The sequence below is a fragment of the Desmodus rotundus genome, chromosome 6 (assembly GCF_022682495.2).
Source record: "Desmodus rotundus isolate HL8 chromosome 6, HLdesRot8A.1, whole genome shotgun sequence".
Lineage (NCBI taxonomy): Eukaryota > Metazoa > Chordata > Mammalia > Chiroptera > Phyllostomidae > Desmodus > Desmodus rotundus.
Genome location: NC_071392.1, coordinates 58,625,896 through 58,697,984, shown reverse-complemented (window position 1 = coordinate 58,697,984; position 72,089 = coordinate 58,625,896).

The following is a 72,089-nucleotide window of genomic DNA, read 5'->3' as shown; positions in this document are numbered from 1 at the left end:
CAAGTCCCTTATTAGAAAACTTCATCTCCAGCGGGTAACACTAGGTCAATGCACTCGTTTCAGTAGAGTGCGAAATGTGTGGGATGCCGCTAGAAGCCACCGATTCGGAACGTCATTTCAATTGGTTTCCTGTAGGATCACCTTGGCGGTAACTTTGCTAGCCACAGACTTGTGGAATCACGTGGCCCAAAACAAATGAGTGAACGGAAGCACAGGACTATGCCAACTATGACCCAGAGTAAGCTTGGCTACCACTGTTTTCGCCAAACTACGCGTTCTGCGAGCAAAGCGTATGCGGACGTTGGAAGGCCGCTAGGCCATGCTACGCGACTTGGCCTCCAAGTCTCGGAAGACCTAAGGGAATGTCAATGTCAGAGTAGCCTGTGGGGCTCCCAGTGGAAGATAATACGTTCCTGAAGATTTGTTTGCTCCTCAAACGCACTCGGGAATCAACCTATTTCGTAGGAAGCGGGTTTTTCTCCAAAGCCGTCTGAGTGTTCAACGTCTTCTCAATGTTGTCATTTCCGTAGCGGATGTGATGGGAGAAGAAGACTGTAGCCTAAGAAACCATGGAGACTATACCACGTCCCTCGGACTCCACCCGTTCGTGAAGCATTCGAAGAGGAAGAAGCTAAAAGTACCTCCTGGGCCTACCAGGCCATTCATTCCACTCTGAGAATACAGCAGTGAAGACTTTGCGCTCCCCTGCGTCATTCAGCAATTATATCAAGTCGTGCGAAAAGTGTTCTCAACAAAAGCCATCCACACTATTGGACGTGTTATCAATGTTCTCATTTCAGTAGGAGATGAAAGCAGCGGTGTGTCACATAGGACGTACCCTTGTGAGCATCCTGTCCAAGAACCTTGCTGCCATATAGCATCTCTGGCTCGTGTCATAGCGCAGGAGCTACTGAAATGATCTCCCGTCAGCAAGGGAGGGAATGCTAGCGTAGCACTTTGTGATCCTTGAAGCGGAATGAGCTTCCACAGTAGAGTTTTCTCCTAGGTACTTTTTCCATCAGAAAAGCGTAGCCCCGGGAAGAAGAGAGGCAACCGCCTACTACCTCACTTTGCCCATACAGTGTTTGCAACGTGGAAATGCACGTGCAGCTAGCAGTCCCCGTACTCTATCCGAGTGACTCTCTCACACAGCACAGGAGTGAACGCTTTGAAAGCTGCCAAGTTACTCGGGAATGAACATGTTCCTGAGAAGTGGCTTTAAGCATGAACGCAGCACTAGATCAATGTGCTCATAGCAGTTGAATTGGAAATGAGTGCCTTGTACCACATCACATACCCTCTTCAGAACTTATGATCAGCTCTCTTGCTCTGTTATTTTTACCTTGCTGTGTTTCAGTGCAACGATCTACAGAATCACTTTCTCGTCCTCAACGGACTGCGTGAAAGCACAGGGCTAAGACAGCTCTGAAATGCACGATCTTCTATGGCACACTGTCCAATACCTGTGGCCGTCATCTACCTTTAGCTCTAGCCCTAAACCTATATGTAACATTAACCCAAACGCTAATGCTAAACCTATCCCTAACGCTAACCCTAACCCTAACCCTAACCCTAACCCTATCCATAACCCTAACCCTAACCCTATCCCTAACCCTAACCCTAACCCTAACCCTATCCCTATCCCTAACCCTAACCCTAACCCTAACCCTATCCCTATCCCTACCCTCATGATAAAGCTTATCCTTTCCATAATAGTAATGCTAGCCCTAACCCTAACTCTATCTTTAAACAGAAATCTTCTGATATATCAGAGCTGTGGGTTGTGTCCTAAAGCAAATGCTACTGAAATCATTTTCAATCCGCAGTGAATGAACAGGAGCATAGCAGTTTCAGACCTCCGCAGGACAATGAGCTGCGAGTGTGGGCTTTTCGCCGCTCTCTTTTGTCCGGGAAAACAGCAGAGGCCGAAGATCTCCTGCAGCTACTGACTACCGTGTCTTGTGGACAAAACTGTTTCTCGAACGTACATATGCCCATGAAGCTCACAGCCCACTGACTCTATGCGATTGAATTTCCTTCTGATAGAATAGCAAGGAATTCATGCAAAGCTTCCAAACAACTAGGGACTCAGGATGTCTCATACAAGTCCCTTATTAGAAAACTTCATCTCCAGCGGGTAACACTAGGTCAATGCACTCGTTTCAGTAGAGTGCGAAATGTGTGGGATGCCGCTAGAAGCCACCGATTCGGAACGTCATTTCAATTGGTTTCCTGTAGGATCACCTTGGCGGTAACTTTGCTAGCCACAGACTTGTGGAATCACGTGGCCCAAAACAAATGAGTGAACGGAAGCACAGGACTATGCCAACTATGACCCAGAGTAAGCTTGGCTACCACTGTTTTCGCCAAACTACGCGTTCTGCGAGCAAAGCGTATGCGGACGTTGGAAGGCCGCTAGGCCATGCTACGCGACTTGGCCTCCAAGTCTCGGAAGACCTAAGGGAATGTCAATGTCAGAGTAGCCTGTGGGGCTCCCAGTGGAAGATAATACGTTCCTGAAGATTTGTTTGCTCCTCAAACGCACTCGGGAATCAACCTATTTCGTAGGAAGCGGGTTTTTCTCCAAAGCCGTCTGAGTGTTCAACGTCTTCTCAATGTTGTCATTTCCGTAGCGGATGTGATGGGAGAAGAAGACTGTAGCCTAAGAAACCATGGAGACTATACCACGTCCCTCGGACTCCACCCGTTCGTGAAGCATTCGAAGAGGAAGAAGCTAAAAGTACCTCCTGGGCCTACCAGGCCATTCATTCCACTCTGAGAATACAGCAGTGAAGACTTTGCGCTCCCCTGCGTCATTCAGCAATTATATCAAGTCGTGCGAAAAGTGTTCTCAACAAAAGCCATCCACACTATTGGACGTGTTATCAATGTTCTCATTTCAGTAGGAGATGAAAGCAGCGGTGTGTCACATAGGACGTACCCTTGTGAGCATCCTGTCCAAGAACCTTGCTGCCATATAGCATCTCTGGCTCGTGTCATAGCGCAGGAGCTACTGAAATGATCTCCCGTCAGCAAGGGAGGGAATGCTAGCGTAGCACTTTGTGATCCTTGAAGCGGAATGAGCTTCCACAGTAGAGTTTTCTCCTAGGTACTTTTTCCATCAGAAAAGCGTAGCCCCGGGAAGAAGAGAGGCAACCGCCTAGTACCTCACTTGGCCCATACAGTGTTTGCAACGTGGAAATGCACGTGCAGCTAGCAGTCCCCGTACTCTATCCGAGTGACTCTCTCACACAGCACAGGAGTGAACGCTTTGAAAGCTGCCAAGTAACTCGGGAATGAACATGTTCCTGAGAAGTGGCTTTAAGCATGAACGCAGCACTAGATCAATGTGCTCATAGCAGTTGAATTGGAAATGAGTGCCTTGTACCACATCACATACCCTCTTCAGAACTTATGATCAGCTCTCTTGCTCTGTTATTTTTACCTTGCTGTGTTTCAGTGCAACGATCTACAGAATCACTTTCTCGTCCTCAACGGACTGCGTGAAAGCACAGGACTAAGACACCTATGAAATGCAGGATCTTCCATGGCACACGGTCCTCTACCTGTGGCCGTCATCTAGCTTTAGCCCTAGCCCTAAACCTATATGTAACATTAACCCAAACGCTAATGCTAAACCTATCCCTAACGCTAACCCTAACCCTAACCCTAACCCTAACCCTATCCATAACCCTAACCCTAACCCTATCCCTAACCCTAACGCTAACCCTAACCCTATCCATAACCCTAACCCTAACCCTATCCCTAACCCTAACCCTAACCCTAACCCTATCCCTATCCCTAACCCTAACCCTAACCCTAACCCTATCCCTATCCCTACCCTCATGATAAAGCTTATCCTTTCCATAATCGTAATGCTAGCCCTAACCCTAACTCTATCTTTAAACAGAAATCTTCTGATATATCAGAGCTGTGGGTTGTGTCCTAAAGCAAATGCTACTGAAATCATTTTCAATCCGTAGTGAATGAACAGGAGCATAGCAGTTTCAGACCTCCGCAGGACAATGAGCTGCGAGTGTGGGCTTTTCGCCGCTCTCTTTTGTCCGGGAAAACAGCAGAGGCCGAAGATCTCCTGCAGCTACTGACTACCGTGTCTTGTGGACAAAACTGTTTCTCGAACGTACATATGCCCATGAAGCTCACAGCCCACTGACTCTATGCGATTGAATTTCCTTCTGATAGAATAGCAAGGAATTCATGCAAAGCTTCCAAACAACTAGGGACTCAGGATGTCTCATACAAGTCCCTTATTAGAAAACTTCATCTCCAGCGGGTAACACTAGGTCAATGCACTCGTTTCAGTAGAGTGCGAAATGTGTGGGATGCCGCTAGAAGCCACCGATTCGAAACGTCATTTCAATTGGTTTCCTGTAGGATCACCTTGGCGGTAACTTTGCTAGCCACAGACTTGTGGAATCACGTGGCCCAAAAGAAATGAGTGAACGGAAGCACAGGACTATGCCAACTATGACCCAGAGTAAGCTTGGCTACCACTGTTTTCGCCAAACTACGCGTTATGCGAGCAAAGCGTATGCGGACGTTGGAAGGCCGCTAGGCCATGCTACGCGACTTGGCCTCCAAGTCTCGGAAGACCTAAGGGAATGTCAATGTCAGAGTAGCCTGTGGGGCTCCCAGTGGAAGATAATACGTTCCTGAAGATTTGTTTGCTCCTCAAACGCACTCGGGAATCAACCTATTTCGTAGGAAGCGGGTTTTTCTCCAAAGCCGTCTCAGTGTTCAACGTCTTCTCAATGTTGTCATTTCCGTAGAGGATGTGATGGGAGAAGAAGACTGTAGCCTAAGAAACCATGGAGACTTTACCACGTCCCTCGGACTCCACCCGTTCGTGAAGCATTCGAAGAGGAAGAAGCTAAAAGTACCTCCTGGGCCTACCAGGCCATTCATTCCACTCTGAGAATACAGCAGTGAAGACTTTGCGCTCCCCTGCGTCATTCAGCAATTATATCAAGTCGTGCGAAAAGTGTTCTCAACAAAAGCCATCCACACTATTGGACGTGTTATCAATGTTCTCATTTCAGTAGGAGATGAAAGCAGCGGTGTGTCACATAGGACGTACCCTTGTGAGCATCCTGTCCAAGAACCTTGCTGCCATATAGCATCTCTGGCTCGTGTCATAGCGCAGGAGCTACTGAAATGATCTCCCGTCAGCAAGGGAGGGAATGCTAGCATAGCACTTTGTGATCCTTGAAGCGGAATGAGCTTCCACAGTAGAGTTTTCTCCTAGGTACTTTTTCCATCAGAAAAGCGTAGCCCCGGGAAGAAGAGAGGCAACCGCCTACTACCTCACTTTGCCCATACAGTGTTTGCAACGTGGAAATGCACGTGCAGCTAGCAGTCCCCGTACTCTATCCGAGTGACTCTCTCACACAGCACAGGAGTGAACGCTTTGAAAGCTGCCAAGTTACTCGGGAATGAACATGTTCCTGAGAAGTGGCTTTAAGCATGAACGCAGCACTAGATCAATGTGCTCATAGCAGTTGAATTGGAAATGAGTGCCTTGTACCACATCACATACCCTCTTCAGAACTTATGATCAGCTCTCTTGCTCTGTTATTTTTACCTTGCTGTGTTTCAGTGCAACGATCTACAGAATCACTTTCTCATCCTCAACGGACTGCGTGAAAGCACAGGACTAAGACACCTATGAAATGCAGGATCTTCCATGGCACACGGTCCTCTACCTGTGGCCGTCATCTAGCTTTAGCCCTAGCCCTAAACCTATATGTAACATTAACCCAAACGCTAATGCTAAACCTATCCCTAACGCTAACCCTAACCCTAACCCTAACCCTAACCCTATCCATAACCCTAACCCTAACCCTATCCCTAACCCTAACGCTAACCCTAACCCTATCCATAACCCTAACCCTAACCCTAACCCTATCCCTAACCCTAACCCTAACCCTATCCCTATCCCTAACCCTAACCCTAACCCTAACCCTATCCCTATCCCTACCCTCATGATAAAGCTTATCCTTTCCATAATCGTAATGCTAGCCCTAACCCTAACTCTATCTTTAAACAGAAATCTTCTGATATATCAGAGCTGTGGGTTGTGTCCTAAAGCAAATGCTACTGAAATCATTTTCAATCCGTAGTGAATGAACAGGAGCATAGCAGTTTCAGACCTCCGCAGGACAATGAGCTGCGAGTGTGGGCTTTTCGCCGCTCTCTTTTGTCCGGGAAAACAGCAGAGGCCGAAGATCTCCTGCAGCTACTGACTACCGTGTCTTGTGGACAAAACTGTTTCTCGAACGTACATATGCCCATGAAGCTCACAGCCCACTGACTCTATGCGATTGAATTTCCTTCTGATAGAATAGCAAGGAATTCATGCAAAGCTTCCAAACAACTAGGGACTCAGGATGTCTCATACAAGTCCCTTATTAGAAAACTTCATCTCCAGCGGGTAACACTAGGTCAATGCACTCGTTTCAGTAGAGTGCGAAATGTGTGGGATGCCACTAGAAGCCACCGATTCGGAACGTCATTTCAATTGGTTTCCTGTAGGATCACCTTGGCGGTAACTTTGCTAGCCACAGACTTGTGGAATCACGTTGCCCAAAACAAATGAGTGAACGGAAGCACAGGACTATGCCAACTATGACCCAGAGTAAGCTTGGCTACCACTGTTTTCGCCAAATTACGCGTTCTGCGAGCAAAGTGTATGCGGACGTTGGAAGGCCGCTAGGCCATGCTACGCGACTTGGCCTCCAAGTCTCGGAAGACCTAAGGGAATGTCAATGTCAGAGTAGCCTGTGGGGCTCCCAGTGGAAGATAATACGTTCCTGAAGATTTGTTTGCTCCTCAAACGCACTCGGGAATCAACCTATTTCGTAGGAAGCGGGTTTTTCTCCAAAGCCGTCTCAGTGTTCAACGTCTTCTCAATGTTGTCATTTCCGTAGCGGATGTGATGGGAGAAGAAGACTGTAGCCTAAGAAACCATGGAGACTTTACCACGTCCCTCGGACTCCACCCGTTCGTGAAGCATTCGAAGAGGAAGAAGCTAAAAGTACCTCCTGGGCCTACCAGGCCATTCATTCCACTCTGAGAATACAGCAGTGAAGACTTTGCGCTCCCCTGCGTCATTCAGCAATTATATCAAGTCGTGCGAAAAGTGTTCTCAACAAAAGCCATCCACACTATTGGACGTGTTATCAATGTTCTCATTTCAGTAGGAGATGAAAGCAGCGGTGTGTCACATAGGACGTACCCTTGTGAGCATCCTGTCCAAGAACCTTGCTGCCATATAGCATCTCTGGCTCATGTCATAGCGCAGGAGCTACTGAAATGATCTCCCGTCAGCAAGGGAGGGAATGCTAGCATAGCACTTTGTGATCCTTGAAGCGGAATGAGCTTCCACAGTAGAGTTTTCTCCTAGGTACTTTTTCCATCAGAAAAGCGTAGCCCCGGGAAGAAGAGAGGCAACCGCCTACTACCTCACTTTGCCCATACAGTGTTTGCAACGTGGAAATGCACGTGCAGCTAGCAGTCCCCGTACTCTATCCGAGTGACTCTCTCACACAGCACAGGAGTGAACGCTTTGAAAGCTGCCAAGTTACTCGGGAATGAACATGTTCCTGAGAAGTGGCTTTAAGCATGAACGCAGCACTAGATCAATGTGCTCATAGCAGTTGAATTGGAAATGAGTGCCTTGTACCACATCACATACCCTCTTCAGAACTTATGATCAGCTCTCTTGCTCTGTTATTTTTACCTTGCTGTGTTTCAGTGCAACGATCTACAGAATCACTTTCTCGTCCTCAACGGACTGCGTGAAAGCACAGGGCTAAGACAGCTCTGAAATGCACGATCTTCTATGGCACACTGTCCTCTACCTGTGGCCGTCATCTAGCTTTAGCTCTAGCCCTAAACCTATATGTAACATTAACCCAAACGCTAATGCTAAACCTATCCCTAACGCTAACCCTAACCCTAACCCTAACCCTATCCATAACCCTAACCCTAACCCTATCCCTAACCCTAACCCTAACCCTAACCCTATCCCTATCCCTAACCCTAACCCTATCCCTATCCCTACCCTCATGATAAAGCTTATCCTTTCCATAATCGTAATGCTAGCCCTAACCCTAACTCTATCTTTAAACAGAAATCTTCTGATATATCAGAGCTGTGGGTTGTGTCCTAAAGCAAATGCTACTGAAATCATTTTCAATCCGTAGTGAATGAACAGGAGCATAGCAGTTTCAGACCTCCGCAGGACAATGAGCTGCGAGTGTGGGCTTTTCGCCGCTCTCTTTTGTCCGGGAAAACAGCAGAGGCCGAAGATCTCCTGCAGCTACTGACTACTGTGTCTTGTGGACAAAACTGTTTCTCGAACGTACATATGCCCATGAAGCTCACAGCCCACTGACTCTATGCGATTGAATTTCCTTCTGATAGAATAGCAAGGAATTCATGCAAAGCTTCCAAACAACTAGGGACTCAGGATGTCTCATACAAGTCCCTTATTAGAAAACTTCATCTCCAGCGGGTAACACTAGGTCAATGCACTCGTTTCAGTAGAGTGCGAAATGTGTGGGATGCCGCTAGAAGCCACCGATTCGGAACGTCATTTCAATTGGTTTTCTGTAGGATCACCTTGGCGGTAACTTTGCTAGCCACAGACTTGTGGAATCACGTGGCCCAAAACAAATGAGTGAACGGAAGCACAGGACTATGCCAGCTATGACCCAGAGTAAGCTTGGCTACCACTGTTTTCGCCAAATTACGCGTTCTGCGAGCAAAGCGTATGCGGACGTTGGAAGGCCGCTAGGCCATGCTACGCGACTTGGCCTCCAAGTCTCGGAAGACCTAAGGGAATGTCAATGTCAGAGTAGCCTGTGGGGCTCCCAGTGGAAGATAATACGTTCCTGAAGATTTGTTTGCTCCTCAAACGCACTCGGGAATCAACCTATTTCGTAGGAAGCGGGTTTTTCTCCAAAGCCGTCTCAGTGTTCAACGTCTTCTCAATGTTGTCATTTCCGTAGCGGATGTGATGGGAGAAGAAGACTGTAGCCTACGAAACCATGGAGACTTTACCACGTCCCTCGGACTCCACCCGTTCGTGAAGCATTCGAAGAGGAAGAAGCTAAAAGTACCTCCTGGGCCTACCAGGCCATTCATTCCACTCTGAGAATACAGCAGTGAAGACTTTGCGCTCCCCTGCGTCATTCAGCAATTATATCAAGTCGTGCGAAAAGTGTTCTCAACAAAAGCCATCCACACTATTGGACGTGTTATCAATGTTCTCATTTCAGTAGGAGATGAAAGCAGCGGTGTGTCACATAGGACGTACCCTTGTGAGCATCCTGTCCAAGAACCTTGCTGCCATATAGCATCTCTGGCTCGTGTCATAGCGCAGGAGCTACTGAAATGATCTCCCGTCAGCAAGGGAGGGAATGCTAGCATAGCACTTTGTGATCCTTGAAGCGGAATGAGCTTCCACAGTAGAGTTTTCTCCTAGGTACTTTTTCCATCAGAAAAGCGTAGCCCCGGGAAGAAGAGAGGCAACCGCCTACTACCTCACTTGGCCCATACAGTGTTTGCAACGTGGAAATGCACGTGCAGCTAGCAGTCCCCGTACTCTATCCGAGTGACTCTCTCACACAGCACAGGAGTGAACGCTTTGAAAGCTGCCAAGTAACTCGGGAATGAACATGTTCCTGAGAAGTGGCTTTAAGCATGAACGCAGCACTAGATCAATGTGCTCATAGCAGTTGAATTGGAAATGAGTGCCTTGTACCACATCACATACCCTCTTCAGAACTTATGATCAGCTCTCTTGCTCTGTTATTTTTACCTTGCTGTGTTTCAGTGCAACGATCTACAGAATCACTTTCTCGTCCTCAACGGACTGCGTGAAAGCACAGGACTAAGACACCTATGAAATGCAGGATCTTCCATGGCACACGGTCCTCTACCTGTGGCCGTCATCTAGCTTTAGCCCTAGCCCTAAACCTATATGTAACATTAACCCAAACGCTAATGCTAAACCTATCCCTAACGCTAACCCTAACCCTAACCCTAACCCTAACCCTATCCATAACCCTAACCCTAACCCTATCCCTAACCCTAACGCTAACCCTAACCCTATCCATAACCCTAACCCTAACCCTATCCCTAACCCTAACCCTAACCCTAACCCTATCCCTATCCCTAACCCTAACCCTAACCCTAACCCTATCCCTATCCCTACCCTCATGATAAAGCTTATCCTTTCCATAATCGTAATGCTAGCCCTAACCCTAACTCTATCTTTAAACAGAAATCTTCTGATATATCAGAGCTGTGGGTTGTGTCCTAAAGCAAATGCTACTGAAATCATTTTCAATCCGTAGTGAATGAACAGGAGCATAGCAGTTTCAGACCTCCGCAGGACAATGAGCTGCGAGTGTGGGCTTTTCGCCGCTCTCTTTTGTCCGGGAAAACAGCAGAGGCCGAAGATCTCCTGCAGCTACTGACTACCGTGTCTTGTGGACAAAACTGTTTCTCGAACGTACATATGCCCATGAAGCTCACAGCCCACTGACTCTATGCGATTGAATTTCCTTCTGATAGAATAGCAAGGAATTCATGCAAAGCTTCCAAACAACTAGGGACTCAGGATGTCTCATACAAGTCCCTTATTAGAAAACTTCATCTCCAGCGGGTAACACTAGGTCAATGCACTCGTTTCAGTAGAGTGCGAAATGTGTGGGATGCCGCTAGAAGCCACCGATTCGAAACGTCATTTCAATTGGTTTCCTGTAGGATCACCTTGGCGGTAACTTTGCTAGCCACAGACTTGTGGAATCACGTGGCCCAAAAGAAATGAGTGAACGGAAGCACAGGACTATGCCAACTATGACCCAGAGTAAGCTTGGCTACCACTGTTTTCGCCAAACTACGCGTTATGCGAGCAAAGCGTATGCGGACGTTGGAAGGCCGCTAGGCCATGCTACGCGACTTGGCCTCCAAGTCTCGGAAGACCTAAGGGAATGTCAATGTCAGAGTAGCCTGTGGGGCTCCCAGTGGAAGATAATACGTTCCTGAAGATTTGTTTGCTCCTCAAACGCACTCGGGAATCAACCTATTTCGTAGGAAGCGGGTTTTTCTCCAAAGCCGTCTCAGTGTTCAACGTCTTCTCAATGTTGTCATTTCCGTAGAGGATGTGATGGGAGAAGAAGACTGTAGCCTAAGAAACCATGGAGACTTTACCACGTCCCTCGGACTCCACCCGTTCGTGAAGCATTCGAAGAGGAAGAAGCTAAAAGTACCTCCTGGGCCTACCAGGCCATTCATTCCACTCTGAGAATACAGCAGTGAAGACTTTGCGCTCCCCTGCGTCATTCAGCAATTATATCAAGTCGTGCGAAAAGTGTTCTCAACAAAAGCCATCCACACTATTGGACGTGTTATCAATGTTCTCATTTCAGTAGGAGATGAAAGCAGCGGTGTGTCACATAGGACGTACCCTTGTGAGCATCCTGTCCAAGAACCTTGCTGCCATATAGCATCTCTGGCTCATGTCATAGCGCAGGAGCTACTGAAATGATCTCCCGTCAGCAAGGGAGGGAATGCTAGCATAGCACTTTGTGATCCTTGAAGCGGAATGAGCTTCCACAGTAGAGTTTTCTCCTAGGTACTTTTTCCATCAGAAAAGCGTAGCCCCGGGAAGAAGAGAGGCAACCGCCTACTACCTCACTTTGCCCATACAGTGTTTGCAACGTGGAAATGCACGTGCAGCTAGCAGTCCCCGTACTCTATCCGAGTGACTCTCTCACACAGCACAGGAGTGAACGCTTTGAAAGCTGCCAAGTTACTCGGGAATGAACATGTTCCTGAGAAGTGGCTTTAAGCATGAACGCAGCACTAGATCAATGTGCTCATAGCAGTTGAATTGGAAATGAGTGCCTTGTACCACATCACATACCCTCTTCAGAACTTATGATCAGCTCTCTTGCTCTGTTATTTTTACCTTGCTGTGTTTCAGTGCAACGATCTACAGAATCACTTTCTCGTCCTCAACGGACTGCGTGAAAGCACAGGACTAAGACACCTATGAAATGCAGGATCTTCCATGGCACACGGTCCTCTACCTGTGGCCGTCATCTAGCTTTAGCCCTAGCCCTAAACCTATATGTAACATTAACCCAAACGCTAATGCTAAACCTATCCCTAACGCTAACCCTAACCCTAACCCTAACCCTAACCCTATCCATAACCCTAACCCTAACCCTATCCCTAACCCTAACCCTAACCCTAACCCTATCCCTATCCCTAACCCTAACCCTAACCCTAACCCTATCCCTATCCCTACCCTCATGATAAAGCTTATCCTTTCCATAATAGTAATGCTAGCCCTAACCCTAACTCTATCTTTAAACAGAAATCTTCTGATATATCAGAGCTGTGGGTTGTGTCCTAAAGCAAATGCTACTGAAATCATTTTCAATCCGCAGTGAATGAACAGGAGCATAGCAGTTTCAGACCTCCGCAGGACAATGAGCTGCGAGTGTGGGCTTTTCGCCGCTCTCTTTTGTCCGGGAAAACAGCAGAGGCCGAAGATCTCCTGCAGCTACTGACTACCGTGTCTTGTGGACAAAACTGTTTCTCGAACGTACATATGCCCATGAAGCTCACAGCCCACTGACTCTATGCGATTGAATTTCCTTCTGATAGAATAGCAAGGAATTCATGCAAAGCTTCCAAACAACTAGGGACTCAGGATGTCTCATACAAGTCCCTTATTAGAAAACTTCATCTCCAGCGGGTAACACTAGGTCAATGCACTCGTTTCAGTAGAGTGCGAAATGTGTGGGATGCCGCTAGAAGCCACCGATTCGGAACGTCATTTCAATTGGTTTCCTGTAGGATCACCTTGGCGGTAACTTTGCTAGCCACAGACTTGTGGAATCACGTGGCCCAAAACAAATGAGTGAACGGAAGCACAGGACTATGCCAACTATGACCCAGAGTAAGCTTGGCTACCACTGTTTTCGCCAAACTACGCGTTCTGCGAGCAAAGCGTATGCGGACGTTGGAAGGCCGCTAGGCCATGCTACGCGACTTGGCCTCCAAGTCTCGGAAGACCTAAGGGAATGTCAATGTCAGAGTAGCCTGTGGGGCTCCCAGTGGAAGATAATACGTTCCTGAAGATTTGTTTGCTCCTCAAACGCACTCGGGAATCAACCTATTTCGTAGGAAGCGGGTTTTTCTCCAAAGCCGTCTGAGTGTTCAACGTCTTCTCAATGTTGTCATTTCCGTAGCGGATGTGATGGGAGAAGAAGACTGTAGCCTAAGAAACCATGGAGACTATACCACGTCCCTCGGACTCCACCCGTTCGTGAAGCATTCGAAGAGGAAGAAGCTAAAAGTACCTCCTGGGCCTACCAGGCCATTCATTCCACTCTGAGAATACAGCAGTGAAGACTTTGCGCTCCCCTGCGTCATTCAGCAATTATATCAAGTCGTGCGAAAAGTGTTCTCAACAAAAGCCATCCACACTATTGGACGTGTTATCAATGTTCTCATTTCAGTAGGAGATGAAAGCAGCGGTGTGTCACATAGGACGTACCCTTGTGAGCATCCTGTCCAAGAACCTTGCTGCCATATAGCATCTCTGGCTCGTGTCATAGCGCAGGAGCTACTGAAATGATCTCCCGTCAGCAAGGGAGGGAATGCTAGCGTAGCACTTTGTGATCCTTGAAGCGGAATGAGCTTCCACAGTAGAGTTTTCTCCTAGGTACTTTTTCCATCAGAAAAGCGTAGCCCCGGGAAGAAGAGAGGCAACCGCCTACTACCTCACTTTGCCCATACAGTGTTTGCAACGTGGAAATGCACGTGCAGCTAGCAGTCCCCGTACTCTATCCGAGTGACTCTCTCACACAGCACAGGAGTGAACGCTTTGAAAGCTGCCAAGTTACTCGGGAATGAACATGTTCCTGAGAAGTGGCTTTAAGCATGAACGCAGCACTAGATCAATGTGCTCATAGCAGTTGAATTGGAAATGAGTGCCTTGTACCACATCACATACCCTCTTCAGAACTTATGATCAGCTCTCTTGCTCTGTTATTTTTACCTTGCTGTGTTTCAGTGCAACGATCTACAGAATCACTTTCTCGTCCTCAACGGACTGCGTGAAAGCACAGGGCTAAGACAGCTCTGAAATGCACGATCTTCTATGGCACACTGTCCAATACCTGTGGCCGTCATCTACCTTTAGCTCTAGCCCTAAACCTATATGTAACATTAACCCAAACGCTAATGCTAAACCTATCCCTAACGCTAACCCTAACCCTAACCCTAACCCTAACCCTATCCATAACCCTAACCCTAACCCTATCCCTAACCCTAACCCTAACCCTAACCCTATCCCTATCCCTAACCCTAACCCTAACCCTAACCCTATCCCTATCCCTACCCTCATGATAAAGCTTATCCTTTCCATAATAGTAATGCTAGCCCTAACCCTAACTCTATCTTTAAACAGAAATCTTCTGATATATCAGAGCTGTGGGTTGTGTCCTAAAGCAAATGCTACTGAAATCATTTTCAATCCGCAGTGAATGAACAGGAGCATAGCAGTTTCAGACCTCCGCAGGACAATGAGCTGCGAGTGTGGGCTTTTCGCCGCTCTCTTTTGTCCGGGAAAACAGCAGAGGCCGAAGATCTCCTGCAGCTACTGACTACCGTGTCTTGTGGACAAAACTGTTTCTCGAACGTACATATGCCCATGAAGCTCACAGCCCACTGACTCTATGCGATTGAATTTCCTTCTGATAGAATAGCAAGGAATTCATGCAAAGCTTCCAAACAACTAGGGACTCAGGATGTCTCATACAAGTCCCTTATTAGAAAACTTCATCTCCAGCGGGTAACACTAGGTCAATGCACTCGTTTCAGTAGAGTGCGAAATGTGTGGGATGCCGCTAGAAGCCACCGATTCGGAACGTCATTTCAATTGGTTTCCTGTAGGATCACCTTGGCGGTAACTTTGCTAGCCACAGACTTGTGGAATCACGTGGCCCAAAACAAATGAGTGAACGGAAGCACAGGACTATGCCAACTATGACCCAGAGTAAGCTTGGCTACCACTGTTTTCGCCAAACTACGCGTTCTGCGAGCAAAGCGTATGCGGACGTTGGAAGGCCGCTAGGCCATGCTACGCGACTTGGCCTCCAAGTCTCGGAAGACCTAAGGGAATGTCAATGTCAGAGTAGCCTGTGGGGCTCCCAGTGGAAGATAATACGTTCCTGAAGATTTGTTTGCTCCTCAAACGCACTCGGGAATCAACCTATTTCGTAGGAAGCGGGTTTTTCTCCAAAGCCGTCTGAGTGTTCAACGTCTTCTCAATGTTGTCATTTCCGTAGCGGATGTGATGGGAGAAGAAGACTGTAGCCTAAGAAACCATGGAGACTATACCACGTCCCTCGGACTCCACCCGTTCGTGAAGCATTCGAAGAGGAAGAAGCTAAAAGTACCTCCTGGGCCTACCAGGCCATTCATTCCACTCTGAGAATACAGCAGTGAAGACTTTGCGCTCCCCTGCGTCATTCAGCAATTATATCAAGTCGTGCGAAAAGTGTTCTCAACAAAAGCCATCCACACTATTGGACGTGTTATCAATGTTCTCATTTCAGTAGGAGATGAAAGCAGCGGTGTGTCACATAGGACGTACCCTTGTGAGCATCCTGTCCAAGAACCTTGCTGCCATATAGCATCTCTGGCTCGTGTCATAGCGCAGGAGCTACTGAAATGATCTCCCGTCAGCAAGGGAGGGAATGCTAGCGTAGCACTTTGTGATCCTTGAAGCGGAATGAGCTTCCACAGTAGAGTTTTCTCCTAGGTACTTTTTCCATCAGAAAAGCGTAGCCCCGGGAAGAAGAGAGGCAACCGCCTACTACCTCACTTTGCCCATACAGTGTTTGCAACGTGGAAATGCACGTGCAGCTAGCAGTCCCCGTACTCTATCCGAGTGACTCTCTCACACAGCACAGGAGTGAACGCTTTGAAAGCTGCCAAGTTACTCGGGAATGAACATGTTCCTGAGAAGTGGCTTTAAGCATGAACGCAGCACTAGATCAATGTGCTCATAGCAGTTGAATTGGAAATGAGTGCCTTGTACCACATCACATACCCTCTTCAGAACTTATGATCAGCTCTCTTGCTCTGTTATTTTTACCTTGCTGTGTTTCAGTGCAACGATCTACAGAATCACTTTCTCGTCCTCAACGGACTGCGTGAAAGCACAGGGCTAAGACAGCTCTGAAATGCACGATCTTCTATGGCACACTGTCCAATACCTGTGGCCGTCATCTACCTTTAGCTCTAGCCCTAAACCTATATGTAACATTAACCCAAACGCTAATGCTAAACCTATCCCTAACGCTAACCCTAACCCTAACCCTAACCCTATCCATAACCCTAACCCTAACCCTATCCCTAACCCTAACCCTAACCCTAACCCTATCCCTATCCCTAACCCTAACCCTAACCCTAACCCTATCCCTATCCCTACCCTCATGATAAAGCTTATCCTTTCCATAATCGTAATGCTAGCCCTAACCCTAACTCTATCTTTAAACAGAAATCTTCTGATATATCAGAGCTGTGGGTTGTGTCCTAAAGCAAATGCTACTGAAATCATTTTCAATCCGTAGTGAATGAACAGGAGCATAGCAGTTTCAGACCTCCGCAGGACAATGAGCTGCGAGTGTGGGCTTTTCGCCGCTCTCTTTTGTCCGGGAAAACAGCAGAGCCCGAAGATCTCCTGCAGCTACTGACTACTGTGTCTTGTGGACAAAACTGTTTCTCGAACGTACATATGCCCATGAAGTTCACAGCCCACTGACTCTATGCGATTGAATTTCCTTCTGATAGAATAGCAAGGAATTCATGCAAAGCTTCCAAACAACTAGGGACTCAGGATGTCTCATACAAGTCCCTTATTAGAAAACTTCATCTCCAGCGGGTAACACTAGGTCAATGCACTCGTTTCAGTAGAGTGCGAAATGTGTGGGATGCCGCTAGAAGCCACCGATTCGGAACGTCATTTCAATTGGTTTTCTGTAGGATCACCTTGGCGGTAACTTTGCTAGCCACAGACTTGTGGAATCACGTGGCCCAAAACAAATGAGTGAACGGAAGCACAGGACTATGCCAACTATGACCCAGAGTAAGCTTGGCTACCACTGTTTTCGCCAAATTACGCGTTCTGCGAGCAAAGCGTATGTGGACGTTGGAAGGCCGCTAGGCCATGCTACGCGACTTGGCCTCCAAGTCTCGGAAGACCTAAGGGAATGTCAATGTCAGAGTAGCCTGTGGGGCTCCCAGTGGAAGATAATACGTTCCTGAAGATTTGTTTGCTCCTCAAACGCACTCGGGAATCAACCTATTTCGTAGGAAGCGGGTTTTTCTCCAAAGCCGTCTGAGTGTTCAACGTCTTCTCAATGTTGTCATTTCCGTAGCGGATGTGATGGGAGAAGAAGACTGTAGCCTAAGAAACCATGGAGACTTTACCACGTCCCTCGGACTCCACCCGTTCGTGAAGCATTCGAAGAGGAAGAAGCTAAAAGTACCTCCTGGGCCTACCAGGCCATTCATTCCACTCTGAGAATACAGCAGTGAAGACTTTGCGCTCCCCTGCGTCATTCAGCAATTATATCAAGTCGTGCGAAAAGTGTTCTCAACAAAAGCCATCCACACTATTGGACGTGTTATCAATGTTCTCATTTCAGTAGGAGATGAAAGCAGCGGTGTGTCACATAGGACGTACCCTTGTGAGCATCCTGTCCAAGAACCTTGCTGCCATATAGCATCTCTGGCTCGTGTCATAGCGCAGGAGCTACTGAAATGATCTCCCGTCAGCAAGGGAGGGAATGCTAGCATAGCACTTTGTGATCCTTGAAGCGGAATGAGCTTCCACAGTAGAGTTTTCTCCTAGGTACTTTTTCCATCAGAAAAGCGTAGCCCCGGGAAGAAGAGAGGCAACCGCCTACTACCTCACTTTGCCCATACAGTGTTTGCAACGTGGAAATGCACGTGCAGCTAGCAGTCCCCGTACTCTATCCGAGTGACTCTCTCACACAGCACAGGAGTGAACGCTTTGAAAGCTGCCAAGTTACTCGGGAATGAACATGTTCCTGAGAAGTGGCTTTAAGCATGAACGCAGCACTAGATCAATGTGCTCATAGCAGTTGAATTGGAAATGAGTGCCTTGTACCACATCACATACCCTCTTCAGAACTTATGATCAGCTCTCTTGCTCTGTTATTTTTACCTTGCTGTGTTTCAGTGCAACGATCTACAGAATCACTTTCTCGTCCTCAACGGACTGCGTGAATGCACAGGGCTAAGACAGCTCTGAAATGCACGATCTTCTATGGCACACTGTCCTCTACCTGTGGCCGTCATCTAGCTTTAGCTCTAGCCCTAAACCTATATGTAACATTAACCCAAACGCTAATGCTAAACCTATCCCTAACGCTAACCCTAACCCTAACCCTAACCCTATCCATAACCCTAACCCTAACCCTATCCCTAACCCTAACCCTAACCCTAACCCTATCCCTATCCCTAACCCTAACCCTAACCCTAACCCTATCCCTATCCCTACCCTCATGATAAAGCTTATCCTTTCCATAATCGTAATGCTAGCCCTAACCCTAACTCTATCTTTAAACAGAAATCTTCTGATATATCAGAGCTGTGGGTTGTGTCCTAAAGCAAATGCTACTGAAATCATTTTCAATCCGTAGTGAATGAACAGGAGCATAGCAGTTTCAGACCTCCGCAGGACAATGAGCTGCGAGTGTGGGCTTTTCGCCGCTCTCTTTTGTCCGGGAAAACAGCAGAGGCCGAAGATCTCCTGCAGCTACTGACTACTGTGTCTTGTGGACAAAACTGTTTCTCGAACGTACATATGCCCATGAAGTTCACAGCCCACTGACTCTATGCGATTGAATTTCCTTCTGATAGAATAGCAAGGAATTCATGCAAAGCTTCCAAACAACTAGGGACTCAGGATGTCTCATACAAGTCCCTTATTAGAAAACTTCATCTCCGGCGGGTAACACTAGGTCAATGCACTCGTTTCAGTAGAGTGCGAAATGTGTGGGATGCCGCTAGAAGCCACCGATTCGGTACGTCATTTCAATTGGTTTTCTGTAGGATCACCTTGGCGGTAACTTTGCTAGCCACAGACTTGTGGAATCACGTGGCCCAAAACAAATGAGTGAACGGAAGCACAGGACTATGCCAACTATGACCCAGAGTAAGCTTGGCTACCACTGTTTTCGCCAAATTACGCGTTCTGCGAGCAAAGCGTATGCGGACGTTGGAAGGCCGCTAGGCCATGCTACGCGACTTGGCCTCCAAGTCTCGGAAGACCTAAGGGAATGTCAATGTCAGAGTAGCCTGTGGGGCTCCCAGTGGAAGATAATACGTTCCTGAAGATTTGTTTGCTCCTCAAACGCACTCGGGAATCAACCTATTTCGTAGGAAGCGGGTTTTTCTCCAAAGCCGTCTGAGTGTTCAACGTCTTCTCAATGTTGTCATTTCCGTAGCGGATGTGATGGGAGAAGAAGACTGTAGCCTAAGAAACCATGGAGACTTTACCACGTCCCTCGGACTCCACCCGTTCGTGAAGCATTCAAAGAGGAAGAAGCTTAAAGTACCTCCTGGGCCTACCAGGCCATTCATTCCACTCTGAGAATACAGCAGTGAAGACTTTGCGCTCCCCTGCGTCATTCAGCAATTATATCAAGTCGTGCGAAAAGTGTTCTCAACAAAAGCCATCCACACTATTGGACGTGTTATCAATGTTCTCATTTCAGTAGGAGATGAAAGCAGCGGTGTGTCACATAGGACGTACCCTTGTGAGCATCCTGTCCAAGAACCTTGCTGCCATATAGCATCTCTGGCTCGTGTCATAGCGCAGGAGCTACTGAAATGATCTCCCGTCAGCAAGGGAGGGAATGCTAGCATAGCACTTTGTGATCCTTGAAGCGGAATGAGCTTCCACAGTAGAGTTTTCTCCTAGGTACTTTTTCCATCAGAAAAGCGTAGCCCCGGGAAGAAGAGAGGCAACCGCCTACTACCTCACTTTGCCCATACAGTGTTTGCAACGTGGAAATGCACGTGCAGCTAGCAGTCCCCGTACTCTATCCGAGTGACTCTCTCACACAGCACAGGAGTGAACGCTTTGAAAGCTGCCAAGTTACTCGGGAATGAACATGTTCCTGAGAAGTGGCTTTAAGCATGAACGCAGCACTAGATCAATGTGCTCATAGCAGTTGAATTGGAAATGAGTGCCTTGTACCATATCACATACCCTCTTCAGAACTTATGATCAGCTCTCTTGCTCTGTTATTTTTACCTTGCTGTGTTTCAGTGCAACGATCTACAGAATCACTTTCTCGTCCTCAACGGACTGCGTGAAAGCACAGGACTAAGACACCTATGAAATGCAGGATCTTCCATGGCACACGGTCCTCTACCTGTGCCCGTCATCTAGCTTTAGCCCTAGCCCTAAACCTATATGTAACATTAACCCAAACGCTAATGCTAAACCTATCCCTAACGCTAACCCTAACCCTAAACCCTAACCCTAACCCTATCCCTAACCCTAACCCTAACCCTAACTCTAACCCTATCCCTATCCCTAACCCTAACCCTAAACCTAACCCTATCCCTATCCCTACCCTCATGATAAAGCTTATCCTTTCCATAATCGTAATGCTAGCCCTAACCCTAACTCTATCTTTAAACAGAAATCTTCTGATATATCAGAGCTGTGGGTTGTGTCCTAAAGCAAATGCTACTGAAATCATTTTCAATCCGTAGTGAATGAACAGGAGCATAGCAGTTTCAGACCTCCGCAGGACAATGAGCTGCGAGTGTGGGCTTTTCGCCGCTCTCTTTTGTCCGGGAAAACAGCAGAGGCCGAAGATCTCCTGCAGCTACTGACTACCGTGTCTTGTGGACAAAACTGTTTCTCGAACGTACATATGCCCATGAAGCTCACAGCCCACTGACTCTATGCGATTGAATTTCCTTCTGATAGAATAGCAAGGAATTCATGGAAAGCTTCCAAACAACTAGGGACTCAGGATGTCTCACACAAGTCCCTTATTAGAAAACTTCATCTCCAGCGGGTAACACTAGGTCAATGCACTCGTTTCAGTAGAGTGCGAAATGTGTGGGATGCCGCTAGAAGCCACCGATTCGGAACGTCATTTCAATTGGTTTTCTGTATGATCACCTTGGCGGTAACTTTTCTAGACACAGACTTGTGGAATCACGTTGCCCAAAACAAATGAGTGAACGGAAGCACAGGACTATGCCAACTATGACCCAGAGTAAGCTTGGCTACCACTGTTTTCGCCAAATTACGCGTTCTGCGAGCAAAGCGTATGCGGACGTTGGAAGGCCGCTAGGCCATGCTATGCGACTTGGCCTCCAAGTCTCGGAAGACCTAAGGGAATGTCAATGTCAGAGTAGCCTGTGGGGCTCCCAGTGGAAGATAATACGTTCCTGAAGATTTGTTTGCTCCTCAAACGCACTCGGGAATCAACCTATTTCGTAGGAAGCGGGTTTTTCTCCAAAGCCGTCTCAGTGTTCAACGTCTTCTCAATGTTGTCATTTCCGTAGCGGATGTGATGGGAGAAGAAGACTGTAGCCTAAGAAACCATGGAGACTTTACCACGTCCCTCGGACTCCACCCGTTCGTGAAGCATTCGAAGAGGAAGAAGCTAAAAGTACCTCCTGGGCCTACCAGGCCATTCATTCCACTCTGAGAATACAGCAGTGAAGACTTTGCGCTCCCCTGCGTCATTCAGCAATTATACCAAGTCGTGCGAAAAGTGTTCTCAACAAAAGCCATCCACACTATTGGACGTGTTATCAATGTTCTCATTTCAGTAGGAGATGAAAGCAGCGGTGTGTCACATAGGACGTACCCTTGTGAGCATCCTGTCCAAGAACCTTGCTGCCATATAGCATCTCTGGCTCGTGTCATAGCGCAGGAGCTACTGAAATGATCTCCCGTCAGCAAGGGAGGGAATGCTAGCATAGCACTTTGTGATCCTTGAAGCGGAATGAGCTTCCACAGTAGAGTTTTCTCCTAGGTACTTTTTCCATCAGAAAAGCGTAGCCCCGGGAAGAAGAGAGGCAACCGCCTACTACCTCACTTTGCCCATACAGTGTTTGCAACGTGGAAATGCACGTGCAGCTAGCAGTCCCCGTACTCTATCCGAGTGACTCTCTCACACAGCACAGGAGTGAACACTTTGAAAGCTGCCAAGTTACTCGGGAATGAACATGTTCCTGAGAAGTGGCTATAAGCATGAACACAGCACTAGATCAATGTGCTCATAGCAGTTGAATTGGAAATCAGTGCCTTGTACCACATCACATACCCTCTTCAGAACTTATGATCAGCTCTGTTGCTCTGTTATTTTTACCTTGCTGTGTTTCAGTGCAACGATCTACAGAATCACTTTCTCGTCCTCAACGGACTGCGTGAAAGCACAGGGCTAAGACAGCTATGAAATGCACGATCTTCTATGGCACACTGTCCTCTACCTGTGGCCGTCATCTAGCTTTAGCTCTAGCCCTAAACCTATATGTAACATTAACCCAAACGCTAATGCTAAACCTATCCCTAACGCTAACCCTAACCATAACCCTAACCCTAACCCTATCCATAACCCTAACCCTAACCCTATCCCTAACCCTAACCCTATCCCTATCCCTACCCTCATGATAAAGCGTATCCTTTCCATAATCGTAATGCTAGCCCTAACCCTAACTCTATCTTTAAACAGAAATCTTCTGATATATCAGAGCTGTGGGTTGTGTCCTAAAGCAAATGCTACTGAAATCATTTTCAATCCGTAGTGAATGAACAGGAGCATAGCAGTTTCAGACCTCCGCAGGACAATGAGCTGCGAGTGTGGGCTTTTCGCCGCTCTCTTTTGTCCGGGAAAACAGCAGAGGCCGAAGATCTCCTGCAGCTACTGACTACCGTGTCTTGTGGACAAAACTGTTTCTCGAACGTACATATGCCCATGAAGCTCACAGCCCACTGACTCTATGCGATTGAATTTCCTTCTGATAGAATAGCAAGGAATTCATGCAAAGCTTCCAAACAACTAGGGACTCAGGATGTCTCATACAAGTCCCTTATTAGAAAACTTCATCTCCAGCGGGTAACACTAGGTCAATGCACTCGTTTCAGTAGAGTGCGAAATGTGTGGGATGCCGCTAGAAGCCACCGAATCGGTACGTCATTTCAATTGGTTTTCTGTAGGATCACCTTGGCGGTAACTTTGCTAGCCACAGACTTGTGGAATCACGTTGCCCAAAACAAATGAGTGAACGGAAGCACAGGACTATGCCAACTATGACCCAGAGTAAGCTAGGCTACCACTGTTTTCGCCAAATTACGCGCTCTGCGAGCAAAGCGTATGCGGACGTTGGAAGGCCGCTAGGCCATGCTACGCGACTTGGCCTCCAAGTCTCGGAAGACCTAAGGGAATGTCAATGTCAGAGTAGCCTGTGGGGCTCCCAGTGGAAGATAATACGTTCCTGAAGATTTGTTTGCTCCTCAAACGCACTCGGGAATCAACCTATTTCGTAGGAAGCGGGTTTTTCTCCAAAGCCGTCTCAGTGTTCAACGTCTTCTCAATGTTGTCATTTCCGTAGCGGATGTGATGGGAGAAGAAGACTGTAGCCTAAGAAACCATGGAGACTATACCACGTCCCTCGGACTCCACCCGTTCGTGAAGCATTCGAAGAGGAAGAAGCTAAAAGTACCTCCTGGGCCTACCAGGCCATTCATTCCACTCTGAGAATACAGCAGTGAAGACTTTGCGCTCCCCTGCGTCATTCAGCAATTATATCAAGTCGTGCGAAAAGTGTTCTCAACAAAAGCCATCCACACTATTTGACGTGTTATCAATGTTCTCATTTCAGTAGGAGATGAAAGCAGCGGTGTGTCACATAGGACGTACCCTTGTGAGCATCCTGTCCAAGAACCTTGCTGCCATATAGCATCTCTGGCTCGTGTCATAGCGCAGGAGCTACTGAAATGATCTCCCGTCAGCAAGGGAGGGAATGCTAGCATAGCACTTTGTGATCCTTGAAGCGGAATGAGCTTCCACAGTAGAGTTTTCTCCTAGGTACTTTTTCCATCAGAAACGCGTAGCCCCGGGAAGAAGAGAGGCAACCGCCTACTACCTCACTTTGCCCATACAGTGTTTGCAACGTGGAAATGCACGTGCAGCTAGCAGTCCCCGTACTCTATCCGAGTGACTCTCTCACACAGCACAGGAGTGAACGCTTTGAAAGCTGCCAAGTGTCTCGGGAATGAACATGTTCCTGAGAAGTGGCTTTAAGCATGAACGCAGCACTAGATCAATGTGCTCATAGCAGTTGAATTGGAAATGAGTGCCTTGTACCACATCACAAACCCTCTTCAGAACTTATGATCAGCTCTCTTGCTCTGTTATTTTTACCTTGTTGTGTTTCAGTGCAACGATCTACAGAATCACTTTCTCGTCCTCAACGGACTGCTTGAAAGCACAGGACTAAGACGGCTATGAAATGCACAATCTTCTATGGCACACTGTCCTCTACCTGTAGCCGTCATCTAGCTTTAGCCCTAGCCCTAAACCTATATGTAACATTAACCCAAACGCTAATTCTAAACCTATCCCTAACGCTAACCCTAACCCTAACCCTAACCCTATCCATAATCCTAACCCTAACCCTATCCCTAACCCTAACCCTAACCCTAACTCTAACCCTATCCCTATCCCTAACCCTAACCCTAAACCTAACCCTATCCCTATCCCTACCCTCATGATAAAGCTTATCCTTTCCATAATCGTAATGCTAGCCCTAACCCTAACTCTATCTTTAAACAGAAATCTTCTGATATATCAGAGCTGTGGGTTGTGTCCTAAAGCAAATGCTACTGAAATCATTTTCAATCCGTAGTGAATGAACAGGAGCATAGCAGTTTCAGACCTCCGCAGGACAATGAGCTGCGAGTGTGGGCTTTTCGCCGCTCTCTTTTGTCCGGGAAAACAGCAGAGGCCGAAGATCTCCTGCAGCTACTGACTACCGTGTCTTGTGGACAAAACTGTTTCTCGAACGTACATATGCCCATGAAGCTCACAGCCCACTGACTCTATGCGATTGAATTTCCTTCTGATAGAATAGCAAGGAATTCATGCAAAGCTTCCAAACAACTAGGGACTCAGGATGTCTCATACAAGTCCCTTATTAGAAAACTTCATCTCCAGCGGGTAACACTAGGTCAATGCACTCGTTTCAGTAGAGTGCGAAATGTGTGGGATGCCGCTAGAAGCCACCGATTCGGAACGTCATTTCAATTGGTTTTCTGTATGATCACCTTGGCGGTAACTTTTCTAGACACAGACTTGTGGAATCACGTTGCCCAAAACAAATGAGTGAACGGAAGCACAGGACTATGCCAACTATGACCCAGAGTAAGCTTGGCTACCACTGTTTTCGCCAAATTACGCGTTCTGCGAGCAAAGCGTATGCGGACGTTGGAAGGCCGCTAGGCCATGCTATGCGACTTGGCCTCCAAGTCTCGGAAGACCTAAGGGAATGTCAATGTCAGAGTAGCCTGTGGGGCTCCCAGTGGAAGATAATACGTTCCTGAAGATTTGTTTGCTCCTCAAACGCACTCGGGAATCAACCTATTTCGTAGGAAGCGGGTTTTTCTCCAAAGCCGTCTCAGTGTTCAACGTCTTCTCAATGTTGTCATTTCCGTAGCGGATGTGATGGGAGAAGAAGACTGTAGCCTAAGAAACCATGGAGACTTTACCACGTCCCTCGGACTCCACCCGTTCGTGAAGCATTCGAAGAGGAAGAAGCTAAAAGTACCTCCTGGGCCTACCAGGCCATTCATTCCACTCTGAGAATACAGCAGTGAAGACTTTGCGCTCCCCTGCGTCATTCAGCAATTATACCAAGTCGTGCGAAAAGTGTTCTCAACAAAAGCCATCCACACTATTGGACGTGTTATCAATGTTCTCATTTCAGTAGGAGATGAAAGCAGCGGTGTGTCACATAGGACGTACCCTTGTGAGCATCCTGTCCAAGAACCTTGCTGCCATATAGCATCTCTGGCTCGTGTCATAGCGCAGGAGCTACTGAAATGATCTCCCGTCAGCAAGGGAGGGAATGCTAGCATAGCACTTTGTGATCCTTGAAGCGGAATGAGCTTCCACAGTAGAGTTTTCTCCTAGGTACTTTTTCCATCAGAAAAGCGTAGCCCCGGGAAGAAGAGAGGCAACCGCCTACTACCTCACTTTGCCCATACAGTGTTTGCAACGTGGAAATGCACGTGCAGCTAGCAGTCCCCGTACTCTATCCGAGTGACTCTCTCACACAGCACAGGAGTGAACACTTTGAAAGCTGCCAAGTTACTCGGGAATGAACATGTTCCTGAGAAGTGGCTATAAGCATGAACACAGCACTAGATCAATGTGCTCATAGCAGTTGAATTGGAAATCAGTGCCTTGTACCACATCACATACCCTCTTCAGAACTTATGATCAGCTCTGTTGCTCTGTTATTTTTACCTTGCTGTGTTTCAGTGCAACGATCTACAGAATCACTTTCTCGTCCTCAACGGACTGCGTGAAAGCACAGGGCTAAGACAGCTATGAAATGCACGATCTTCTATGTCACACTGTCCTCTACCTGTGGCCGTCATCTAGCTTTAGCCCTAGCCCTAAACCTATATGTAACATTAACCCCAACGCTAATGCTAAACCTATCCCTAACGCTAACCCTAACCCTAACCCTAACCCTAACCCTATCCCTATCCCTAACCCTAACCCTAACCCTAACCCTATCCCTATCCCTACCCTCATGATAAAGCTTATCCTTTCCATAATCGTAATGCTAGCCCTAACCCTAACTCTATCTTTAAACAGAAATCTTCTGATATATCAGAGCTGTGGGTTGTGTCCTAAAGCAAATGCTACTGAAATCATTTTCAATCCGTAGTGAATGAACAGGAGCATAGCAGTTTCAGACCTCCGCAGGACAATGAGCTGCGAGTGTGGGCTTTTCGCCGCTCTCTTTTGTCCGGGAAAACAGCAGAGGCCGAAGATCTCCTGCAGCTACTGACTACCGTGTCTTGTGGACAAAACTGTTTCTCGAACGTACATATGCCCATGAAGCTCACAGCCCACTGACTCTATGCGATTGAATTTCCTTCTGATAGAATAGCAAGGAATTCATGGAAAGCTTCCAAACAACTAGGGACTCAGGATGTCTCATACAAGTCCCTTATTAGAAAACTTCATCTCCAGCGGGTAACACTAGGTCAATGCACTCGTTTCAGTAGAGTGCGAAATGTGTGGGATGCCGCTAGAAGCCACCGATTCGGAACGTCATTTCAATTGGTTTTCTGTAGGATCACCTTGGCGGTAACTTTGCTAGCCACAGACTTGTGGAATCACGTGGCCCAAAACAAATGAGTGAACGGAAGCACAGGACTATGCCAACTATGACCCAGAGTAAGCTTGGCTACCACTGTTTTCGCCAAATTACGCGTTCTGCGAGCAAAGCGTATGCGGACGTTGGAAGGCCGCTAGGCCATGCTACGCGACTTGGCCTCCAAGTCTCGGAAGACCTAAGGGAATGTCAATGTCAGAGTAGCCTGTGGGGCTCCCAGTGGAAGATAATACGTTCCTGAAGATTTGTTTGCTCCTCAAACGCACTCGGGAATCAACCTATTTCGTAGGAAGCGGGTTTTTCTCCAAAGCCGTCTGAGTGTTCAACGTCTTCTCAATGTTGTCATTTCCGTAGCGGATGTGATGGGAGAAGAAGACTGTAGCCTACGAAACCATGGAGACTTTACCACGTCCCTCGGACTCCACCCGTTCGTGAAGCATTCGAAGAGGAAGAAGCTAAAAGTACCTCCTGGGCCTACCAGGCCATTCATTCCACTCTGAGAATACAGCAGTGAAGACTTTGCGCTCCCCTGCGTCATTCAGCAATTATATCAAGTCGTGCGAAAAGTGTTCTCAACAAAAGCCATCCACACTATTGGACGTGTTATCAATGTTCTCATTTCAGTAGGAGATGAAAGCAGCGGTGTGTCACATAGGACGTACCCTTGTGAGCATCCTGTCCAAGTACCTTGCTGCCATATAGCATCTCTGGCTCGTGTCATAGCGCAGGAGCTACTGAAATGATCTCCCGTCAGCAAGGGAGGGAATGCTAGCATAGCACTTTGTGATCCTTGAAGCGGAATGAGCTTCCACAGTAGAGTTTTCTCCTAGGTACTTTTTCCATCAGAAAAGCGTAGCCCCGGGAAGAAGAGAGGCAACCGCCTACTACCTCACTTTGCCCATACAGTGTTTGCAACGTGGAAATGCACGTGCAGCTAGCAGTCCCCGTACTCTATCCGAGTGACTCTCTCACACAGCACAGGAGTGAACGCTTTGAAAGCTGCCAAGTTACTCGGGAATGAACATGTTCCTGAGAAGTGGCTTTAAGCATGAACGCAGCACTAGATCAATGTGCTCATAGCAGTTGAATTGGAAATGAGTGCCTTGTACCACATCACATACCCTCTTCAGAACTTATGATCAGCTCTCTTGCTCTGTTATTTTTACCTTGCTGTGTTTCAGTGCAACGATCTACAGAATCACTTTCTCGTCCTCAACGGACTGCGTGAAAGCACAGGACTAAGACAGCTATGAAATGCAGGATCTTCCATGGCACACGGTCCTCTACCTGTGGCCGTCATCTAGCTTTAGCCCTAGCCCTAAACCTATATGTAACATTAACCCCAACGCTAATGCTAAACCTATCCCTAACGCTAACCCTAACCCTAACCCTAACCCTAACCCTATCCCTATCCCTAACCCTAACCCTAACCCTAACCCTATCCCTATCCCTACCCTCATGATAAAGCTTATCCTTTCCATAATCGTAATGCTAGCCCTAACCCTAACTCTATCTTTAAACAGAAATCTTCTGATATATCAGAGCTGTGGGTTGTGTCCTAAAGCAAATGCTACTGAAATCATTTTCAATCCGTAGTGAATGAACAGGAGCATAGCAGTTTCAGACCTCCGCAGGACAATGAGCTGCGAGTGTGGGCTTTTCGCCGCTCTCTTTTGTCCGGGAAAACAGCAGAGGCCGAAGATCTCCTGCAGCTACTGACTACCGTGTCTTGTGGACAAAACTGTTTCTCGAACGTACATATGCCCATGAAGCTCACAGCCCACTGACTCTATGCGATTGAATTTCCTTCTGATAGAATAGCAAGGAATTCATGCAAAGCTTCCAAACAACTAGGGACTCAGGATGTCTCATACAAGTCCCTTATTAGAAAACTTCATCTCCAGCGGGTAACACTAGGTCAATGCACTCGTTTCAGTAGAGTGCGAAATGTGTGGGATGCCGCTAGAAGCCACCGATTCGGAACGTCATTTCAATTGGTTTTCTGTAGGATCACCTTGGCGGTAACTTTGCTAGCCACAGACTTGTGGAATCACGTGGCCCAAAACAAATGAGTGAACGGAAGCACAGGACTATGCCAACTATGACCCAGAGTAAGCTTGGCTACCACTGTTTTCGCCAAATTACGCGTTCTGCGAGCAAAGTGTATGCGGACGTTGGAAGGCCGCTAGGCCATGCTACGCGACTTGGCCTCCAAGTCTCGGAAGACCTAAGGGAATGTCAATGTCAGAGTAGCCTGTGGGGCTCCCAGTGGAAGATAATACGTTCCTGAAGATTTGTTTGCTCCTCAAACGCACTCGGGAATCAACCTATTTCGTAGGAAGCGGGTTTTTCTCCAAAGCCGTCTGAGTGTTCAACGTCTTCTCAATGTTGTCATTTCCGTAGCGGATGTGATGGGAGAAGAAGACTGTAGCCTAAGAAACCATGGAGACTTTACCACGTCCCTCGGACTCCACCCGTTCGTGAAGCATTCGAAGAGGAAGAAGCTAAAAGTACCTCCTGGGCCTACCAGGCCATTCATTCCACTCTGAGAATACAGCAGTGAAGACTTTGCGCTCCCCTGCGTCATTCAGCAATTATATCAAGTCGTGCGAAAAGTGTTCTCAACAAAAGCCATCCACACTATTGGACGTGTTATCAATGTTCTCATTTCAGTAGGAGATGAAAGCAGCGGTGTGTCACATAGGACGTACCCTTGTGAGCATCCTGTCCAAGAACCTTGCTGCCATATAGCATCTCTGGCTCGTGTCATAGCGCAGGAGCTACTGAAATGATCTCCCGTCAGCAAGGGAGGGAATGCTAGCATAGCACTTTGTGATCCTTGAAGCGGAATGAGCTTCCACAGTAGAGTTTTCTCCTAGGTACTTTTTCCATCAGAAAAGCGTAGCCCCGGGAAGAAGAGAGGCAACCGCCTACTACCTCACTTTGCCCATACAGTGTTTGCAACGTGGAAATGCACGTGCAGCTAGCAGTCCCCGTACTCTATCCGAGTGACTCTCTCACACAGCACAGGAGTGAACGCTTTGAAAGCTGCCAAGTTACTCGGGAATGAACATGTTCCTGAGAAGTGGCTTTAAGCATGAACGCAGCACTAGATCAATGTGCTCATAGCAGTTGAATTGGAAATGAGTGCCTTGTACCACATCACATACCCTCTTCAGAACTTATGATCAGCTCTCTTGCTCTGTTATTTTTACCTTGCTGTGTTTCAGTGCAACGATCTACAGAATCACTTTCTCGTCCTCAACGGACTGCGTGAAAGCACAGGGCTAAGACAGCTCTGAAATGCACGATCTTCTATGGCACACTGTCCTCTACCTGTGGCCGTCATCTAGCTTTAGCTCTAGCCCTAAACCTATATGTAACATTAACCCAAACGCTAATGCTAAACCTATCCCTAACGCTAACCCTAACCCTAACCCTAACCCTATCCATAACCCTAACCCTAACCCTATCCCTAACCCTAACCCTAACCCTAACCCTATCCCTATCCCTAACCCTAACCCTAACCCTAACCCTATCCCTATCCCTACCCTCATGATAAAGCTTATCCTTTCCATAATCGTAATGCTAGCCCTAACCCTAACTCTATCTTTAAACAGAAATCTTCTGATATATCAGAGCTGTGGGTTGTGTCCTAAAGCAAATGCTACTGAAATCATTTTCAATCCGTAGTGAATGAACAGGAGCATAGCAGTTTCAGACCTCCGCAGGACAATGAGCTGCGAGTGTGGGCTTTTCGCCGCTCTCTTTTGTCCGGGAAAACAGCAGAGGCCGAAGATCTCCTGCAGCTACTGACTACTGTGTCTTGTGGACAAAACTGTTTCTCGAACGTACATATGCCCATGAAGTTCACAGCCCACTGACTCTATGCGATTGAATTTCCTTCTGATAGAATAGCAAGGAATTCATGCAAAGCTTCCAAACAACTAGGGACTCAGGATGTCTCATACAAGTCCCTTATTAGAAAACTTCATCTCCGGCGGGTAACACTAGGTCAATGCACTCGTTTCAGTAGAGTGCGAAATGTGTGGGATGCCGCTAGAAGCCACCGATTCGGTACGTCATTTCAATTGGTTTTCTGTAGGATCACCTTGGCGGTAACTTTGCTAGCCACAGACTTGTGGAATCACGTGGCCCAAAACAAATGAGTGAACGGAAGCACAGGACTATGCCAACTATGACCCAGAGTAAGCTTGGCTACCACTGTTTTCGCCAAATTACGCGTTCTGCGAGCAAAGCGTATGCGGACGTTGGAAGGCCGCTAGGCCATGCTACGCGACTTGGCCTCCAAGTCTCGGAAGACCTAAGGGAATGTCAATGTCAGAGTAGCCTGTGGGGCTCCCAGTGGAAGATAATACGTTCCTGAAGATTTGTTTGCTCCTCAAACGCACTCGGGAATCAACCTATTTCGTAGGAAGCGGGTTTTTCTCCAAAGCCGTCTGAGTGTTCAACGTCTTCTCAATGTTGTCATTTCCGTAGCGGATGTGATGGGAGAAGAAGACTGTAGCCTAAGAAACCATGGAGACTTTACCACGTCCCTCGGACTCCACCCGTTCGTGAAGCATTCAAAGAGGAAGAAGCTTAAAGTACCTCCTGGGCCTACCAGGCCATTCATTCCACTCTGAGAATACAGCAGTGAAGACTTTGCGCTCCCCTGCGTCATTCAGCAATTATATCAAGTCGTGCGAAAAGTGTTCTCAACAAAAGCCATCCACACTATTGGACGTGTTATCAATGTTCTCATTTCAGTAGGAGATGAAAGCAGCGGTGTGTCACATAGGACGTACCCTTGTGAGCATCCTGTCCAAGAACCTTGCTGCCATATAGCATCTCTGGCTCGTGTCATAGCGCAGGAGCTACTGAAATGATCTCCCGTCAGCAAGGGAGGGAATGCTAGCATAGCACTTTGTGATCCTTGAAGCGGAATGAGCTTCCACAGTAGAGTTTTCTCCTAGGTACTTTTTCCATCAGAAAAGCGTAGCCCCGGGAAGAAGAGAGGCAACCGCCTACTACCTCACTTTGCCCATACAGTGTTTGCAACGTGGAAATGCACGTGCAGCTAGCAGTCCCCGTACTCTATCCGAGTGACTCTCTCACACAGCACAGGAGTGAACGCTTTGAAAGCTGCCAAGTTACTCGGGAATGAACATGTTCCTGAGAAGTGGCTTTAAGCATGAACGCAGCACTAGATCAATGTGCTCATAGCAGTTGAATTGGAAATGAGTGCCTTGTACCATATCACATACCCTCTTCAGAACTTATGATCAGCTCTCTTGCTCTGTTATTTTTACCTTGCTGTGTTTCAGTGCAACGATCTACAGAATCACTTTCTCGTCCTCAACGGACTGCGTGAAAGCACAGGACTAAGACACCTATGAAATGCAGGATCTTCCATGGCACACGGTCCTCTACCTGTGCCCGTCATCTAGCTTTAGCCCTAGCCCTAAACCTATATGTAACATTAACCCAAACGCTAATGCTAAACCTATCCCTAACGCTAACCCTAACCCTAAACCCTAACCCTAACCCTATCCCTAACCCTAACCCTAACCCTAACTCTAACCCTATCCCTATCCCTAACCCTAACCCTAAACCTAACCCTATCCCTATCCCTACCCTCATGATAAAGCTTATCCTTTCCATAATCGTAATGCTAGCCCTAACCCTAACTCTATCTTTAAACAGAAATCTTCTGATATATCAGAGCTGTGGGTTGTGTCCTAAAGCAAATGCTACTGAAATCATTTTCAATCCGTAGTGAATGAACAGGAGCATAGCAGTTTCAGACCTCCGCAGGACAATGAGCTGCGAGTGTGGGCTTTTCGCCGCTCTCTTTTGTCCGGGAAAACAGCAGAGGCCGAAGATCTCCTGCAGCTACTGACTACCGTGTCTTGTGGACAAAACTGTTTCTCGAACGTACATATGCCCATGAAGCTCACAGCCCACTGACTCTATGCGATTGAATTTCCTTCTGATAGAATAGCAAGGAATTCATGGAAAGCTTCCAAACAACTAGGGACTCAGGATGTCTCACACAAGTCCCTTATTAGAAAACTTCATCTCCAGCGGGTAACACTAGGTCAATGCACTCGTTTCAGTAGAGTGCGAAATGTGTGGGATGCCGCTAGAAGCCACCGATTCGGAACGTCATTTCAATTGGTTTTCTGTATGATCACCTTGGCGGTAACTTTTCTAGACACAGACTTGTGGAATCACGTTGCCCAAAACAAATGAGTGAACGGAAGCACAGGACTATGCCAACTATGACCCAGAGTAAGCTTGGCTACCACTGTTTTCGCCAAATTACGCGTTCTGCGAGCAAAGCGTATGCGGACGTTGGAAGGCCGCTAGGCCATGCTATGCGACTTGGCCTCCAAGTCTCGGAAGACCTAAGGGAATGTCAATGTCAGAGTAGCCTGTGGGGCTCCCAGTGGAAGATAATACGTTCCTGAAGATTTGTTTGCTCCTCAAACGCACTCGGGAATCAACCTATTTCGTAGGAAGCGGGTTTTTCTCCAAAGCCGTCTCAGTGTTCAACGTCTTCTCAATGTTGTCATTTCCGTAGCGGATGTGATGGGAGAAGAAGACTGTAGCCTAAGAAACCATGGAGACTTTACCACGTCCCTCGGACTCCACCCGTTCGTGAAGCATTCGAAGAGGAAGAAGCTAAAAGTACCTCCTGGGCCTACCAGGCCATTCATTCCACTCTGAGAATACAGCAGTGAAGACTTTGCGCTCCCCTGCGTCATTCAGCAATTATACCAAGTCGTGCGAAAAGTGTTCTCAACAAAAGCCATCCACACTATTGGACGTGTTATCAATGTTCTCATTTCAGTAGGAGATGAAAGCAGCGGTGTGTCACATAGGACGTACCCTTGTGAGCATCCTGTCCAAGAACCTTGCTGCCATATAGCATCTCTGGCTCGTGTCATAGCGCAGGAGCTACTGAAATGATCTCCCGTCAGCAAGGGAGGGAATGCTAGCATAGCACTTTGTGATCCTTGAAGCGGAATGAGCTTCCACAGTAGAGTTTTCTCCTAGGTACTTTTTCCATCAGAAAAGCGTAGCCCCGGGAAGAAGAGAGGCAACCGCCTACTACCTCACTTTGCCCATACAGTGTTTGCAACGTGGAAATGCACGTGCAGCTAGCAGTCCCCGTACTCTATCCGAGTGACTCTCTCACACAGCACAGGAGTGAACACTTTGAAAGCTGCCAAGTTACTCGGGAATGAACATGTTCCTGAGAAGTGGCTATAAGCATGAACACAGCACTAGATCAATGTGCTCATAGCAGTTGAATTGGAAATCAGTGCCTTGTACCACATCACATACCCTCTTCAGAACTTATGATCAGCTCTGTTGCTCTGTTATTTTTACCTTGCTGTGTTTCAGTGCAACGATCTACAGAATCACTTTCTCGTCCTCAACGGACTGCGTGAAAGCACAGGGCTAAGACAGCTATGAAATGCACGATCTTCTATGGCACACTGTCCTCTACCTGTGGCCGTCATCTAGCTTTAGCTCTAGCCCTAAACCTATATGTAACATTAACCCAAACGCTAATGCTAAACCTATCCCTAACGCTAACCCTAACCATAACCCTAACCCTAACCCTATCCATAACCCTAACCCTAACCCTATCCCTAACCCTAACCCTATCCCTATCCCTACCCTCATGATAAAGCGTATCCTTTCCATAATCGTAATGCTAGCCCTAACCCTAACTCTATCTTTAAACAGAAATCTTCTGATATATCAGAGCTGTGGGTTGTGTCCTAAAGCAAATGCTACTGAAATCATTTTCAATCCGTAGTGAATGAACAGGAGCATAGCAGTTTCAGACCTCCGCAGGACAATGAGCTGCGAGTGTGGGCTTTTCGCCGCTCTCTTTTGTCCGGGAAAACAGCAGAGGCCGAAGATCTCCTGCAGCTACTGACTACCGTGTCTTGTGGACAAAACTGTTTCTCGAACGTACATATGCCCATGAAGCTCACAGCCCACTGACTCTATGCGATTGAATTTCCTTCTGATAGAATAGCAAGGAATTCATGCAAAGCTTCCAAACAACTAGGGACTCAGGATGTCTCATACAAGTCCCTTATTAGAAAACTTCATCTCCAGCGGGTAACACTAGGTCAATGCACTCGTTTCAGTAGAGTGCGAAATGTGTGGGATGCCGCTAGAAGCCACCGAATCGGTACGTCATTTCAATTGGTTTTCTGTAGGATCACCTTGGCGGTAACTTTGCTAGCCACAGACTTGTGGAATCACGTTGCCCAAAACAAATGAGTGAACGGAAGCACAGGACTATGCCAACTATGACCCAGAGTAAGCTTGGCTACCACTGTTTTCGCCAAATTACGCGTTCTGCGAGCAAAGTGTATGCGGACGTTGGAAGGCCGCTAGGCCATGCTACGCGACTTGGCCTCCAAGTCTCGGAAGACCTAAGGGAATGTCAATGTCAGAGTAGCCTGTGGGGCTCCCAGTGGAAGATAATACGTTCCTGAAGATTTGTTTGCTCCTCAAACGCACTCGGGAATCAACCTATTTCGTAGGAAGCGGGTTTTTCTCCAAAGCCGTCTGAGTGTTCAACGTCTTCTCAATGTTGTCATTTCCGTAGCGGATGTGATGGGAGAAGAAGACTGTAGCCTAAGAAACCATGGAGACTTTACCACGTCCCTCGGACTCCACCCGTTCGTGAAGCATTCGAAGAGGAAGAAGCTAAAAGTACCTCCTGGGCCTACCAGGCCATTCATTCCACTCTGAGAATACAGCAGTGAAGACTTTGCGCTCCCCTGCGTCATTCAGCAATTATATCAAGTCGTGCGAAAAGTGTTCTCAACAAAAGCCATCCACACTATTGGACGTGTTATCAATGTTCTCATTTCAGTAGGAGATGAAAGCAGCGGTGTGTCACATAGGACGTACCCTTGTGAGCATCCTGTCCAAGAACCTTGCTGCCATATAGCATCTCTGGCTCGTGTCATAGCGCAGGAGCTACTGAAATGATCTCCCGTCAGCAAGGGAGGGAATGCTAGCATAGCACTTTGTGATCCTTGAAGCGGAATGAGCTTCCACAGTAGAGTTTTCTCCTAGGTACTTTTTCCATCAGAAAAGCGTAGCCCCGGGAAGAAGAGAGGCAACCGCCTACTACCTCACTTTGCCCATACAGTGTTTGCAACGTGGAAATGCACGTGCAGCTAGCAGTCCCCGTACTCTATCCGAGTGACTCTCTCACACAGCACAGGAGTGAACGCTTTGAAAGCTGCCAAGTTACTCGGGAATGAACATGTTCCTGAGAAGTGGCTTTAAGCATGAACGCAGCACTAGATCAATGTGCTCATAGCAGTTGAATTGGAAATGAGTGCCTTGTACCACATCACATACCCTCTTCAGAACTTATGATCAGCTCTCTTGCTCTGTTATTTTTACCTTGCTGTGTTTCAGTGCAACGATCTACAGAATCACTTTCTCGTCCTCAACGGACTGCGTGAAAGCACAGGGCTAAGACAGCTCTGAAATGCACGATCTTCTATGGCACACTGTCCTCTACCTGTGGCCGTCATCTAGCTTTAGCTCTAGCCCTAAACCTATATGTAACATTAACCCAAACGCTAATGCTAAACCTATCCCTAACGCTAACCCTAACCCTAACCCTAACCCTATCCATAACCCTAACCCTAACCCTATCCCTAACCCTAACCCTAACCCTAACCCTATCCCTATCCCTAACCCTAACCCTAACCCTAACCCTATCCCTATCCCTACCCTCATGATAAAGTTTATCCTTTCCATAATCGTAATGCTAGCCCTAACCCTAACTCTATCTTTAAACAGAAATCTTCTGATATATCAGAGCTGTGGGTTGTGTCCTAAAGCAAATGCTACTGAAATCATTTTCAATCCGTAGTGAATGAACAGGAGCATAGCAGTTTCAGACCTCCGCAGGACAATGAGCTGCGAGTGTGGGCTTTTCGCCGCTCTCTTTTGTCCGGGAAAACAGCAGAGGCCGAAGATCTCCTGCAGCTACTGACTACTGTGTCTTGTGGACAAAACTGTTTCTCGAACGTACATATGCCCATGAAGTTCACAGCCCACTGACTCTATGCGATTGAATTTCCTTCTGATAGAATAGCAAGGAATTCATGCAAAGCTTCCAAACAACTAGGGACTCAGGATGTCTCATACAAGTCCCTTATTAGAAAACTTCATCTCCGGCGGGTAACACTAGGTCAATGCACTCGTTTCAGTAGAGTGCGAAATGTGTGGGATGCCGCTAGAAGCCACCGATTCGGTACGTCATTTCAATTGGTTTTCTGTAGGATCACCTTGGCGGTAACTTTGCTAGCCACAGACTTGTGGAATCACGTGGCCCAAAACAAATGAGTGAACGGAAGCACAGGACTATGCCAACTATGACCCAGAGTAAGCTTGGCTACCACTGTTTTCGCCAAATTACGCGTTCTGCGAGCAAAGCGTATGCGGACGTTGGAAGGCCGCTAGGCCATGCTACGCGACTTGGCCTCCAAGTCTCGGAAGACCTAAGGGAATGTCAATGTCAGAGTAGCCTGTGGGGCTCCCAGTGGAAGATAATACGTTCCTGAAGATTTGTTTGCTCCTCAAACGCACTCGGGAATCAACCTATTTCGTAGGAAGCGGGTTTTTCTCCAAAGCCGTCTGAGTGTTCAACGTCTTCTCAATGTTGTCATTTCCGTAGCGGATGTGATGGGAGAAGAAGACTGTAGCCTAAGAAACCATGGAGACTTTACCACGTCCCTCGGACTCCACCCGTTCGTGAAGCATTCAAAGAGGAAGAAGCTTAAAGTACCTCCTGGGCCTACCAGGCCATTCATTCCACTCTGAGAATACAGCAGTGAAGACTTTGCGCTCCCCTGCGTCATTCAGCAATTATATCAAGTCGTGCGAAAAGTGTTCTCAACAAAAGCCATCCACACTATTGGACGTGTTATCAATGTTCTCATTTCAGTAGGAGATGAAAGCAGCGGTGTGTCACATAGGACGTACCCTTGTGAGCATCCTGTCCAAGAACCTTGCTGCCATATAGCATCTCTGGCTCGTGTCATAGCGCAGGAGCTACTGAAATGATCTCCCGTCAGCAAGGGAGGGAATGCTAGCATAGCACTTTGTGATCCTTGAAGCGGAATGAGCTTCCACAGTAGAGTTTTCTCCTAGGTACTTTTTCCATCAGAAAAGCGTAGCCCCGGGAAGAAGAGAGGCAACCGCCTACTACCTCACTTTGCCCATACAGTGTTTGCAACGTGGAAATGCACGTGCAGCTAGCAGTCCCCGTACTCTATCCGAGTGACTCTCTCACACAGCACAGGAGTGAACGCTTTGAAAGCTGCCAAGTTACTCGGGAATGAACATGTTCCTGAGAAGTGGCTTTAAGCATGAACGCAGCACTAGATCAATGTGCTCATAGCAGTTGAATTGGAAATGAGTGCCTTGTACCATATCACATACCCTCTTCAGAACTTATGATCAGCTCTCTTGCTCTGTTATTTTTACCTTGCTGTGTTTCAGTGCAACGATCTACAGAATCACTTTCTCGTCCTCAACGGACTGCGTGAAAGCACAGGACTAAGACACCTATGAAATGCAGGATCTTCCATGGCACACGGTCCTCTACCTGTGCCCGTCATCTAGCTTTAGCCCTAGCCCTAAACCTATATGTAACATTAACCCAAACGCTAATGCTAAACCTATCCCTAACGCTAACCCTAACCCTAAACCCTAACCCTAACCCTATCCCTAACCCTAACCCTAACCCTAACTCTAACCCTATCCCTATCCCTAACCCTAACCCTAAACCTAACCCTATCCCTATCCCTACCCTCATGATAAAGCTTATCCTTTCCATAATCGTAATGCTAGCCCTAACCCTAACTCTATCTTTAAACAGAAATCTTCTGATATATCAGAGCTGTGGGTTGTGTCCTAAAGCAAATGCTACTGAAATCATTTTCAATCCGTAGTGAATGAACAGGAGCATAGCAGTTTCAGACCTCCGCAGGACAATGAGCTGCGAGTGTGGGCTTTTCGCCGCTCTCTTTTGTCCGGGAAAACAGCAGAGGCCGAAGATCTCCTGCAGCTACTGACTACCGTGTCTTGTGGACAAAACTGTTTCTCGAACGTACATATGCCCATGAAGCTCACAGCCCACTGACTCTATGCGATTGAATTTCCTTCTGATAGAATAGCAAGGAATTCATGCAAAGCTTCCAAACAACTAGGGACTCAGGATGTCTCATACAAGTCCCTTATTAGAAAACTTCATCTCCAGCGGGTAACACTAGGTCAATGCACTCGTTTCAGTAGAGTGCGAAATGTGTGGGATGCCGCTAGAAGCCACCGATTCGGAACGTCATTTCAATTGGTTTTCTGTATGATCACCTTGGCGGTAACTTTTCTAGACACAGACTTGTGGAATCACGTTGCCCAAAACAAATGAGTGAACGGAAGCACAGGACTATGCCAACTATGACCCAGAGTAAGCTTGGCTACCACTGTTTTCGCCAAATTACGCGTTCTGCGAGCAAAGCGTATGCGGACGTTGGAAGGCCGCTAGGCCATGCTATGCGACTTGGCCTCCAAGTCTCGGAAGACCTAAGGGAATGTCAATGTCAGAGTAGCCTGTGGGGCTCCCAGTGGAAGATAATACGTTCCTGAAGATTTGTTTGCTCCTCAAACGCACTCGGGAATCAACCTATTTCGTAGGAAGCGGGTTTTTCTCCAAAGCCGTCTCAGTGTTCAACGTCTTCTCAATGTTGTCATTTCCGTAGCGGATGTGATGGGAGAAGAAGACTGTAGCCTAAGAAACCATGGAGACTTTACCACGTCCCTCGGACTCCACCCGTTCGTGAAGCATTCGAAGAGGAAGAAGCTAAAAGTACCTCCTGGGCCTACCAGGCCATTCATTCCACTCTGAGAATACAGCAGTGAAGACTTTGCGCTCCCCTGCGTCATTCAGCAATTATACCAAGTCGTGCGAAAAGTGTTCTCAACAAAAGCCATCCACACTATTGGACGTGTTATCAATGTTCTCATTTCAGTAGGAGATGAAAGCAGCGGTGTGTCACATAGGACGTACCCTTGTGAGCATCCTGTCCAAGAACCTTGCTGCCATATAGCATCTCTGGCTCGTGTCATAGCGCAGGAGCTACTGAAATGATCTCCCGTCAGCAAGGGAGGGAATGCTAGCATAGCACTTTGTGATCCTTGAAGCGGAATGAGCTTCCACAGTAGAGTTTTCTCCTAGGTACTTTTTCCATCAGAAAAGCGTAGCCCCGGGAAGAAGAGAGGCAACCGCCTACTACCTCACTTTGCCCATACAGTGTTTGCAACGTGGAAATGCACGTGCAGCTAGCAGTCCCCGTACTCTATCCGAGTGACTCTCTCACACAGCACAGGAGTGAACACTTTGAAAGCTGCCAAGTTACTCGGGAATGAACATGTTCCTGAGAAGTGGCTATAAGCATGAACACAGCACTAGATCAATGTGCTCATAGCAGTTGAATTGGAAATCAGTGCCTTGTACCACATCACATACCCTCTTCAGAACTTATGATCAGCTCTGTTGCTCTGTTATTTTTACCTTGCTGTGTTTCAGTGCAACGATCTACAGAATCACTTTCTCGTCCTCAACGGACTGCGTGAAAGCACAGGGCTAAGACAGCTATGAAATGCACGATCTTCTATGTCACACTGTCCTCTACCTGTGGCCGTCATCTAGCTTTAGCCCTAGCCCTAAACCTATATGTAACATTAACCCCAACGCTAATGCTAAACCTATCCCTAACGCTAACCCTAACCCTAACCCTAACCCTAACCCTATCCCTATCCCTAACCCTAACCCTAACCCTAACCCTATCCCTATCCCTACCCTCATGATAAAGCTTATCCTTTCCATAATCGTAATGCTAGCCCTAACCCTAACTCTATCTTTAAACAGAAATCTTCTGATATATCAGAGCTGTGGGTTGTGTCCTAAAGCAAATGCTACTGAAATCATTTTCAATCCGTAGTGAATGAACAGGAGCATAGCAGTTTCAGACCTCCGCAGGACAATGAGCTGCGAGTGTGGGCTTTTCGCCGCTCTCTTTTGTCCGGGAAAACAGCAGAGGCCGAAGATCTCCTGCAGCTACTGACTACCGTGTCTTGTGGACAAAACTGTTTCTCGAACGTACATATGCCCATGAAGCTCACAGCCCACTGACTCTATGCGATTGAATTTCCTTCTGATAGAATAGCAAGGAATTCATGGAAAGCTTCCAAACAACTAGGGACTCAGGATGTCTCATACAAGTCCCTTATTAGAAAACTTCATCTCCAGCGGGTAACACTAGGTCAATGCACTCGTTTCAGTAGAGTGCGAAATGTGTGGGATGCCGCTAGAAGCCACCGATTCGGAACGTCATTTCAATTGGTTTTCTGTAGGATCACCTTGGCGGTAACTTTGCTAGCCACAGACTTGTGGAATCACGTGGCCCAAAACAAATGAGTGAACGGAAGCACAGGACTATGCCAACTATGACCCAGAGTAAGCTTGGCTACCACTGTTTTCGCCAAATTACGCGTTCTGCGAGCAAAGCGTATGCGGACGTTGGAAGGCCGCTAGGCCATGCTACGCGACTTGGCCTCCAAGTCTCGGAAGACCTAAGGGAATGTCAATGTCAGAGTAGCCTGTGGGGCTCCCAGTGGAAGATAATACGTTCCTGAAGATTTGTTTGCTCCTCAAACGCACTCGGGAATCAACCTATTTCGTAGGAAGCGGGTTTTTCTCCAAAGCCGTCTGAGTGTTCAACGTCTTCTCAATGTTGTCATTTCCGTAGCGGATGTGATGGGAGAAGAAGACTGTAGCCTACGAAACCATGGAGACTTTACCACGTCCCTCGGACTCCACCCGTTCGTGAAGCATTCGAAGAGGAAGAAGCTAAAAGTACCTCCTGGGCCTACCAGGCCATTCATTCCACTCTGAGAATACAGCAGTGAAGACTTTGCGCTCCCCTGCGTCATTCAGCAATTATATCAAGTCGTGCGAAAAGTGTTCTCAACAAAAGCCATCCACACTATTGGACGTGTTATCAATGTTCTCATTTCAGTAGGAGATGAAAGCAGCGGTGTGTCACATAGGACGTACCCTTGTGAGCATCCTGTCCAAGTACCTTGCTGCCATATAGCATCTCTGGCTCGTGTCATAGCGCAGGAGCTACTGAAATGATCTCCCGTCAGCAAGGGAGGGAATGCTAGCATAGCACTTTGTGATCCTTGAAGCGGAATGAGCTTCCACAGTAGAGTTTTCTCCTAGGTACTTTTTCCATCAGAAAAGCGTAGCCCCGGGAAGAAGAGAGGCAACCGCCTACTACCTCACTTTGCCCATACAGTGTTTGCAACGTGGAAATGCACGTGCAGCTAGCAGTCCCCGTACTCTATCCGAGTGACTCTCTCACACAGCACAGGAGTGAACGCTTTGAAAGCTGCCAAGTTACTCGGGAATGAACATGTTCCTGAGAAGTGGCTTTAAGCATGAACGCAGCACTAGATCAATGTGCTCATAGCAGTTGAATTGGAAATGAGTGCCTTGTACCACATCACATACCCTCTTCAGAACTTATGATCAGCTCTCTTGCTCTGTTATTTTTACCTTGCTGTGTTTCAGTGCAACGATCTACAGAATCACTTTCTCGTCCTCAACGGACTGCGTGAAAGCACAGGACTAAGACAGCTATGAAATGCAGGATCTTCCATGGCACACGGTCCTCTACCTGTGGCCGTCATCTAGCTTTAGCCCTAGCCCTAAACCTATATGTAACATTAACCCCAACGCTAATGCTAAACCTATCCCTAACGCTAACCCTAACCCTAACCCTAACCCTAACCCTATCCCTATCCCTAACCCTAACCCTAACCCTAACCCTATCCCTATCCCTACCCTCATGATAAAGCTTATCCTTTCCATAATCGTAATGCTAGCCCTAACCCTAACTCTATCTTTAAACAGAAATCTTCTGATATATCAGAGCTGTGGGTTGTGTCCTAAAGCAAATGCTACTGAAATCATTTTCAATCCGTAGTGAATGAACAGGAGCATAGCAGTTTCAGACCTCCGCAGGACAATGAGCTGCGAGTGTGGGCTTTTCGCCGCTCTCTTTTGTCCGGGAAAACAGCAGAGGCCGAAGATCTCCTGCAGCTACTGACTACCGTGTCTTGTGGACAAAACTGTTTCTCGAACGTACATATGCCCATGAAGCTCACAGCCCACTGACTCTATGCGATTGAATTTCCTTCTGATAGAATAGCAAGGAATTCATGGAAAGCTTCCAAACAACTAGGGACTCAGGATGTCTCATACAAGTCCCTTATTAGAAAACTTCATCTCCAGCGGGTAACACTAGGTCAATGCACTCGTTTCAGTAGAGTGCGAAATGTGTGGGATGCCGCTAGAAGCCACCGATTCGGAACGTCATTTCAATTGGTTTTCTGTAGGATCACCTTGGCGGTAACTTTGCTAGCCACAGACTTGTGGAATCACGTGGCCCAAAACAAATGAGTGAACGGAAGCACAGGACTATGCCAACTATGACCCAGAGTAAGCTTGGCTACCACTGTTTTCGCCAAATTACGCGTTCTGCGAGCAAAGCGTATGCGGACGTTGGAAGGCCGCTAGGCCATGCTACGCGACTTGGCCTCCAAGTCTCGGAAGACCTAAGGGAATGTCAATGTCAGAGTAGCCTGTGGGGCTCCCAGTGGAAGATAATACGTTCCTGAAGATTTGTTTGCTCCTCAAACGCACTCGGGAATCAACCTATTTCGTAGGAAGCGGGTTTTTCTCCAAAGCCGTCTCAGTGTTCAACGTCTTCTCAATGTTGTCATTTCCGTAGCGGATGTGATGGGAGAAGAAGACTGTAGCCTAAGAAACCATGGAGACTTTACCACGTCCCTCGGACTCCACCCGTTCGTGAAGCATTCGAAGAGGAAGAAGCTAAAAGTACCTCCTGGGCCTACCAGGCCATTCATTCCACTCTGAGAATACAGCAGTGAAGACTTTGCGCTCCCCTGCGTCATTCAGCAATTATATCAAGTCGTGCGAAAAGTGTTCTCAACAAAAGCCATCCACACTATTGGACGTGTTATCAATGTTCTCATTTCAGTAGGAGATGAAAGCAGCGGTGTGTCACATAGGACGTACCCTTGTGAGCATCCTGTCCAAGTACCTTGCTGCCATATAGCATCTCTGGCTCGTGTCATAGCGCAGGAGCTACTGAAATGATCTCCCGTCAGCAAGGGAGGGAATGCTAGCATAGCACTTTGTGATCCTTGAAGCGGAATGAGCTTCCACAGTAGAGTTTTCTCCTAGGTACTTTTTCCATCAGAAAAGCGTAGCCCCGGGAAGAAGAGAGGCAACCGCCTACTACCTCACTTTGCCCATACAGTGTTTGCAACGTGGAAATGCACGTGCAGCTAGCAGTCCCCGTACTCTATCCGAGTGACTCTCTCACACAGCACAGGAGTGAACGCTTTCAAAGCTGCCAAGTTACTCGGGAATGAACATGTTCCTGAGAAGTGGCTTTAAGCATGAACGCAGCACTAGATCAATGTGCTCATAGCAGTTGAATTGGAAATGAGTGCCTTGTACCACATCACATACCCTCTTCAGAACTTATGATCAGCTCTCTTGCTCTGTTATTTTTACCTTGCTGTGTTTCAGTGCAACGATCTACAGAATCACTTTCTCGTCCTCAACGGACTGCGTGAAAGCACAGGACTAAGACAGCTATGAAATGCAGGATCTTCTATGGCACACGGTCCTCTACCTGTGGCTGTCATCTAGCTTTAGCCCTAGCCCTAAACCTATATGTAACATTAACCCAAACACTAATGCTAAACCTATCCCTAACGCTAACCCTAACCCTAACCCTAACCCTAACCCTATCCATAGCCCTAACCCTAACCCTATCCCTAACCCTAACGCTAACCCTAACCCTATCCCTATCCCTACCGTCATGATAAAGCTTATCCTTTCCATAATCGTAATGCTAGCCCTAACCCTAACTCTATCTTTAAACAGAAATCTTCTGATATATCAGAGCTGTGGGTTGTGTCCTAAAGCAAATGCTACTGAAATCATTTTCAATCCGTAGTGAATGAACAGGAGCATAGCAGTTTCAGACCTCCGCAGGACAATGAGCTGCGAGTGTGGGCTTTTCGCCGCTCTCTTTTGTCCGGGAAAACAGCAGAGGCCGAAGATCTCCTGCAGCTACTGACTACTGTGTCTTGTGGACAAAACTGTTTCTCGAACGTACATATGCCCATGAAGCTCACAGCCCACTGACTCTATGCGATTGAATTTCCTTCTGATAGAATAGCAAGGAATTCATGGAAAGCTTCCAAACAACTAGGGACTCAGGATGTCTCATACAAGTCCCTTATTAGAAAACTTCATCTCCAGCGGGTAACACTAGGTCAATGCACTCGTTTCAGTAGAGTGCGAAATGTGTGGGATGCCGCTAGAAGCCACCGATTCGGAACGTCATTTCAATTGGTTTTCTGTAGGATCACCTTGGCGGTAACTTTGCTAGCCACAGACTTGTGGAATCACGTGGCCCAAAACAAATGAGTGAACGGAAGCACAGGACTATGCCAACTATGACCCAGAGTAAGCTTGGCTACCACTGTTTTCGCCAAATTACGCGTTCTGCGAGCAAAGCGTATGCGGACGTTGGAAGGCCGCTAGGCCATGCTACGCGACTTGGCCTCCAAGTCTCGGAAGACCTAAGGGAATGTCAATGTCAGAGTAGCCTGTGGGGCTCCCAGTGGAAGATAATACGTTCCTGAAGATTTGTTTGCTCCTCAAACGCACTCGGGAATCAACCTATTTCGTAGGAAGCGGGTTTTTCTCCAAAGCCGTCTCAGTGTTCAACGTCTTCTCAATGTTGTCATTTCCGTAGCGGATGTGATGGGAGAAGAAGACTGTAGCCTACGAAACCATGGAGACTTTACCACGTCCCTCGGACTCCACCCGTTCGTGAAGCATTCGAAGAGGAAGAAGCTAAAAGTACCTCCTGGGCCTACCAGGCCATTCATTCCACTCTGAGAATACAGCAGTGAAGACTTTGCGCTCCCCTGCGTCATTCAGCAATTATATCAAGTCGTGCGAAAAGTGTTCTCAACAAAAGCCATCCACACTATTGGACGTGTTATCAATGTTCTCATTTCAGTAGGAGATGAAAGCAGCGGTGTGTCACATAGGACGTACCCTTGTGAGCATCCTGTCCAAGTACCTTGCTGCCATATAGCATCTCTGGCTCGTGTCATAGCGCAGGAGCTACTGAAATGATCTCCCGTCAGCAAGGGAGGGAATGCTAGCATAGCACTTTGTGATCCTTGAAGCGGAATGAGCTTCCACAGTAGAGTTTTCTCCTAGGTACTTTTTCCATCAGAAAAGCGTAGCCCCGGGAAGAAGAGAGGCAACCGCCTACTACCTCACTTTGCCCATACAGTGTTTGCAACGTGGAAATGCACGTGCAGCTAGCAGTCCCCGTACTCTATCCGAGTGACTCTCTCACACAGCACAGGAGTGAACGCTTTGAAAGCTGCCAAGTTACTCGGGAATGAACATGTTCCTGAGAAGTGGCTTTAAGCATGAACGCAGCACTAGATCAATGTGCTCATAGCAGTTGAATTGGAAATGAGTGCCTTGTACCACATCACATACCCTCTTCAGAACTTATGATCAGCTCTCTTGCTCTGTTATTTTTACCTTGCTGTGTTTCAGTGCAACGATCTACAGAATCACTTTCTCGTCCTCAACGGACTGCGTGAAAGCACAGGACTAAGACAGCTATGAAATGCAGGATCTTCTATGGCACACGGTCCTCTACCTGTGGCTGTCATCTAGCTTTAGCCCTAGCCCTAAACCTATATGTAACATTAACCCAAACACTAATGCTAAACCTATCCCTAACGCTAACCCTAACCCTAACCCTAACCCTAACCCTATCCATAGCCCTAACCCTAACCCTATCCCTAACCCTAACGCTAACCCTAACCCTATCCCTATCCCTACCGTCATGATAAAGCTTATCCTTTCCATAATCGTAATGCTAGCCCTAACCCTAACTCTATCTTTAAACAGAAATCTTCTGATATATCAGAGCTGTGGGTTGTGTCCTAAAGCAAATGCTACTGAAATCATTTTCAATCCGTAGTGAATGAACAGGAGCATAGCAGTTTCAGACCTCCGCAGGACAATGAGCTGCGAGTGTGGGCTTTTCGCCGCTCTCTTTTGTCCGGGAAAACAGCAGAGGCCGAAGATCTCCTGCAGCTACTGACTACTGTGTCTTGTGGACAAAACTGTTTCTCGAACGTACATATGCCCATGAAGCTCACAGCCCACTGACTCTATGCGATTGAATTTCCTTCTGATAGAATAGCAAGGAATTCATGGAAAGCTTCCAAACAACTAGGGACTCAGGATGTCTCATACAAGTCCCTTATTAGAAAACTTCATCTCCAGCGGGTAACACTAGGTCAATGCACTCGTTTCAGTAGAGTGCGAAATGTGTGGGATGCCGCTAGAAGCCACCGATTCGGAACGTCATTTCAATTGGTTTTCTGTAGGATCACCTTGGCGGTAACTTTGCTAGCCACAGACTTGTGGAATCACGTTGCCCAAAACAAATGAGTGAACGGAAGCACAGGACTATGCCAACTATGACCCAGAGTAAGCTTGGCTACCACTGTTTTCGCCAAATTACGCGTTCTGCGAGCAAAGCGTATGCGGACGTTGGAAGGCCGCTAGGCCATGCTACGCGACTTGGCCTCCAAGTCTCGGAAGACCTAAGGGAATGTCAATGTCAGAGTAGCCTGTGGGGCTCCCAGTGGAAGATAATACGTTCCTGAAGATTTGTTTGCTCCTCAAACGCACTCGGGAATCAACCTATTTCGTAGGAAGCGGGTTTTTCTCCAAAGCCGTCTGAGTGTTCAACGTCTTCTCAATGTTGTCATTTCCGTAGCGGATGTGATGGGAGAAGAAGACTGTAGCCTAAGAAACCATGGAGACTTTACCACGTCCCTCGGACTCCACCCGTTCGTGAAGCATTCGAAGAGGAAGAAGCTAAAAGTACCTCCTGGGCCTACCAGGCCATTCATTCCACTCTGAGAATACAGCAGTGAAGACTTTGCGCTCCCCTGCGTCATTCAGCAATTATATCAAGTCGTGCGAAAAGTGTTCTCAACAAAAGCCATCCACACTATTGGACGTGTTATCAATGTTCTCATTTCAGTAGGAGATGAAAGCAGCGGTGTGTCACATAGGACGTACCCTTGTGAGCATCCTGTCCAAGAACCTTGCTGCCATATAGCATCTCTGGCTCGTGTCATAGCGCAGGAGCTACTGAAATGATCTCCCGTCAGCAAGGGAGGGAATGCTAGCATAGCACTTTGTGATCCTTGAAGCGGAATGAGCTTCCACAGTAGAGTTTTCTCCTAGGTACTTTTTCCATCAGAAAAGCGTAGCCCCGGGAAGAAGAGAGGCAACCGCCTACTACCTCACTTTGCCCATACAGTGTTTGCAACGTGGAAATGCACGTGCAGCTAGCAGTCCCCGTACTCTATCCGAGTGACTCTCTCACACAGCACAGGAGTGAACGCTTTCAAAGCTGCCAAGTTACTCGGGAATGAACATGTTCCTGAGAAGTGGCTTTAAGCATGAACGCAGCACTAGATCAATGTGCTCATAGCAGTTGAATTGGAAATGAGTGCCTTGTACCACATCACATACCCTCTTCAGAACTTATGATCAGCTCTGTTGCTCTGTTATTTTTACCTTGCTGTGTTTCAGTGCAACGATCTACAGAATCACTTTCTCGTCCTCAACGGACTGCGTGAAAGCACAGGGCTAAGACAGCTATGAAATGCACGATCTTCTATGGCACACTGTCCTCTACCTGTGGCCGTCATCTAGCTTTAGCCCTAGCCCTAAACCTATATGTAACATTAACCCCAACGCTAATGCTAAACCTATCCCTAACGCTAACCCTAACCCTAACCCTAACCCTAACCCTATCCCTATCCCTAACCCTAACCCTAACCCTAACCCTATCCCTATCCCTACCCTCATGATAAAGCTTATCCTTTCCATAATCGTAATGCTAGCCCTAACCCTAACTCTATCTTTAAACAGAAATCTTCTGATATATCAGAGCTGTGGGTTGTGTCCTAAAGCAAATGCTACTGAAATCATTTTCAATCCGTAGTGAATGAACAGGAGCATAGCAGTTTCAGACCTCCGCAGGACAATGAGCTGCGAGTGTGGGCTTTTCGCCGCTCTCTTTTGTCCGGGAAAACAGCAGAGGCCGAAGATCTCCTGCAGCTACTGACTACCGTGTCTTGTGGACAAAACTGTTTCTCGAACGTACATATGCCCATGAAGCTCACAGCCCACTGACTCTATGCGATTGAATTTCCTTCTGATAGAATAGCAAGGAATTCATGGAAAGCTTCCAAACAACTAGGGACTCAGGATGTCTCATACAAGTCCCTTATTAGAAAACTTCATCTCCAGCGGGTAACACTAGGTCAATGCACTCGTTTCAGTAGAGTGCGAAATGTGTGGGATGCCGCTAGAAGCCACCGATTCGGAACGTCATTTCAATTGGTTTTCTGTAGGATCACCTTGGCGGTAACTTTGCTAGCCACAGACTTGTGGAATCACGTGGCCCAAAACAAATGAGTGAACGGAAGCACAGGACTATGCCAACTATGACCCAGAGTAAGCTTGGCTACCACTGTTTTCGCCAAATTACGCGTTCTGCGAGCAAAGCGTATGCGGACGTTGGAAGGCCGCTAGGCCATGCTACGCGACTTGGCCTCCAAGTCTCGGAAGACCTAAGGGAATGTCAATGTCAGAGTAGCCTGTGGGGCTCCCAGTGGAAGATAATACGTTCCTGAAGATTTGTTTGCTCCTCAAACGCACTCGGGAATCAACCTATTTCGTAGGAAGCGGGTTTTTCTCCAAAGCCGTCTCAGTGTTCAACGTCTTCTCAATGTTGTCATTTCCGTAGCGGATGTGATGGGAGAAGAAGACTGTAGCCTAAGAAACCATGGAGACTTTACCACGTCCCTCGGACTCCACCCGTTCGTGAAGCATTCGAAGAGGAAGAAGCTAAAAGTACCTCCTGGGCCTACCAGGCCATTCATTCCACTCTGAGAATACAGCAGTGAAGACTTTGCGCTCCCCTGCGTCATTCAGCAATTATATCAAGTCGTGCGAAAAGTGTTCTCAACAAAAGCCATCCACACTATTGGACGTGTTATCAATGTTCTCATTTCAGTAGGAGATGAAAGCAGCGGTGTGTCACATAGGACGTACCCTTGTGAGCATCCTGTCCAAGAACCTTGCTGCCATATAGCATCTCTGGCTCGTGTCATAGCGCAGGAGCTACTGAAATGATCTCCCGTCAGCAAGGGAGGGAATGCTAGCATAGCACTTTGTGATCCTTGAAGCGGAATGAGCTTCCACAGTAGAGTTTTCTCCTAGGTACTTTTTCCATCAGAAAAGCGTAGCCCCGGGAAGAAGAGAGGCAACCGCCTACTACCTCACTTTGCCCATACAGTGTTTGCAACGTGGAAATGCACGTGCAGCTAGCAGTCCCCGTACTCTATCCGAGTGACTCTCTCACACAGCACAGGAGTGAACGCTTTGAAAGCTGCCAAGTTACTCGGGAATGAACATGTTCCTGAGAAGTGGCTTTAAGCATGAACGCAGCACTAGATCAATGTGCTCATAGCAGTTGAATTGGAAATGAGTGCCTTGTACCACATCACATACCCTCTTCAGAACTTATGATCAGCTCTCTTGCTCTGTTATTTTTACCTTGCTGTGTTTCAGTGCAACGATCTACAGAATCACTTTCTCGTCCTCAACGGATTGCGTGAAAGCACAGGACTAAGACGGCTATGAAATGCAGGATCTTCTATGGCACACGGTCCTCTACCTGTGGCTGTCATCTAGCTTTAGCCCTAGCCCTAAACCTATATGTAACATTAACCCAAACGATAATGCTAAACCTATCCCTAACGCTAACCCTAACCCTAACCCTAACCCTAACCCTATCCATAGCCCTAACCCTAACCCTATCCCTAACCCTAACGCTAACCCTAACCCTATCCCTATCCCTACCCTCATGATAAAGCTTATCCTTTCCATAATCGTAATGCTAGCCCTAACCCTAACTCTATCTTTAAACAGAAATCTTCTGATATATCAGAGCTGTGGGTTGTGTCCTAAAGCAAATGCTACTGAAATCATTTTCAATCCGTAGTGAATGAACAGGAGCATAGCAGTTTCAGACCTCCGCAGGACAATGAGCTGCGAGTGTGGGCTTTTCGCCGCTCTCTTTTGTCCGGGAAAACAGCAGAGGCCGAAGATCTCCTGCAGCTACTGACTACTGTGTCTTGTGGACAAAACTGTTTCTCGAACGTACATATGCCCATGAAGCTCACAGCCCACTGACTCTATGCGATTGAATTTCCTTCTGATAGAATAGCAAGGAATTCATGGAAAGCTTCCAAACAACTAGGGACTCAGGATGTCTCATACAAGTCCCTTATTAGAAAACTTCATCTCCAGCGGGTAACACTAGGTCAATGCACTCGTTTCAGTAGAGTGCGAAATGTGTGGGATGCCGCTAGAAGCCACCGATTCGGAACGTCATTTCACTTGGTTTTCTGTAGGATCACCTTGGCGGTAACTTTGCTAGCCACAGACTTGTGGAATCACGTGGCCCAAAACAAATGAGTGAACGGAAGCACAGGACTATGCCAACTATGACCCAGAGTAAGCTTGGCTACCACTGTTTTCGCCAAATTACGCGTTCTGCGAGCAAAGCGTATGCGGACGTTGGAAGGCCGCTAGGCCATGCTACGCGACTTGGCCTCCAAGTCTCGGAAGACCTAAGGGAATGTCAATGTCAGAGTAGCCTGTGGGGCTCCCAGTGGAAGATAATACGTTCCTGAAGATTTGTTTGCTCCTCAAACGCACTCGGGAATCAACCTATTTCGTAGGAAGCGGGTTTTTCTCCAAAGCCGTCTGAGTGTTCAACGTCTTCTCAATGTTGTCATTTCCGTAGCGGATGTGATGGGAGAAGAAGACTGTAGCCTAAGAAACCATGGAGACTTTACCACGTCCCTCGGACTCCACCCGTTCGTGAAGCATTCGAAGAGGAAGAAGCTAAAAGTACCTCCTGGGCCTACCAGGCCATTCATTCCACTCTGAGAATACAGCAGTGAAGACTTTGCGCTCCCCTGCGTCATTCAGCAATTATATCAAGTCGTGCGAAAAGTGTTCTCAACAAAAGCCATCCACACTATTGGACGTGTTAGCAATGTTCTCATTTCAGTAGGAGATGAAAGCAGCGGTGTGTCACATAGGACGTACCCTTGTGAGCATCCTGTCCAAGAACCTTGCTGCCATATAGCATCTCTGGCTCGTGTCATAGCGCAGGAGCTACTGAAATGATCTCCCGTCAGCAAGGGAGGGAATGCTAGCATAGCACTTTGTGATCCTTGAAGCGGAATGAGCTTCCACAGTAGAGTTTTCTCCTAGGTACTTTTTCCATCAGAAAAGCGTAGCCCCGGGAAGAAGAGAGGCAACCGCCTACTACCTCACTTTGCCCATACAGTGTTTGCAACGTGGAAATGCACGTGCAGCTAGCAGTCCCCGTACTCTATCCGAGTGACTCTCTCACACAGCACAGGAGTGAACGCTTTGAAAGCTGCCAAGTTACTCGGGAATGAACATGTTCCTGAGAAGTGGCTTTAAGCATGAACGCAGCACTAGATCAATGTGCTCATAGCAGTTGAATTGGAAATGAGTGCCTTGTACCACATCACATACCCTCTTCAGAACTTATGATCAGCTCTGTTGCTCTGTTATTTTTACCTTGCTGTGTTTCAGTGCAACGATCTACAGAATCACTTTCTCGTCCTCAACGGACTGCGTGAAAGCACAGGGCTAAGACAGCTATGAAATGCACGATCTTCTATGGCACACTGTCCTCTACCTGTGGCCGTCATCTAGCTTTAGCCCTAGCCCTAAACCTATATGTAACATTAACCCCAACGCTAATGCTAAACCTATCCCTAACGCTAACCCTAACCCTAACCCTAACCCTAACCCTATCCCTATCCCTAACCCTAACCCTAACCCTAACCCTATCCCTATCCCTACCCTCATGATAAAGCTTATCCTTTCCATAATCGTAATGCTAGCCCTAACCCTAACTCTATCTTTAAACAGAAATCTTCTGATATATCAGAGCTGTGGGTTGTGTCCTAAAGCAAATGCTACTGAAATCATTTTCAATCCGTAGTGAATGAACAGGAGCATAGCAGTTTCAGACCTCCGCAGGACAATGAGCTGCGAGTGTGGGCTTTTCGCCGCTCTCTTTTGTCCGGGAAAACAGCAGAGGCCGAAGATCTCCTGCAGCTACTGACTACCGTGTATTGTGGACAAAACTGTTTCTCGAACGTACATATGCCCATGAAGCTCACAGCCCACTGACTCTATGCGATTGAATTTCCTTCTGATAGAATAGCAAGGAATTCATGGAAAGCTTCCAAACAACTAGGGACTCAGGATGTCTCATACAAGTCCCTTATTAGAAAACTTCATCTCCAGCGGGTAACACTAGGTCAATGCACTCGTTTCAGTAGAGTGCGAAATGTGTGGGATGCCGCTAGAAGCCACCGATTCGGAACGTCATTTCAATTGGTTTTCTGTAGGATCACCTTGGCGGTAACTTTGCTAGCCACAGACTTGTGGAATCACGTGGCCCAAAACAAATGAGTGAACGGAAGCACAGGACTATGCCAACTATGACCCAGAGTAAGCTTGGCTACCACTGTTTTCGCCAAATTACGCGTTCTGCGAGCAAAGCGTATGCGGACGTTGGAAGGCCGCTAGGCCATGCTACGCGACTTGGCCTCCAAGTCTCGGAAGACCTAAGGGAATGTCAATGTCAGAGTAGCCTGTGGGGCTCCCAGTGGAAGATAATACGTTCCTGAAGATTTGTTTGCTCCTCAAACGCACTCGGGAATCAACCTATTTCGTAGGAAGCGGGTTTTTCTCCAAAGCCGTCTGAGTGTTCAACGTCTTCTCAATGTTGTCATTTCCGTAGCGGATGTGATGGGAGAAGAAGACTGTAGCCTAAGAAACCATGGAGACTTTACCACGTCCCTCGGACTCCACCCGTTCGTGAAGCATTCGAAGAGGAAGAAGCTAAAAGTACCTCCTGGGCCTACCAGGCCATTCATTCCACTCTGAGAATACAGCAGTGAAGACTTTGCGCTCCCCTGCGTCATTCAGCAATTATATCAAGTCGTGCGAAAAGTGTTCTCAACAAAAGCCATCCACACTATTGGACGTGTTATCAATGTTCTCATTTCAGTAGGAGATGAAAGCAGCGGTGTGTCACATAGGACGTACCCTTGTGAGCATCCTGTCCAAGAACCTTGCTGCCATATAGCATCTCTGGCTCGTGTCATAGCGCAGGAGCTACTGAAATGATCTCCCGTCAGCAAGGGAGGGAATGCTAGCATAGCACTTTGTGATCCTTGAAGCGGAATGAGCTTCCACAGTAGAGTTTTCTCCTAGGTACTTTTTCCATCAGAAAAGCGTAGCCCCGGGAAGAAGAGAGGCAACCGCCTACTACCTCACTTTGCCCATACAGTGTTTGCAACGTGGAAATGCACGTGCAGCTAGCAGTCCCCGTACTCTATCCGAGTGACTCTCTCACACAGCACAGGAGTGAACGCTTTGAAAGCTGCCAAGTTACTCGGGAATGAACATGTTCCTGAGAAGTGGCTTTAAGCATGAACGCAGCACTAGATCAATGTGCTCATAGCAGTTGAATTGGAAATGAGTGCCTTGTACCACATCACATACCCTCTTCAGAACTTATGATCAGCTCTCTTGCTCTGTTATTTTTACCTTGCTGTGTTTCAGTGCAACGATCTACAGAATCACTTTCTCGTCCTCAACGGATTGCGTGAAAGCACAGGACTAAGACGGCTATGAAATGCAGGATCTTCTATGGCACACGGTCCTCTACCTGTGGCTGTCATCTAGCTTTAGCCCTAGCCCTAAACCTATATGTAACATTAACCCAAACGCTAATGCTAAACCTATCCCTAACGCTAACCCTAACCCTAACCCTAACCCTATCCATAGCCCTAACCCTAACCCTATCCCTAACCCTAACGCTAACCCTAACCCTATCCCTATCCCTACCCTCATGATAAAGCTTATCCTTTCCATAATCGTAATGCTAGCCCTAACCCTAACTCTATCTTTAAACAGAAATCTTCTGATATATCAGAGCTGTGGGTTGTGTCCTAAAGCAAATGCTACTGAAATCATTTTCAATCCGTAGTGAATGAACAGGAGCATAGCAGTTTCAGACCTCCGCAGGACAATGAGCTGCGAGTGTGGGCTTTTCGCCGCTCTCTTTTGTCCGGGAAAACAGCAGAGGCCGAAGATCTCCTGCAGCTACTGACTACTGTGTCTTGTGGACAAAACTGTTTCTCGAACGTACATATGCCCATGAAGCTCACAGCCCACTGACTCTATGCGATTGAATTTCCTTCTGATAGAATAGCAAGGAATTCATGGAAAGCTTCCAAACAACTAGGGACTCAGGATGTCTCATACAAGTCCCTTATTAGAAAACTTCATCTCCAGCGGGTAACACTAGGTCAATGCACTCGTTTCAGTAGAGTGCGAAATGTGTGGGATGCCGCTAGAAGCCACCGATTCGGAACGTCATTTCAATTGGTTTTCTGTAGGATCACCTTGGCGGTAACTTTGCTAGCCACAGACTTGTGGAATCACGTTGCCCAAAACAAATGAGTGAACGGAAGCACAGGACTATGCCAACTATGACCCAGAGTAAGCTTGGCTACCACTGTTTTCGCCAAATTACGCGTTCTGCGAGCAAAGCGTATGCGGACGTTGGAAGGCCGCTAGGCCATGCTACGCGACTTGGCCTCCAAGTCTCGGAAGACCTAAGGGAATGTCAATGTCAGAGTAGCCTGTGGGGCTCCCAGTGGAAGATAATACGTTCCTGAAGATTTGTTTGCTCCTCAAACGCACTCGGGAATCAACCTATTTCGTAGGAAGCGGGTTTTTCTCCAAAGCCGTCTCAGTGTTCAACGTCTTCTCAATGTTGTCATTTCCGTAGCGGATGTGATGGGAGAAGAAGACTGTAGCCTAAGAAACCATGGAGACTTTACCACGTCCCTCGGACTCCACCCGTTCGTGAAGCATTCGAAGAGGAAGAAGCTAAAAGTACCTCCTGGGCCTACCAGGCCATTCATTCCACTCTGAGAATACAGCAGTGAAGACTTTGCGCTCCCCTGCGTCATTCAGCAATTATATCAAGTCGTGCGAAAAGTGTTCTCAACAAAAGCCATCCACACTATTGGACGTGTTATCAATGTTCTCATTTCAGTAGGAGATGAAAGCAGCGGTGTGTCACATAGGACGTACCCTTGTGAGCATCCTGTCCAAGAACCTTGCTGCCATATAGCATCTCTGGCTCGTGTCATAGCGCAGGAGCTACTGAAATGATCTCCCGTCAGCAAGGGAGGGAATGCTAGCATAGCACTTTGTGATCCTTGAAGCGGAATGAGCTTCCACAGTAGAGTTTTCTCCTAGGTACTTTTTCCATCAGAAAAGCGTAGCCCCGGGAAGAAGAGAGGCAACCGCCTACTACCTCACTTTGCCCATACAGTGTTTGCAACGTGGAAATGCACGTGCAGCTAGCAGTCCCCGTACTCTATCCGAGTGACTCTCTCACACAGCACAGGAGTGAACGCTTTGAAAGCTGCCAAGTTACTCGGGAATGAACATGTTCCTGAGAAGTGGCTTTAAGCATGAACGCAGCACTAGATCAATGTGCTCATAGCAGTTGAATTGGAAATGAGTGCCTTGTACCATATCACATACCCTCTTCAGAACTTATGATCAGCTCTCTTGCTCTGTTATTTTTACCTTGCTGTGTTTCAGTGCAACGATCTACAGAATCACTTTCTCGTCCTCAACGGACTGCGTGAAAGCACAGGACTAAGACACCTATGAAATGCAGGATATTCTATGGCACACTGTCCTCTACCTGTGGCCGTCATCTAGCTTTAGCCCTAGCCCTAAACCTATATGTAACATTAACCCAAACGCTAATGCTAAACCTATCCCTAACGCTAACCCTAACCCTAACCCTAACCCTAACCCTATCCCTATCCCTAACCCTAACCCTAACCCTAACCCTATCCCTATCCCTACCCTCATGATAAAGCTTATCCTTTCCATAATCGTAATGCTAGCCCTAACCCTAACTCTATCTTTAAACAGAAATCTTCTGATATATCAGAGCTGTGGGTTGTGTCCTAAAGCAAATGCTACTGAAATCATTTTCAATCCGTAGTGAATGAACAGGAGCATAGCAGTTTCAGACCTCCGCAGGACAATGAGCTGCGAGTGTGGGCTTTTCGCCGCTCTCTTTTGTCCGGGAAAACAGCAGAGGCCGAAGATCTCCTGCAGCTACTGACTACCGTGTCTTGTGGACAAAACTGTTTCTCGAACGTACATATGCCCATGAAGCTCACAGCCCACTGACTCTATGCGATTGAATTTCCTTCTGATAGAATAGCAAGGAATTCATGGAAAGCTTCCAAACAACTAGGGACTCAGGATGTCTCATACAAGTCCCTTATTAGAAAACTTCATCTCCAGCGGGTAACACTAGGTCAATGCACTCGTTTCAGTAGAGTGCAAAATGTGTGGGATGCCGCTAGAAGCCACCGATTCGGAACGTCATTTCAATTGGTTTTCTGTAGGATCACCTTGGCGGTAACTTTGCTAGCCACAGACTTGTGGAATCACGTGGCCCAAAACAAATGAGTGAACGGAAGCACAGGACTATGCCAACTATGACCCAGAGTAAGCTTGGCTACCACTGTTTTCGCCAAATTACGCGTTCTGCGAGCAAAGCGTATGCGGACGTTGGAAGGCCGCTAGGCCATGCTACGCGACTTGGCCTCCAAGTCTCGGAAGACCTAAGGGAATGTCAATGTCAGAGTAGCCTGTGGGGCTCCCAGTGGAAGATAATACGTTCCTGAAGATTTGTTTGCTCCTCAAACGCACTCGGGAATCAACCTATTTCGTAGGAAGCGGGTTTTTCTCCAAAGCCGTCTCAGTGTTCAACGTCTTCTCAATGTTGTCATTTCCGTAGCGGATGTGATGGGAGAAGAAGACTGTAGCCTAAGAAACCATGGAGACTTTACCACGTCCCTCGGACTCCACCCGTTCGTGAAGCATTCGAAGAGGAAGAAGCTAAAAGTACCTCCTGGGCCTACCAGGCCATTCATTCCACTCTGAGAATACAGCAGTGAAGACTTTGCGCTCCCCTGCGTCATTCAGCAATTATATCAAGTCGTGCGAAAAGTGTTCTCAACAAAAGCCATCCACACTATTGGACGTGTTATCAATGTTCTCATTTCAGTAGGAGATGAAAGCAGCGGTGTGTCACATAGGACGTACCCTTGTGAGCATCCTGTCCAAGAACCTTGCTGCCATATAGCATCTCTGGCTCGTGTCATAGCGCAGGAGCTACTGAAATGATCTCCCGTCAGCAAGGGAGGGAATGCTAGCATAGCACTTTGTGATCCTTGAAGCGGAATGAGCTTCCACAGTAGAGTTTTCTCCTAGGTACTTTTTCCATCAGAAAAGCGTAGCCCCGGGAAGAAGAGAGGCAACCGCCTACTACCTCACTTTGCCCATACAGTGTTTGCAACGTGGAAATGCACGTGCAGCTAGCAGTCCCCGTACTCTATCCGAGTGACTCTCTCACACAGCACAGGAGTGAACGCTTTGAAAGCTGCCAAGTTACTCGGGAATGAACATGTTCCTGAGAAGTGGCTTTAAGCATGAACGCAGCACTAGATCAATGTGCTCATAGCAGTTGAATTGGAAATGAGTGCCTTGTACCACATCACATACCCTCTTCAGAACTTATGATCAGCTCTCTTGCTCTGTTATTTTTACCTTGCTGTGTTTCAGTGCAACGATCTACAGAATCACTTTCTCGTCCTCAACGGATTGCGTGAAAGCACAGGACTAAGACGGCTATGAAATGCAGGATCTTCTATGGCACACGGTCCTCTACCTGTGGCTGTCATCTAGCTTTAGCCCTAGCCCTAAACCTATATGTAACATTAACCCAAACGCTAATGCTAAACCTATCCCTAACGCTAACCCTAACCCTAACCCTAACCCTAACCCTATCCATAGCCCTAACCCTAACCCTATCCCTAACCCTAACGCTAACCCTAACCCTATCCCTATCCCTACCCTCATAATAAAGCTTATCCTTTCCATAATCGTAATGCTAGCCCTAACCCTAACTCTATCTTTAAACAGAAATCTTCTGATATATCAGAGCTGTGGGTTGTGTCCTAAAGCAAATGCTACTGAAATCATTTTCAATCCGTAGTGAATGAACAGGAGCATAGCAGTTTCAGACCTCCGCAGGACAATGAGCTGCGAGTGTGGGCTTTTCGCCGCTCTCTTTTGTCCGGGAAAACAGCAGAGGCCGAAGATCTCCTGCAGCTACTGACTACTGTGTCTTGTGGACAAAACTGTTTCTCGAACGTACATATGCCCATGAAGCTCACAGCCCACTGACTCTATGCGATTGAATTTCCTTCTGATAGAATAGCAAGGAATTCATGGAAAGCTTCCAAACAACTAGGGACTCAGGATGTCTCATACAAGTCCCTTATTAGAAAACTTCATCTCCAGCGGGTAACACTAGGTCAATGCACTCGTTTCAGTAGAGTGCGAAATGTGTGGGATGCCGCTAGAAGCCACCGATTCGGAACGTCATTTCAATTGGTTTCCTGTAGGATCACCTTGGCGGTAACTTTGCTAGCCACAGACTTGTGGAATCACGTTGCCCAAAACAAATGAGTGAACGGAAGCACAGGACTATGCCAACTATGACCCAGAGTAAGCTTGGCTACCACTGTTTTCGCCAAATTACGCGTTCTGCGAGCAAAGCGTATGCGGACGTTGGAAGGCCGCTAGGCCATGCTACGCGACTTGGCCTCCAAGTCTCGGAAGACCTAAGGGAATGTCAATGTCAGAGTAGCCTGTGGGGCTCCCAGTGGAAGATAATACGTTCCTGAAGATTTGTTTGCTCCTCAAACGCACTCGGGAATCAACCTATTTCGTAGGAAGCGGGTTTTTCTCCAAAGCCGTCTCAGTGTTCAACGTCTTCTCAATGTTGTCATTTCCGTAGCGGATGTGATGGGAGAAGAAGACTGTAGCCTAAGAAACCATGGAGACTTTACCACGTCCCTCGGACTCCACCCGTTCGTGAAGCATTCGAAGAGGAAGAAGCTAAAAGTACCTCCTGGGCCTACCAGGCCATTCATTCCACTCTGAGAATACAGCAGTGAAGACTTTGCGCTCCCCTGCGTCATTCAGCAATTATATCAAGTCGTGCGAAAAGTGTTCTCAACAAAAGCCATCCACACTATTGGACGTGTTATCAATGTTCTCATTTCAGTAGGAGATGAAAGCAGCGGTGTGTCACATAGGACGTACCCTTGTGAGCATCCTGTCCAAGAACCTTGCTGCCATATAGCATCTCTGGCTCGTGTCATAGCGCAGGAGCTACTGAAATGATCTCCCGTCAGCAAGGGAGGGAATGCTAGCATAGCACTTTGTGATCCTTGAAGCGGAATGAGCTTCCACAGTAGAGTTTTCTCCTAGGTACTTTTTCCATCAGAAAAGCGTAGCCCCGGGAAGAAGAGAGGCAACCGCCTACTACCTCACTTTGCCCATACAGTGTTTGCAACGTGGAAATGCACGTGCAGCTAGCAGTCCCCGTACTCTATCCGAGTGACTCTCTCACACAGCACAGGAGTGAACGCTTTGAAAGCTGCCAAGTTACTCGGGAATGAACATGTTCCTGAGAAGTGGCTTTAAGCATGAACGCAGCACTAGATCAATGTGCTCATAGCAGTTGAATTGGAAATGAGTGCCTTGTACCATATCACATACCCTCTTCAGAACTTATGATCAGCTCTCTTGCTCTGTTATTTTTACCTTGCTGTGTTTCAGTGCAACGATCTACAGAATCACTTTCTCGTCCTCAACGGACTGCGTGAAAGCACAGGACTAAGACACCTATGAAATGCAGGATATTCTATGGCACACTGTCCTCTACCTGTGGCCGTCATCTAGCTTTAGCCCTAGCCCTAAACCTATATGTAACATTAACCCAAACGCTAATGCTAAACCTATCCCTAACGCTAACCCTAACCCTAACCCTGACCCTATCCATAACCCTAACCCTAACCCTAACCCTATCCCTATCCCTAACCTCATGATAAAGCTTATCCTTTCCATAATCGTAATGCTAGCCCTAACCCTAACTCTATCTTTAAACAGAAATCTTCTGATATATCAGAGCTGTGGGTTGTGTCCTAAAGCAAATGCTACTGAAATCATTTTCAATCCGTAGTGAATGAACAGGAGCATAGCAGTTTCAGACCTCCGCAGGACAATGAGCTGCGAGTGTGGGCTTTTCGCCGCTCTCTTTTGTCCGGGAAAACAGCAGAGGCCGAAGATCTCCTGCAGCTACTGACTACTGTGTCTTGTGGACAAAACTGTTTCTCGAACGTACATATGCCCATGAAGCTCACAGCCCACTGACTCTATGCGATTGAATTTCCTTCTGATAGAATAGCAAGGAATTCATGGAAAGCTTCCAAACAACTAGGGACTCAGGATGTCTCATACAAGTCCCTTATTAGAAAACTTCATCTCCAGCGGGTAACACTAGGTCAATGCACTCGTTTCAGTAGAGTGCGAAATGTGTGGGATGCCGCTAGAAGCCACCGATTCGGAACGTCATTTCAATTGGTTTTCTGTAGGATCACCTTGGCGGTAACTTTGCTAGCCACAGACTTGTGGAATCACGTTGCCCAAAACAAATGAGTGAACGGAAGCACAGGACTATGCCAACTATGACCCAGAGTAAGCTTGGCTACCACTGTTTTCGCCAAATTACGCGTTCTGCGAGCAAAGCGTATGCGGACGTTGGAAGGCCGCTAGGCCATGCTACGCGACTTGGCCTCCAAGTCTCGGAAGACCTAAGGGAATGTCAATGTCAGAGTAGCCTGTGGGGCTCCCAGTGGAAGATAATACGTTCCTGAAGATTTGTTTGCTCCTCAAACGCACTCGGGAATCAACCTATTTCGTAGGAAGCGGGTTTTTCTCCAAAGCCGTCTCAGTGTTCAACGTCTTCTCAATGTTGTCATTTCCGTAGCGGATGTGATGGGAGAAGAAGACTGTAGCCTAAGAAACCATGGAGACTTTACCACGTCCCTCGGACTCCACCCGTTCGTGAAGCATTCGAAGAGGAAGAAGCTAAAAGTACCTCCTGGGCCTACCAGGCCATTCATTCCACTCTGAGAATACAGCAGTGAAGACTTTGCGCTCCCCTGCGTCATTCAGCAATTATATCAAGTCGTGCGAAAAGTGTTCTCAACAAAAGCCATCCACACTATTGGACGTGTTATCAATGTTCTCATTTCAGTAGGAGATGAAAGCAGCGGTGTGTCACATAGGACGTACCCTTGTGAGCATCCTGTCCAAGAACCTTGCTGCCATATAGCATCTCTGGCTCGTGTCATAGCGCAGGAGCTACTGAAATGATCTCCCGTCAGCAAGGGAGGGAATGCTAGCATAGCACTTTGTGATCCTTGAAGCGGAATGAGCTTCCACAGTAGAGTTTTCTCCTAGGTACTTTTTCCATCAGAAAAGCGTAGCCCCGGGAAGAAGAGAGGCAACCGCCTACTACCTCACTTTGCCCATACAGTGTTTGCAACGTGGAAATGCACGTGCAGCTAGCAGTCCCCGTACTCTATCCGAGTGACTCTCTCACACAGCACAGGAGTGAACGCTTTGAAAGCTGCCAAGTTACTCGGGAATGAACATGTTCCTGAGAAGTGGCTTTAAGCATGAACGCAGCACTAGATCAATGTGCTCATAGCAGTTGAATTGGAAATGAGTGCCTTGTACCACATCACATACCCTCTTCAGAACTTATGATCAGCTCTCTTGCTCTGTTATTTTTACCTTGCTGTGTTTCAGTGCAACGATCTACAGAATCACTTTCTCGTCCTCAACGGACTGCGTGAAAGCACAGGGCTAAGACAGCTATGAAATGCACGATCTTCTATGGCACACTGTCCTCTACCTGTGGCCGTCATCTAGCTTTAGCCCTAGCCCTAAACCTATATGTAACATTAACCCAAACGCTAATGCTAAACCTATCCCTAACGCTAACCCTAACCCTAACCCTAACCCTAACCCTATCCATAGCCCTAACCCTAACCCTATCCCTAACCCTAACGCTAACCCTAACCCTATCCCTATCCCTACCCTCATGATAAAGCTTATCCTTTCCATAATCGTAATGCTAGCCCTAACCCTAACTCTATCTTTAAACAGAAATCTTCTGATATATCAGAGCTGTGGGTTGTGTCCTAAAGCAAATGCTACTGAAATCATTTTCAATCCGTAGTGAATGAACAGGAGCATAGCAGTTTCAGACCTCCGCAGGACAATGAGCTGCGAGTGTGGGCTTTTCGCCGCTCTCTTTTGTCCGGGAAAACAGCAGAGGCCGAAGATCTCCTGCAGCTACTGACTACCGTGTCTTGTGGACAAAACTGTTTCTCGAACGTACATATGCCCATGAAGCTCACAGCCCACTGACTCTATGCGATTGAATTTCCTTCTGATAGAATAGCAAGGAATTCATGCAAAGCTTCCAAACAACTAGGGACTCAGGATGTCTCATACAAGTCCCTTATTAGAAAACTTCATCTCCAGCGGGTAACACTAGGTCAATGCACTCGTTTCAGTAGAGTGCGAAATGTGTGGGATGCCGCTAGAAGCCACCGATTCGGAACGTCATTTCAATTGGTTTTCTGTATGATCACCTTGGCGGTAACTTTTCTAGACACAGACTTGTGGAATCACGTTGCCCAAAACAAATGAGTGAACGGAAGCACAGGACTATGCCAACTATGACCCAGAGTAAGCTTGGCTACCACTGTTTTCGCCAAATTACGCGTTCTGCGAGCAAAGCGTATGCGGACGTTGGAAGGCCGCTAGGCCATGCTATGCGACTTGGCCTCCAAGTCTCGGAAGACCTAAGGGAATGTCAATGTCAGAGTAGCCTGTGGGGCTCCCAGTGGAAGATAATACGTTCCTGAAGATTTGTTTGCTCCTCAAACGCACTCGGGAATCAACCTATTTCGTAGGAAGCGGGTTTTTCTCCAAAGCCGTCTCAGTGTTCAACGTCTTCTCAATGTTGTCATTTCCGTAGCGGATGTGATGGGAGAAGAAGACTGTAGCCTAAGAAACCATGGAGACTTTACCACGTCCCTCGGACTCCACCCGTTCGTGAAGCATTCGAAGAGGAAGAAGCTAAAAGTACCTCCTGGGCCTACCAGGCCATTCATTCCACTCTGAGAATACAGCAGTGAAGACTTTGCGCTCCCCTGCGTCATTCAGCAATTATACCAAGTCGTGCGAAAAGTGTTCTCAACAAAAGCCATCCACACTATTGGACGTGTTATCAATGTTCTCATTTCAGTAGGAGATGAAAGCAGCGGTGTGTCACATAGGACGTACCCTTGTGAGCATCCTGTCCAAGAACCTTGCTGCCATATAGCATCTCTGGCTCGTGTCATAGCGCAGGAGCTACTGAAATGATCTCCCGTCAGCAAGGGAGGGAATGCTAGCATAGCACTTTGTGATCCTTGAAGCGGAATGAGCTTCCACAGTAGAGTTTTCTCCTAGGTACTTTTTCCATCAGAAAAGCGTAGCCCCGGGAAGAAGAGAGGCAACCGCCTACTACCTCACTTTGCCCATACAGTGTTTGCAACGTGGAAATGCACGTGCAGCTAGCAGTCCCCGTACTCTATCCGAGTGACTCTCTCACACAGCACAGGAGTGAACACTTTGAAAGCTGCCAAGTTACTCGGGAATGAACATGTTCCTGAGAAGTGGCTATAAGCATGAACACAGCACTAGATCAATGTGCTCATAGCAGTTGAATTGGAAATCAGTGCCTTGTACCACATCACATACCCTCTTCAGAACTTATGATCAGCTCTGTTGCTCTGTTATTTTTACCTTGCTGTGTTTCAGTGCAACGATCTACAGAATCACTTTCTCGTCCTCAACGGACTGCGTGAAAGCACAGGGCTAAGACAGCTATGAAATGCACGATCTTCTATGTCACACTGTCCTCTACCTGTGGCCGTCATCTAGCTTTAGCCCTAGCCCTAAACCTATATGTAACATTAACCCCAACGCTAATGCTAAACCTATCCCTAACGCTAACCCTAACCCTAACCCTAACCCTAACCCTATCCCTATCCCTAACCCTAACCCTAACCCTAACCCTATCCCTATCCCTACCCTCATGATAAAGCTTATCCTTTCCATAATCGTAATGCTAGCCCTAACCCTAACTCTATCTTTAAACAGAAATCTTCTGATATATCAGAGCTGTGGGTTGTGTCCTAAAGCAAATGCTACTGAAATCATTTTCAATCCGTAGTGAATGAACAGGAGCATAGCAGTTTCAGACCTCCGCAGGACAATGAGCTGCGAGTGTGGGCTTTTCGCCGCTCTCTTTTGTCCGGGAAAACAGCAGAGGCCGAAGATCTCCTGCAGCTACTGACTACCGTGTCTTGTGGACAAAACTGTTTCTCGAACGTACATATGCCCATGAAGCTCACAGCCCACTGACTCTATGCGATTGAATTTCCTTCTGATAGAATAGCAAGGAATTCATGGAAAGCTTCCAAACAACTAGGGACTCAGGATGTCTCATACAAGTCCCTTATTAGAAAACTTCATCTCCAGCGGGTAACACTAGGTCAATGCACTCGTTTCAGTAGAGTGCGAAATGTGTGGGATGCCGCTAGAAGCCACCGATTCGGAACGTCATTTCAATTGGTTTTCTGTAGGATCACCTTGGCGGTAACTTTGCTAGCCACAGACTTGTGGAATCACGTGGCCCAAAACAAATGAGTGAACGGAAGCACAGGACTATGCCAACTATGACCCAGAGTAAGCTTGGCTACCACTGTTTTCGCCAAATTACGCGTTCTGCGAGCAAAGCGTATGCGGACGTTGGAAGGCCGCTAGGCCATGCTACGCGACTTGGCCTCCAAGTCTCGGAAGACCTAAGGGAATGTCAATGTCAGAGTAGCCTGTGGGGCTCCCAGTGGAAGATAATACGTTCCTGAAGATTTGTTTGCTCCTCAAACGCACTCGGGAATCAACCTATTTCGTAGGAAGCGGGTTTTTCTCCAAAGCCGTCTGAGTGTTCAACGTCTTCTCAATGTTGTCATTTCCGTAGCGGATGTGATGGGAGAAGAAGACTGTAGCCTACGAAACCATGGAGACTTTACCACGTCCCTCGGACTCCACCCGTTCGTGAAGCATTCGAAGAGGAAGAAGCTAAAAGTACCTCCTGGGCCTACCAGGCCATTCATTCCACTCTGAGAATACAGCAGTGAAGACTTTGCGCTCCCCTGCGTCATTCAGCAATTATATCAAGTCGTGCGAAAAGTGTTCTCAACAAAAGCCATCCACACTATTGGACGTGTTATCAATGTTCTCATTTCAGTAGGAGATGAAAGCAGCGGTGTGTCACATAGGACGTACCCTTGTGAGCATCCTGTCCAAGTACCTTGCTGCCATATAGCATCTCTGGCTCGTGTCATAGCGCAGGAGCTACTGAAATGATCTCCCGTCAGCAAGGGAGGGAATGCTAGCATAGCACTTTGTGATCCTTGAAGCGGAATGAGCTTCCACAGTAGAGTTTTCTCCTAGGTACTTTTTCCATCAGAAAAGCGTAGCCCCGGGAAGAAGAGAGGCAACCGCCTACTACCTCACTTTGCCCATACAGTGTTTGCAACGTGGAAATGCACGTGCAGCTAGCAGTCCCCGTACTCTATCCGAGTGACTCTCTCACACAGCACAGGAGTGAACGCTTTGAAAGCTGCCAAGTTACTCGGGAATGAACATGTTCCTGAGAAGTGGCTTTAAGCATGAACGCAGCACTAGATCAATGTGCTCATAGCAGTTGAATTGGAAATGAGTGCCTTGTACCACATCACATACCCTCTTCAGAACTTATGATCAGCTCTCTTGCTCTGTTATTTTTACCTTGCTGTGTTTCAGTGCAACGATCTACAGAATCACTTTCTCGTCCTCAACGGACTGCGTGAAAGCACAGGACTAAGACAGCTATGAAATGCAGGATCTTCCATGGCACACGGTCCTCTACCTGTGGCCGTCATCTAGCTTTAGCCCTAGCCCTAAACCTATATGTAACATTAACCCCAACGCTAATGCTAAACCTATCCCTAACGCTAACCCTAACCCTAACCCTAACCCTAACCCTATCCCTATCCCTAACCCTAACCCTAACCCTAACCCTATCCCTATCCCTACCCTCATGATAAAGCTTATCCTTTCCATAATCGTAATGCTAGCCCTAACCCTAACTCTATCTTTAAACAGAAATCTTCTGATATATCAGAGCTGTGGGTTGTGTCCTAAAGCAAATGCTACTGAAATCATTTTCAATCCGTAGTGAATGAACAGGAGCATAGCAGTTTCAGACCTCCGCAGGACAATGAGCTGCGAGTGTGGGCTTTTCGCCGCTCTCTTTTGTCCGGGAAAACAGCAGAGGCCGAAGATCTCCTGCAGCTACTGACTACCGTGTCTTGTGGACAAAACTGTTTCTCGAACGTACATATGCCCATGAAGCTCACAGCCCACTGACTCTATGCGATTGAATTTCCTTCTGATAGAATAGCAAGGAATTCATGGAAAGCTTCCAAACAACTAGGGACTCAGGATGTCTCATACAAGTCCCTTATTAGAAAACTTCATCTCCAGCGGGTAACACTAGGTCAATGCACTCGTTTCAGTAGAGTGCGAAATGTGTGGGATGCCGCTAGAAGCCACCGATTCGGAACGTCATTTCAATTGGTTTTCTGTAGGATCACCTTGGCGGTAACTTTGCTAGCCACAGACTTGTGGAATCACGTGGCCCAAAACAAATGAGTGAACGGAAGCACAGGACTATGCCAACTATGACCCAGAGTAAGCTTGGCTACCACTGTTTTCGCCAAATTACGCGTTCTGCGAGCAAAGCGTATGCGGACGTTGGAAGGCCGCTAGGCCATGCTACGCGACTTGGCCTCCAAGTCTCGGAAGACCTAAGGGAATGTCAATGTCAGAGTAGCCTGTGGGGCTCCCAGTGGAAGATAATACGTTCCTGAAGATTTGTTTGCTCCTCAAACGCACTCGGGAATCAACCTATTTCGTAGGAAGCGGGTTTTTCTCCAAAGCCGTCTCAGTGTTCAACGTCTTCTCAATGTTGTCATTTCCGTAGCGGATGTGATGGGAGAAGAAGACTGTAGCCTAAGAAACCATGGAGACTTTACCACGTCCCTCGGACTCCACCCGTTCGTGAAGCATTCGAAGAGGAAGAAGCTAAAAGTACCTCCTGGGCCTACCAGGCCATTCATTCCACTCTGAGAATACAGCAGTGAAGACTTTGCGCTCCCCTGCGTCATTCAGCAATTATATCAAGTCGTGCGAAAAGTGTTCTCAACAAAAGCCATCCACACTATTGGACGTGTTATCAATGTTCTCATTTCAGTAGGAGATGAAAGCAGCGGTGTGTCACATAGGACGTACCCTTGTGAGCATCCTGTCCAAGTACCTTGCTGCCATATAGCATCTCTGGCTCGTGTCATAGCGCAGGAGCTACTGAAATGATCTCCCGTCAGCAAGGGAGGGAATGCTAGCATAGCACTTTGTGATCCTTGAAGCGGAATGAGCTTCCACAGTAGAGTTTTCTCCTAGGTACTTTTTCCATCAGAAAAGCGTAGCCCCGGGAAGAAGAGAGGCAACCGCCTACTACCTCACTTTGCCCATACAGTGTTTGCAACGTGGAAATGCACGTGCAGCTAGCAGTCCCCGTACTCTATCCGAGTGACTCTCTCACACAGCACAGGAGTGAACGCTTTCAAAGCTGCCAAGTTACTCGGGAATGAACATGTTCCTGAGAAGTGGCTTTAAGCATGAACGCAGCACTAGATCAATGTGCTCATAGCAGTTGAATTGGAAATGAGTGCCTTGTACCACATCACATACCCTCTTCAGAACTTATGATCAGCTCTCTTGCTCTGTTATTTTTACCTTGCTGTGTTTCAGTGCAACGATCTACAGAATCACTTTCTCGTCCTCAACGGACTGCGTGAAAGCACAGGACTAAGACAGCTATGAAATGCAGGATCTTCTATGGCACACGGTCCTCTACCTGTGGCTGTCATCTAGCTTTAGCCCTAGCCCTAAACCTATATGTAACATTAACCCAAACACTAATGCTAAACCTATCCCTAACGCTAACCCTAACCCTAACCCTAACCCTAACCCTATCCATAGCCCTAACCCTAACCCTATCCCTAACCCTAACGCTAACCCTAACCCTATCCCTATCCCTACCGTCATGATAAAGCTTATCCTTTCCATAATCGTAATGCTAGCCCTAACCCTAACTCTATCTTTAAACAGAAATCTTCTGATATATCAGAGCTGTGGGTTGTGTCCTAAAGCAAATGCTACTGAAATCATTTTCAATCCGTAGTGAATGAACAGGAGCATAGCAGTTTCAGACCTCCGCAGGACAATGAGCTGCGAGTGTGGGCTTTTCGCCGCTCTCTTTTGTCCGGGAAAACAGCAGAGGCCGAAGATCTCCTGCAGCTACTGACTACTGTGTCTTGTGGACAAAACTGTTTCTCGAACGTACATATGCCCATGAAGCTCACAGCCCACTGACTCTATGCGATTGAATTTCCTTCTGATAGAATAGCAAGGAATTCATGGAAAGCTTCCAAACAACTAGGGACTCAGGATGTCTCATACAAGTCCCTTATTAGAAAACTTCATCTCCAGCGGGTAACACTAGGTCAATGCACTCGTTTCAGTAGAGTGCGAAATGTGTGGGATGCCGCTAGAAGCCACCGATTCGGAACGTCATTTCAATTGGTTTTCTGTAGGATCACCTTGGCGGTAACTTTGCTAGCCACAGACTTGTGGAATCACGTGGCCCAAAACAAATGAGTGAACGGAAGCACAGGACTATGCCAACTATGACCCAGAGTAAGCTTGGCTACCACTGTTTTCGCCAAATTACGCGTTCTGCGAGCAAAGCGTATGCGGACGTTGGAAGGCCGCTAGGCCATGCTACGCGACTTGGCCTCCAAGTCTCGGAAGACCTAAGGGAATGTCAATGTCAGAGTAGCCTGTGGGGCTCCCAGTGGAAGATAATACGTTCCTGAAGATTTGTTTGCTCCTCAAACGCACTCGGGAATCAACCTATTTCGTAGGAAGCGGGTTTTTCTCCAAAGCCGTCTCAGTGTTCAACGTCTTCTCAATGTTGTCATTTCCGTAGCGGATGTGATGGGAGAAGAAGACTGTAGCCTACGAAACCATGGAGACTTTACCACGTCCCTCGGACTCCACCCGTTCGTGAAGCATTCGAAGAGGAAGAAGCTAAAAGTACCTCCTGGGCCTACCAGGCCATTCATTCCACTCTGAGAATACAGCAGTGAAGACTTTGCGCTCCCCTGCGTCATTCAGCAATTATATCAAGTCGTGCGAAAAGTGTTCTCAACAAAAGCCATCCACACTATTGGACGTGTTATCAATGTTCTCATTTCAGTAGGAGATGAAAGCAGCGGTGTGTCACATAGGACGTACCCTTGTGAGCATCCTGTCCAAGTACCTTGCTGCCATATAGCATCTCTGGCTCGTGTCATAGCGCAGGAGCTACTGAAATGATCTCCCGTCAGCAAGGGAGGGAATGCTAGCATAGCACTTTGTGATCCTTGAAGCGGAATGAGCTTCCACAGTAGAGTTTTCTCCTAGGTACTTTTTCCATCAGAAAAGCGTAGCCCCGGGAAGAAGAGAGGCAACCGCCTACTACCTCACTTTGCCCATACAGTGTTTGCAACGTGGAAATGCACGTGCAGCTAGCAGTCCCCGTACTCTATCCGAGTGACTCTCTCACACAGCACAGGAGTGAACGCTTTGAAAGCTGCCAAGTTACTCGGGAATGAACATGTTCCTGAGAAGTGGCTTTAAGCATGAACGCAGCACTAGATCAATGTGCTCATAGCAGTTGAATTGGAAATGAGTGCCTTGTACCACATCACATACCCTCTTCAGAACTTATGATCAGCTCTCTTGCTCTGTTATTTTTACCTTGCTGTGTTTCAGTGCAACGATCTACAGAATCACTTTCTCGTCCTCAACGGACTGCGTGAAAGCACAGGACTAAGACAGC